The sequence below is a fragment of the Macaca fascicularis genome, chromosome 15 (assembly GCF_037993035.2).
Source record: "Macaca fascicularis isolate 582-1 chromosome 15, T2T-MFA8v1.1".
NCBI lineage: Eukaryota > Metazoa > Chordata > Mammalia > Primates > Cercopithecidae > Macaca > Macaca fascicularis.
In genome coordinates, this window is record NC_088389.1 from 7,913,083 (window position 1) to 7,985,171 (window position 72,089).

The 72,089-nt window shown below is 51.1% G+C and overlaps 1 long non-coding RNA gene and 2 pseudogenes across 1 annotated transcript; all 3 read right to left on the minus strand.

Moving 5' to 3' along the window:
- Positions 1 to 24,619: 24,619 nt before the first annotated feature.
- On the minus strand, positions 24,620 to 38,596 carry LOC135967596 (SH3 domain and tetratricopeptide repeat-containing protein 1-like; annotated as a pseudogene).
- Positions 38,597 to 39,756: 1,160 nt separating this feature from the next.
- Positions 39,757 to 53,379, minus strand: LOC135967597 (SH3 domain and tetratricopeptide repeat-containing protein 1-like; annotated as a pseudogene).
- Positions 53,380 to 56,109: 2,730 nt separating this feature from the next.
- LOC141408717 (uncharacterized) lies at positions 56,110 to 58,473 on the minus strand. Its single transcript, XR_012425019.1, has 4 exons — positions 58,217 to 58,473; positions 57,143 to 57,265; positions 56,377 to 56,564; positions 56,110 to 56,255 (listed from the first exon to the last, which is right to left on the minus strand). It is a non-coding gene; the product is annotated as an uncharacterized lncRNA (long non-coding RNA).
- Positions 58,474 to 72,089: the final 13,616 nt, after the last annotated feature.

The window sequence follows — 72,089 nt, forward strand, 5'->3', positions numbered from 1 at the left end:
TTTTACCGTGTTAGCCAGGATGGTCTCGATCTGCTGACCTCGTGATCCGCCCTTCTAGGCCTCCCAAAGTGCTGGGATTACAGACTTGAGCCACCGCGCACGGCCCAAGGGGCTATTTTTTTGTTTAAAAAAGTTTTTGCCACAATGGGCCACTCATTTAAGGCCCTAGGATTCCTCACTTCTGAGCTCCTGCTGCCATAGACCAAGTGCTGGTCATTTCTGTTGCTCAACATACTTGTCACTTCCATCCATCACAGGACCCACTCTGACCTTCCAGGAGCTGCTCCTTCCACTGCCTGTGATCCTGAGGGTCAGCACGTCCAGTCAGGCCAAGTAGCAAGATCAGTCCTCTCCTCTGCCCCAGTTCATGGATGGGCACAGGATGCGGGTGGTGGGGGTAGTCCACACAGTTCCTGCTAATACCACTGGATCATCAGGTGGGGAGAGTCAGCTTGCATAGTGAAACCAAAGAGAGCTGCGAGATGGAGAGTGAGAGTGAGAAACCAAGAGAATGAGACACACACACATGCAGAGAGAGAGAGAGAGAGACAGAAAGAAAAAATAAGAAAGAAAGAAAGGAAGGAAGGAAGGAAGGAAGGAAGGAAGGAAGGAAGGAAGGAAGGAAGGAAGGAAGAAAGAAAGAAAGAGAAAGAAAGAAAGGAAAAATAAAGAAAGAAAGAGAGTGAGAGAGACAGAGAGAGAGAGAGACAGAAAAAGTCAGAGAAGCAGGGACACAGAGAGACATGGAAAGATGGAGAAAGAGATGAGGGGAAGAGAGAGACAGAGACACACACAGGGTCTTAAAAAGAGACAGAGAGAGACAGAGCAACCAGGAGAGAGGCACAGAGAGGGAGAAACAGAGACAGACAAAGTGAGAGGCATAGAGAGATGGAAAGAGAGATGGGGAGAGAGATGGAAAGAGAAATGGGGAGAGGGACAGAAAGAGAGAAGCAAAAGCACAACATTCCTTGAATTGCTTCTCCCTGAAGTCACCATTCTATTTCTGTACTTCCAGTTGCCACCAAGAATCTTTCTAAGTCACCTGTCCTCCTTCCTTCCCCATCTTCCTCACGCACTCTTACTAAAGCCTCCTGAAATCTGCCTTCCCAATGACAACTCCTTGAAATGTCACCACTGACTTCCAAACAACCAGCAAATAAAAAAGGTTTTTTAAAGCAATTACTTCCACCAGTTTCTCAGTTTAACTAATGTTATGGTGCTGTTTCTGAATACCTCTCTCAAAAATCTTTCTCTTTGTTTTTTATTTCTTTGCATGAATTCACATGAAAATAGAGCACAACATATTATAGTGAATATAGACTATAAATGATGTTTTGTGCATGCCTTATTATTAGTGATAAACACTGTATAAATAATTTATGTTTGCCATTTCTTTCTTACTATGGTTTGAAAGTGTCCCCCAAATTTCAAGTGTTGGAAACTGAATCCCCCATGCAGTAGTGCTGAGGGGAGGGATGTTTAAGGGGTGATCAGGTCATGAGGGTTTCGCCCTCATGTGTGGACTAATGTTGTTATTGGGGGAGTGGGTTCCTTATCACAAGAGTTGGTCTGTTACAAAAATGAGTTTGACCCCTCTTACTCCTTCATGTTCTCTTGTCCTTCCACCTTCCTGTGGGATGACACAGCACAAAGGTCCTTGCCAGATGCCCACCACCCCTTCACCTTGTACTTCCCACTTCCAGGACTGTGAGAAGTGAATCTCTGTTTTTGTAAATTACCCAGTCTCAGGCACTCTGCTAAGAGAAGCAGAAAACAGGCTAAGACAAAATGTTTTAGGATTCTCTTCCCTCACAGTTACAGTGAGAAGTTTATAGCTTTGTTTTGCTTTGTGGAAGATAAAATGCTAAATAATAGGCATCATTTTGAAGGTTTCTCCTTGCATCCAAATATTTGATTCATTTTAAAATTTCTATGACACTGAGTTGTTGACCCTTGCTTCTGATGCCTCAGAGATGTCTGGAAGAAAACCACGGAGGAAACCTTGAGTGCCATGTAATCCGTCTTATCTAAGTGCCCTCTGGACTTCGAGAAGGCTCTTTCTGTGAAGCAGAGAGCTAACAATGTAGCCCAGCTCAAGACACTTTCCTGGAAAAGTTTTCAGAACACAGCCATTCCTGGGGAGCATCACAGCTTTTAGACTTCACAACAGGCACCAGAGAGCAGTCAGAAGACCATCGGATATTTTGCCTGAATTCCTTCCAGCATTTTGTTCCAGGAACCTTGAAACTCCCTCCCCCTGCACTTGGGTCTTAGGTTTCTCTTTCCCAACCCAAACAGACTAGTGTTTAAACAATCCCCAAGACGATGATGTCTCAGCGTTACACATAATTGAATTGTAAATCTTCTCAATTCAGAAAGAAAAAGTATGGAAATAATTCAGAAGCCCTTGAGTTTTTAGCAAGAAGAATCTACAGTGAGGGAGAGACTCTTTTTATCCTGCGAATTTCCGACGTGCTTCTTCCACACACGATCCTTGCTTGTGTCTCTCTCCAAGCCTGTCTGTGAATAACCCACTCATCCTTCCAAGTTCAACTAAAACGCCATGTGACAGAAACAGTTGGTTCAACATCCATTTCTTCCTCCTCTTCTGCCCAAAGCTCTGCACTAAATGCTTCAATTCCCAGCTGTCTTTGTACACCCATGTGGCCATGTTGGTGCATTCTGGCCCATGTGATATAAGTAGAATTGTTGAGCAGGACATCCAAAAGGACTTAAAAGAAGCCAAACTACTGAGTACGACGTTGTTTTATTTTTTCTTTTTCCTGCTGCTTTGAATGCAGCTGTGATTGCAGGAACAAAGCTGATCTCTTGGGCCATGAGGTGACCTAGAAGATACAACCACCTTCAGTCAAAGTGCCTGAAGGAATGATAGGAGAAACTGGGCTCTCTGATAAGATCACAGATCCAGTGCACAGGGGAGGACTGCCTGCCTTCAGATTCCTTTCATGTGAAAAGACAGACCTTTCTATGTGTGAGCCTCTGTTAGCTTGAATCTTCTGTTTTATGCAGCCAAACTTAAGCCTAACTGCCACATACTGTCTACTTCTATTTTAGGATGCTCTCTCTAATCTCTTAGGTAATTGTGTCCCGCTAGAAACCTATGGAGAGCTGAAGGGGTTTTAGGATCATGGAATTCACCCTCCTCCTTTGGTAAAAGAGGACAAAGGCCAGAGAGCCGTGCGATGGCTGAGGCATGCGATTGTAAACCAAAAGGTACCTGAGACCGATCTCAATCCATTTAAAAGTTAATTCTGTCAAGGTTAAGGACATGCTTGGAAGAAAAAAACCCGGAATCACAGAAACAGTCTGTGGTCTGTGCCTTCCTCCCAAGATGATTTTGAGGGCTTCAGTAGTTAAAGGGGAAGGGTGGGCTGGAGGAAAAGGGTGGGCTGGAGGAAAAGGGTGGGCTGGAGGGAAGGGTGGGCTGGATGAAAAGGGTGGGCTAGGCCGGGCGCGGTGGCTCAAGCCTGTAATCCCAGCACTTTGGGAGGCCGAGACGGGCGGATCACGAGGTCAGGAGATCGAGACCATCCTGGCTAACACAGTGAAACCCGCCTCTACTAAAAAAAATACAATAAACTAGCCGGGCGAGGTGGCGGGCGCCTGTAGTCCCAGCTACTCGGGAGGCTGAGGCAGGAGAATGGCGTAAACCCGGGAGGCGGAGCTTGCAGTGAGCCGAGATCCGGCCACTGCGCTCCAGCCTGGGCGACAGAGCAAGACTCTGTCTCAAAAAAAAAAAAAAAAAAAAAAAAAAAAAGAAAAAGGTGGGCTAGAGGGAAGGGTGGGCTAGAGGGAAGGGTGGGCTGGAGGGGAAGGGTGGGCTGGAGGAAAAGGGTGGGCTGGAGGGGAAAGAGGGAGCCTGTGGTCGTCCTCAGGTTGCAAGAGAAAGAGAGCAGGTGGGGAATGGTCAGTTATGTCTTCATCTCACAGGCGGTAAATCAGTCCTTTACATAAGATAAGGTGAACATAGACCAGCTTCCTGTGGAGATGCGTAACCCTTTATCTATAGCTATCCGCTTAGGAACAAAAGGAAAGGCAGTTTCTTGCATGATTCAGCTTCCAGCTTAATGCTTTTTTCTTTTTGGCTGTGAATTGGGGTCCTGAGGCTTCATTTTTCCCTGCACACTATATTGTATGTGAAAATTGTTGTCCAGGACCTAAAGTTGTTTACTTACTCTAGCTACATCCCTTAGCTCAATTTCCATTTGGAGTGGCTTCTGGAAGGCTGGAATTGAAATCCACCAGTGCCCATTTCAAGGTGCTCCCAACATCGCCTGGAAAAAAGGAGCCCAGATACGCTTCCCTGTGGATGCAGGTCAGTCATCATAATGCACAGAAAGAGCATTGACCTCAGCCTGGAGCCATTGTCCTGAAAGGGGATTCTTCCCAGCTCAGGCCTGAGACTGATCCCTGAGAAGCGGCCGCTCCATCCCTGAACCCTTCCTGCTTGTGTCTCCTCACTTCCTAGTGATCACGGCATTCAGGTTCAGAATGCCACAAGCCCATCCCACCGGAAGCTGCCGAGGTGCCTCCTACCACACAGGACACCCGGCACGGCAGCAGCATCAAGGGACGAGCAGGGAAGAGGCTGCAGTGATTTTGGGGAACAGCCTGAAAATCACCTGGAGCCTGGTGGCAGGTGGTCCCACCTCCTCCCCAATATTGGTTCCCAGAGAAAATGGCAATATGAGCAGCTCATGTCATCATTATTAGCAGAGTCTTTTTATTCTTTTCTTAAATTTTGCCATTAAATTGAGCTCTATAATCGGCCCATTTTCTTTTCTTTTCTTTTCTTTTTCTTTTTTTTTTTTTTTTTTTTTTTTTTTTTTTTTTTTTTTTTTTTTGAGATGGAGTCTTGCTCTGCCGCCCAGGCTGGAGTGCAGTGGCCGGATCTCAGCTCACTGCAAGCTCCGCCTCCCGGGTTTACGCCATTCTCCTGCCTCAGCCTCCCGAGTAGCTGGGACTACAGGCGCCCTCCACCTCGCCCGGCTAGTTTTTTGTATTTTTTTTTTTAGTAGAGACGGGGTTTCACCGTGTTAGCCAGGATGGTCTCGATCTCCTGACCTCGTGATCCGCCCGCCTCGGCCTCCCAGAGTGCTGGGATTACAGGCTTGAGCCACCGCGCCCGGCCTCTTTTTTTTTTTTTAAGACAGAGTCTTGTTCTGTTGCCCAGGCTGGAGTGCAGTGAGACAATCTCAGCTCATGGCAAGCTCTGCCTCCTGGGTTCACGCCATTATCCTGCCTCAGCCTCCTGAGTAGCTGGAACTACAGGCGTCCGCCACCATGCCTGGCTAATTTTTTGTATTTTTAGTAGAGACGGGGTTTCACCGTGTTAGCCAGGATGGTCTCGATCTCCTGACCCCGTGATCCTCCCCCCTCGGCCTCCCAAAGTGCTGGGATTACAGGCGTGAGCCACTCCACCACGCCTATAGGCCCATTTTCTGCTTTTAATGCCACCAATACATGAAATTCCAGAGCTGCTTCTGTAAAAAAAGTTTCATTTTCATTATTTTATTATTCATTACATTAATTCTATTCTTTTATTCTCTTTGTTTTTTTTAGAAGAACTTCAGCGAGAGAGGGGCTATCCCTGCTGCCTTGTGGCTGCAGAAGGAGAGAGAAGGAGCCTCTCCAAAAAAGGGTTTCATGAAAGCCCTGAGGCGAGATACTCACTTCCGAGGGTTCAGGACAAGGACACTCACTTTGTTCTCTGCGGTGTGGAGACACGGGTGAGCGTTCCTCAGTGGCACCAACTGGTTCCCTCTCGTCCTCAGCTGCCAGTGCCCTGGGGCATGTCATTTGGACAGAACACTTTTCCATGTCCTGCCATCCATTCCACGGAGGCCGGAGAAAAGGGTCTGGAGGCAGGAACATAAGGCCGATTCACCCTGACTTCGGAGAACCAAATCAAATGGAAACTCTTGAGCTATGACAGGAAATATCCTCTCCATTTACACAGGACATACACCGAGTACATGTCATTGTAATTGTACTTCCTCCTCTTCATTTACATAGGGTGCACACCAAGTAACCAATGGAAACCTCTAGAGGGGATTCCAACCCCAGAGACTTCAGTAACGGGCTCCCTGTGCTCAGGCGCTCCCACCCTGTGGAGTGTGCTTTCCTTTTCCGTCAATCTCTGCTTTGCTGCTTCATTCTTTCCTTGCTCCATTTTTGCGTTGTGTCCAAGTCTTTGTTCAAGGCAGCAAGAACCTGGACACCTTCAACCAGTAACATTATCTTAATATCTTGTTTGAAAACTGAATTCTGTTTTTCATCTGTTCACCTAGTTTTCAGAAAATGACAGTGAAATACAACTTGGAACTTACCACAGCTTAATACGAGGGTCATTATGAGCTATACAACAGGTTTGATGTTTAAAAGTTTGCAACATTTTTGTTGCTCTTTCATTTACAAACTACAGTAAATATTTTATTTTTTATGTTTAATTATGAAATATATGACACGTAAGAGTCTATAAATTTGGGTGGGCACGGTGGCTCATGCCTGTAATCCCAGCACTTTCGGAGGCTGAGGCAGGTGGATCATTTGAGGTCAAGTGTTCAAGACCAGCCTGGTCAACACGGTGAAACCCGTCTCTACTAAAAAAATACAAAAAGTTGGCTGAGCATCATGGCAGACACCTGTGATCTCAGCTACTCGGGAGGCTGAGGTGGGAGAGTTGTTTGAACCCAGGAGAGAGGAGTTGCAGTGAGCTGAGATCATGCCATTACACTCTAGCCTGGGCTACATGAGCAAAACTCTGCCTCAAAAACCAACCAACAAACAAAACTGAATGCATAATACCAAAGATTAATAATTGCACTGATGTCATCATCCATTAGTATCAACTGCCTTGAAAGGCTACAATATGCCCTTCCTTGATCACCTGGGTCTCCCTTCTTCACCCAGACATAGGACTAATGTGTTAATGTTTGTCTTGCTTTTCATAAGGTTTATCATTTCTGTGTATATTATTAAGCAATGTCATATGTTATGGTTTGTGAACTGTATATGGAATAGCAGTGTATTTTTCAGTAATTTCCTTTGTTTACTCTAATTTTTCATTGTTGATGCTTCTAACTGCAGTTCATTTTCACAGCTGTATCATATTCCACAATATGACTATGCCAGCTTTTTTCCTTGATAGAGGTGTGTTTGGATGGCTTTCAGGTGTTTTCTATTTCTACAATCACAGCCTAAATATTCTTGCCCCGTACGTGTCTCTTGGAGAAGACAGTGCAAGGGCATTTCTGGGGCAGACATGCCTGAGAAGGCAAGTGTGAGGCCACAGAGGGGCGTGTTTACTTTTTTATGAAATACAGTCTCTTAGCAGGAGCAACAGCAGTGGATCCTTTGCCAGCAGTTGATCTTTTCCACCTTTTGGATTTTTGCGGCTCTGCTGAATTTGTTTCTTGAATTATTGGATGTATCCACAGTACTTTGTTTACTTAAGTTTTGTAACTTTTTGCACACGGACTTATCTTCCTTGGAATTTTATGTGGGGAGATGTTTTGAGGACAGGGTTGCATTGTTTCAGCAAAGACGTTCACTCACATGGGGTAGAGGTGAAGTGAGCAGCCGCCTGGTGCCACGTCGATTTGACCCATGCTCTCCAGGTCTTCCAGCATGAACTCCTGGAGGACTGTTTCTCGTCGGTTCTCAGGGTCAGGGTTTTCCCTCCACCCAGCAGCAATGCAGGGACAGCTGCTCTCCTCGCTGCTCCTGCTCTGAGGTGGGCTTTCATTTTAAGTCTAAGATGTCAGATTTCTGACCTGATTTTGGAGAGACATACAGTTTTGTTTCTGATGCCTCATCCTCTGTGCAACTGTCTAAAGGGAAAAAAAAATTCCACTTTAGTTCCTGCCAATTCTTTATTGACTGCTGTGGATTCTATCCCTCATTGCCAGCTCAGTAATGCACTTACAAAGATGCATTTTGGTAGGTTTTATCCAACATCTCAGTTGTTTTTGTTGGGAAAGCTATTTAGTGTCCCTTATGCTGAAAGTTTAAGTGCCTGGCCACACCATAGGAGAGAGAACTGCTCTTACCCCTTTTCATCATCTTCGTGCTGGGTCTGGGCCTTCTTTTCCTCTGTGATTAAGCTGCCACAATGGGCCGGGTACTGTGGCTCATGCCTGTAATCTTAGCACTTTAGGAGGGCAATGTGGGTGAATCACCCGAGGCCAGAAGTTCAAGACTAACCTTGCCAGCATGGTGAAACTCCATCTCTACTAAAAGTACACAAAATTAGCCCGGCATGGTGGTGCATGTCTGTAATCTCAGCTATTCGGGAGGCTGAGGGAGGAGAATTGCTTGAACCAGGACCCGGCAAGTGGAGGTTGCAGTGAGCCAAGATCATGCAACTGCCCTCCAGCGTGGGCTACAGAGTGAGACTCTATCTAAAAAATATATATATATCTATATATATATATACACACACACACACACGTATATGTATATTTGTATATATATGTATATGTATATTTATATATATATACGTATATGTATATATATACACACACACATATATTTGAAGTATTATCCAATGAGAGCAAGTGTTCTGGAAGACCTCATCTAAATACAGAATCTGAATGGGGGCCCATGTCACACATGCCAATTTTTTATCTTTGCAGCTGGGCTCTTCTCCTCTTCTCTGCTGGACTCTGCTGTTTCTCACAAGGTGTTCAGAGAGTCTGCCCTGAATCCTACAACCAGGAGATGAGAAGCACAGAGTGACACCAGCAGGAGAACATCAAGATGTGGTGACAGTTGTCCTCCTCCTGCAGAGTCCAGAGCAGTGCACTCCTACTGCTGGTGACCTAGCTAAGCCTGGGGGCCAACATGCCCGATGATAGTCTGAGAGTGCTGCAGTCAGGGTCCACAAAATGGGCACCCAGCCTGTGCCCTTGCACTCTGCATGAGCGTGACCATTGTCACCTCAGAGCCCCAGTGTACAGATCAATGCATCCTACCAGAGCTGCATGTGAGGAAGGACCACGTGAGTCCTGGGAGAGAGCTGAGGCCCTGCAGGGGGAGGTGGCCAGGACCGAGACCTGATGCCTGTCTGCAGAATCGTCTGTGGATGTGAGTGGTACTGTGGGGTCAGTGCCCGGGTTCTGCTGCTCCCCCTCCTCAAAGATCAGGACCCAAGCAGGGGCTGGCGTGTGTGTGGCACCTGGAACTGCAGGGCCACCACCCATGTATGAAGCCGTCACGGGGACCTGAACACGGTGTCGCGTGCAGACCCCACCCATCCACTGGCCCCAATTCCTGGCCAGCTTCTGCCAAGGTGAGAGGGTGGAATTTGGAAGGTGGGTGCAAGCTGAAGCCTGTCCCCCGGTGGCTGACATACAGTGGTGACACTCTCTGTGTGGGTGAAAGAAAGAGAGATCAGACTGTTATTGTGTCTATAGAGAAAGACAAAGACATAAGAAAGTCCATTTTGATCTGTACTGAGAAAAATTCTTCTGCCTTGAGATGCTGTTAATCTGTAACCCTAGCCCCAACCCTATGCTCACAGAAGCATGTGCTGTATTGACTCAAGGTTGAATGGATTTAGGGCTGTGCAGGACGTGCCTTAGTGAAAATGTGTTTGCACCTCCTGGGCTCCAGGCTGCCAGCTGTCTGCCCAGGGTCTGAATGTCCTACTGTGACCTGTTTCCTCACCTGGCCCAAAGGACAGATAGGGAAGGCTTGTTTTGAGGATTAGGCAGGGTAATCCCAGTCAGCCCTCATTAGCTTGCCTATCCTCCAGGTCTTTTTGATTTCTTTTTTCTCTTCTTTGTTAGGAAACTCTGGAGAACTGTCTGGCAGCCTGTCTTCAGCTGGGGAGGTGGAAAGACTGGACCATGCCCTTGATTTTAGGGCCCCTTCTAGGTGCCCCCTCCTCCTAGGGCTTTTAAAAACATATACTTAGCAACATACGCTATACCTGAGAGAGTTACAGAGAACCTCCTGCGTGTCCAAACCAGAACACTTTGTTCCCTGACCCCAGGCCCTCATCACACCCCAAAGCCCAAATACTTTCAGGTGGCCAACTTCAGACAAGAGTCTGAATTCAATGCTTGTTTTCTGGGGTCTACACAGGCCTGTATGAAGGGGCTACCTCCATTCTACCCCTGTGCTTCCCCCAATCCATTAGGGACCTCAACTCCAGTGATCCCTAACTGGGAGCAAGGTTCCCCAGGCAACGAATGCAGCCCTCCCCAGGATGCTGGCCTGGCCATGTCCCAATGGACATCAGTCCTGGAGCAAGAGGTCCAAGACAGGGAGTTTCACCGCCCATTTCACCAGGTGTGGTGACCTTTCTGGGTTCCTAGTCTTCAAGATGGGATTTTTACATTGTGCCACAGTGGGGGAAACCGAGACACAGGGCCGGTGAGCGATAAAGAAAGAAAACCTCTGTGACTAGGAAATGTGTCCCTTGCCCAGCACAGCCACTCTAGGATAGCACCCTTTGGGATGTACCGCTGAGCTGTTCCTGGCACGTGGCATGTCACTGTGGTGGAGGTCAGCAACTTGTGGAGTTGGGGGTGGGGGTGCTGGCAGGAACAGGTAATTTTGGACCCACCATGGGAAGGAAGGGGACATTGCCCCTTTCCCCACACCTTGGGCACAGCAGCAATTTTCTTCTCTGATGTGTGTGGGCACCAATGCCTATGTGGATGTGGGCGCGTCCTCTCCTTTTGTTGATGAAGAACCTTCCTGCAGCCATTGGGGTGGGTATGGGCACCACACATGCCTGGGAGCAGGGTGGTGCCTGTGGAGGCTTGGCTACTCTTTGTCTCACTGCCACCTCCCCAGGGGAAGCAGACCCTGTGCCCTAGTGCCCCTCATACCCAGTCCCTCACATTCTTCACTTGGCATCTCCCTGCCTGATTCTCCCAACTCAGCCCCTGCCAGGTTTCTGCAGGCCCTGTGGGCCCTGGGATGGGATCAAAGGAGGCAGCAACTGTGCTGTCTGCCTCTGCCTGAAGTCAGGGATCCCTGGCCGCTACTGACATCTGGTGGGCAGGGTAGGTGGGGAGGTCAGGGGTCAGCTTTTCCACTCCCCAGCCTGCACTGGCTAAGTCACCAGGTGTAACTGGTCTGGAGGCTGATCTGTGTCCTCCACAGTCGCTTGATGCATTATATTGAAGCCAATCCTTGTGTGAATGACTTCACCTGTTGTTACCGCCCAGATCAAACCAGAACCGGAAGACTGTTGCACTTGGGCCCAGAGCCTGGGGCTGAGGCTGCCATGGCCACCCTGTTGTCTTCCTTCTGGGGTCCCCAGGAGGCTCCCAGGACTGAATGATTCCCATAAAACACAGTGGCCAGGATGGGAGGGCTGGAGGTCAACACCCCCCCAACCCTGCCACCACAACCAAGAAAACCCCATGGAGGTTGGCCCCGAGATGTGGGTCCCTGTGGGATGCAGGCTCCCACAGATACTTCAGGGGATGAGCACGGGTCCTCCTGGCTGACAGGAGCCTGGTGGGCACTGGGTGTGTGGGACCTGTTTAGGTGGGTTGGACAGCACTGGGTCTAACCAGGGAGCCAGGGACTGGTGTGGCAAAAGAGGGCAGCAATATGTTGCCAGAACCAAAACTACAGTGCCGCCAGCCCAGCTGGTAGGGAGAAGGAGGCCTGGCTAGCAGGACCACCCACCCCTATCCTGGCCCCAAGCTCAGACTGCCTGCCTGTACTGGACATTGCCTGGTCCAGGAGGCCTGGGCATAAGGGTCAGGTGGTGTGTCCCTGGGTTCCAGGCCTTGGTGGTCCCTTGGGAGCTGAGCATCCTCTGGGCAGGAGGAGGGCCCGCGGTCCACTGTTTGCATCGGCCCCTGGGGGTGTGCCCCCACCCCAGCTTCTCAGCGCACAGGGGGAAGTAGCCAGGGCTCCTCCCCTGCTCTGTGGCTCCAGCTCTGAGCAGCTCACTGGGTGACTCTGACAGCTTCCTCCCCAAAGCTTGGGTCCTCATCTGTGGGAATGGGGTGTCCCAGGCCCCCTGCAGGCAGGAACCCACACCCAGCGCCTCTGGTGGGCCCTCCTGGGCTGTCTTACCTACTGGCTTGTGAGACCCGGTTGTCCAAACTTGGTGTCCTATTTTTATTTTGGGCTTTTACTTAGTGTGTGTTTTCTGGAACTACTGCTGTGTAGATCTTCTATTTGACTTTTAGGTAGAGAATCTTGCCCACCCAGAGGTCCCCCACCAGAGAGCCTCCACTTCGGTCCCCCGGGCTGGTCCTGCCTGTGCTCCGCTTGGTGTGAATGTTGAGTGTGATGGATCCACACGGCTGCTTGACCCTGCATCTCCTTCCTTCTTGTTGCTGAGGCCGGTTCTGTTCTCTTTCTCCACCTGAACTGCACTTGAAGCCAAGACGAAGGATGAGAAGTGGTTGCTACGAAGGACCCTCTTGCAGCGAATCCCCTGTGAGTAGGCTGCGCTGGCCCAGCCTGTCCGTACCTTCTCTAAGCTCATTCCAGAGGTCGGCAAGGGGCAGCCTGTCCCTGCCTGTTCTTGTGGCCCGTGAATCAAGAACAGATTTTACATTTCCAAATGGTTGAACAAATAAAAAACTAACACTTCATGACACTGAGAAATTTCCATGTCCATAAGTAAAGTTTGATGGGGGTGCAGTCATGCCCATCTCTTCACAGGCCACCTGCAGAAGGCAGCTGTCGTGCAGCCATGGCAGAGTTGCATCCTGGAGGCAAAGATCAGTTGGCAAAGCTGAAAATACTGACTCCTGGCTCTTTAGGGAAACAGTTTCCAGTCCCTGGTTTAAGGGCTGTGTGGCAGGACCCCAGGATCTTGGTCAGATTGTTCCTCTCTCAGGGCCTGCTGTGGCCTTTGCTAGTATGTCTGCAAAGTCTGCGTGCTATGGTGCCTCTCATGGGGCGTTGAGCTCTGTTGTGCTAGATTTCAGGGTGTCTGCCTCATGGTCATCTGTCTCACCAACAGAGACCCTGTATCCAGATTCAAACTAGCAGGAGCAGTTGGTCTTTGGCAGCAAGGATACCTTAGAGCTGAGCTGCCACCCACCCTGAGGTGGTCCCATGACACCCACTGTCTGGGTCAAGTTTGGGGCAGGGCTGGTGTCCTGAATTGCCCTGCGATGTGGATCGTAAGAGCCAGTGGGGAGAGGGGGTTGATATTACTCCCCATATAGTGGGGAGTTCCTCACCCCTTGCGATGTGGATCGTAATAGCCAATTACTCCCCACCTGCAATGTGTGTCCATTACTAGCAGTTTCTTTTGTTCAGGATATTAGGAAGAATTTCACAGGTTGTGTGTACACAGCCTGAGACAGGAGAACGAATCCCATCCTCTACACCTCCGGATATTAGCAACCATATCATACAATGGGTGTATGCTTTTTGGGAGATTTGGGGTAATGTCCTCCTGTGTTTCCCTGAATATTCGGAGACATATCACAGGGCGGCTGTACACCCACTACTCTCTTGGCAGGAACATTGTACTTTACCTACTGGAAATTAGGAGCAATATCACAGACTGGGTGTCAAGCCACTGTCATACTGGAAGTAATATCATGCTCTCCCCCACAGGTTATGAGGAACAATATTACAGGGGGGTATGTACCTCCTCCGGTAGTGGGAGTAGTATCATCATCTCTTCCTTTAGATAACAGGAACAATATCACAACGTGGGTGTACACCCCGTGAGTTTTTGGAAGCAATGTCATTCTCTCTTCTTCTAGGTTTTACGATTCACATCACAGGCGGGGTGTACACCCCTTGTTACATTGGATGGAATCTCATCCTCCTTCAACCTGTATCTTTAGAACAATATCCCATGGGGGCTGTCCATCCCTTCAATATTGGTAGTAATACCATCTTCTCCTCTCCTGGATATAAAAAACAATATCACAGGAGGGGTGTACACCCCTTGCAATGTTGGTAGTAATATCACCTCTCCCTTGTGCTTATTAAGGACAAAATCCCAGGGTGGCTGTACGGTTCCTACTTTTTTGAGAGTAATATCCATTCACCCCCTGGATATCAGGAACCATATCACGGAAGAAGTGTCCAACCCCTTCGATATTGTCAGCCATGTCATCTTCTTCCCGCTTGGATATTAGGAATGATACCCCGGGGTTGGGGGCGGTGTACACCCACTGCGATATCGAAAGTAAAATCAGCCTCTTTCCCGCTGGATATTAGGAACTCTATTACAGGTGTGTGTGCACCTTCTGGGATATTGGGAGTACTATCAGCCTCTACCCCGCTGCATATGAGGAACAACATACAGGGGGCAGGGTGGTTACACCCCCTGCGATATTGACAGCAATATTCTTCTCTTTCCCCTGTACATTAGGAACTACATCACAGGGGTCTGTACACCTTCAGTGATATTGGGATTCAGGTTATCCTCTCCCCAACTGAATGTCAAAAACGATATCACAGAAGGGTGTTCACCCCCTGCAATATGGCCAGTAACATCATCGTCTCTACCTTTGGATACTAGGAACAACATCAGAGAGGGTGTGACACTGCCCCGCGGTATTGGGCATAATGTTATCCTCTCTTCCTCTGGATATTAGGAACGATATACCTGGTGGTGGGAGGTGGAGTACATTAAGAACAATATCACTGGGTGGGTGTACTCCCCCTGCAATATTGGGTGTAGTATCATCCTCTCGTCCCTAGCATATTAAGAACAGTGTCACAGGAGGGGTGTACAGCCACAGTCTCTGTGCTATTGGGAGCAATAGCATCTTCTCCCCCTCTCTATATAAGGGACAATATCCCAGTGTGGGTGTACATCCCCTGAGATATTGGGCATAGTGCCATCGTCTCCCAAAGTGGATATTAGGCATAGTGTCCTGGCGGGTGTATGCCTCCTTTGATATTGGGAGCAATATCATCCCCTCCCCTCAGGATTACAGGCAAAATATCAAAGGGGTTTTGAGCGGTATGGGCAGTAATATCATCCTCTCCCCACCCAGATGTTAGGAACTATATCACAGGTGGCTGTACACTTCTTGCGATATTGGGAGTCATATCATCCTCTCCCATCGTGGATATTAAGAACAATATTACAAAGTAGGTGTACACCCCCTACGATGTTGAGAGAAATATTATGCTCTCCCCTTCGGGATATTAGGAACAATATCGCAGGAGGTGTGTGCAACCCCTGCCATATTGGCAGTCATATCATCCTCTCCCCCTGAATATAAGAAAGAATATCACAGGAAGATGTACACCCCCTGTGATATTGGGAGTCATATCATTTTCTTTCCCTCTGGATATTCGGAGCAATATCACAGTGGGTGTGTACGCGCCCTGCGATATTGCCACTGGCATCATCGTCTCCCTCCCAGGATATAGGAAACAATATCACAAGGTGGTGTACACTCCCTACAATATTGGGAGTAATGTCTTCCTCTCCCCTGCTGGCTATCAGGAACAATGTCACAGAAGGAGTGAACACCCCCTGCTCTATAGGGGGTGATATCCTCTCCATCCCTGAATATTACGAACAATATCACCCGGCAGTGTACACCTCCTGTAATATTGAGACTATTTCTCTCGCGGGATGTTAGGAATCATATCACAGGGGTGGTGTACAGCCACTGCGAAATGGGAAGAAATATCATCCTCTCCACCTTTGGATGTTAGGGAGTATATCACGGGGGAGGTCTACACCCACTGCGATATTGGGAGTCATATCATCCTTTCCCACCCAGAATATAAGAAACAAGACCACTGAGGGGATAGACACGCACTGTGATACTTTCAAAAATGTTATCCTATACCTCCTGGCTATTGGGAATAACATCATAGAGAGATGTACACTTTCTTCGATGTTGGGAGTAATATCTTCTTCCTGCCGGATATCAGGAACAAGTCTATTAATTATTAATATTAATAAATATAAAAATTAATAATAATTATGGATATTATTAATCATAATAAAGATAGTAAAAATTAATACTCGTTACAAACTTTAATTATTAATATTAATAATTAATATTAATATCATTATTAATAAAATAATGATATCAGCAATTAATGTCGCTGAAATAATTACTAAGAGATGTTGGTAATAAAATAATGATTCTTATTAAGAATTAATAATATTGTTAAATGACATTAATATTAATAATTAATTTTAAGCGTGCATAATCATATATATAAAATAGTTATCCAAAATTAATAATGGTATCTTATTAATTAATAGTGTCATTGATAATTATTAAAATCGATCATTGATGTTTAATAATTAACCATATTATTACTGCTAATACCGCAAGGGGTGTACACCTACCTCTGATATCGTTCCTAATATCAAGGGACGGAGATTATGATATTAGTTTTAATATCGCAGTAGGTGTACACTAACGCTGTGATAATAATCCAAATACCTATGGGGAAAGAGTATGACATGACACCCAACATGACAACGAACGGACAGGCACCTGGTGATATTCATCCTAATATTCACGGAAGAAGCGTATGATATTACTCGCAATAGCCCAAGGAGGGTACAACTCTTCTGTGATATGGTTCCTAGTATCCGGAGGGGGAGAGGATGATAATAATTCCAGTATCACAGGCTGTGATCACCCAAACTGTGATATTGTTATTAATACCCTGGAAGGGAGAGGATGATATGACTCCCGATAGAGCAGGAGGCATACACCCAGCCTGGGATAGTGTTCCTAATATTCATGGAGAGAAGAGGCTGACATTACTCCGAGTATGGCAGAGGGGTGAGCCACCCCCCGCGAGGTGGGGACCAATAGCCACCCCCTCTCGCCCCCTTGGCTGTTGGGAGCCACCTCGCAGGGGGGTGAGCCACCCCCCGCGAGGTGGGGACCAATAGCCACCCCCTCTCGCCCCCTTGGCTGTTGGGAGCCACCTCGCAGGGGGGTGAGCCACCCCCCGCGAGGTGGGGACCAATAGCCACCCCCTCTCGCCCCCTTGGCTGTTGGGAGCCACCTCGCAGGGGGGTGAGCCACCCCCCGCGAGGTGGGGACCAATAGCCACCCCCTCTCGCCCCCTTGGCTGTTGGGAGCCACCTCGCAGGGGGGTGAGCCACCCCCCGCGAGGTGGGGACCAATAGCCACCCCCTCTCGCCCCCTTGGCTGTTGGGAGCCACCTCGCAGGGGGGTGAGCCACCCCCCGCGAGGTGGGGACCAATAGCCACCCCCTCTCGCCCCCTTGGCTGTTGGGAGCCACCTCGCAGGGGGGTGAGCCACCCCCCGCGAGGTGGGGACCAATAGCCACCCCCTCTCGCCCCCTTGGCTGTTGGGAGCCACCTCGCAGGGGGGTGAGCCACCCCCCGCGAGGTGGGGACCAATAGCCACCCCCTCTCGCCCCCTTGGCTGTTGGGAGCCACCTCGCAGGGGGGTGAGCCACCCCCCGCGAGGTGGGGACCAATAGCCACCCCCTCTCGCCCCCTTGGCTGTTGGGAGCCACCTCGCAGGGGGGTGAGCCACCCCCCGCGAGGTGGGGACCAATAGCCACCCCCTCTCGCCCCCTTGGCTGTTGGGAGCCACCTCGCAGGGGGGTGAGCCACCCCCCGCGAGGTGGGGACCAATAGCCACCCCCTCTCGCCCCCTTGGCTGTTGGGAGCCACCTCGCAGGGGGGTGAGCCACCCCCCGCGAGGTGGGGACCAATAGCCACCCCCTCTCGCCCCCTTGGCTGTTGGGAGCCACCTCGCAGGGGGGTGAGCCACCCCCCGCGAGGTGGGGACCAATAGCCACCCCCTCTCGCCCCCTTGGCTGTTGGGAGCCACCTCGCAGGGGGGTGAGCCACCCCCCGCGAGGTGGGGACCAATAGCCACCCCCTCTCGCCCCCTTGGCTGTTGGGAGCCACCTCGCAGGGGGGTGAGCCACCCCCCGCGAGGTGGGGACCAATAGCCACCCCCTCTCGCCCCCTTGGCTGTTGGGAGCCACCTCGCAGGGGGGTGAGCCACCCCCCGCGAGGTGGGGACCAATAGCCACCCCCTCTCGCCCCCTTGGCTGTTGGGAGCCACCTCGCAGGGGGGTGAGCCACCCCCCGCGAGGTGGGGACCAATAGCCACCCCCTCTCGCCCCCTTGGCTGTTGGGAGCCACCTCGCAGGGGGGTGAGCCACCCCCCGCGAGGTGGGGACCAATAGCCACCCCCTCTCGCCCCCTTGGCTGTTGGGAGCCACCTCGCAGGGGGGTGAGCCACCCCCCGCGAGGTGGGGACCAATAGCCACCCCCTCTCGCCCCCTTGGCTGTTGGGAGCCACCTCGCAGGGGGGTGAGCCACCCCCCGCGAGGTGGGGACCAATAGCCACCCCCTCTCGCCCCCTTGGCTGTTGGGAGCCACCTCGCAGGGGGGTGAGCCACCCCCCGCGAGGTGGGGACCAATAGCCACCCCCTCTCGCCCCCTTGGCTGTTGGGAGCCACCTCGCAGGGGGGTGAGCCACCCCCCGCGAGGTGGGGACCAATAGCCACCCCCTCTCGCCCCCTTGGCTGTTGGGAGCCACCTCGCAGGGGGGTGAGCCACCCCCCGCGAGGTGGGGACCAATAGCCACCCCCTCTCGCCCCCTTGGCTGTTGGGAGCCACCTCGCAGGGGGGTGAGCCACCCCCCGCGAGGTGGGGACCAATAGCCACCCCCTCTCGCCCCCTTGGCTGTTGGGAGCCACCTCGCAGGGGGGTGAGCCACCCCCCGCGAGGTGGGGACCAATAGCCACCCCCTCTCGCCCCCTTGGCTGTTGGGAGCCACCTCGCAGGGGGGTGAGCCACCCCCCGCGAGGTGGGGACCAATAGCCACCCCCTCTCGCCCCCTTGGCTGTTGGGAGCCACCTCGCAGGGGGGTGAGCCACCCCCCGCGAGGTGGGGACCAATAGCCACCCCCTCTCGCCCCCTTGGCTATTGGGAGCCACCTCGCAGGGGGGTGAGCCACCCCCCGCGAGGTGGGGACCAATAGCCACCCCCTCTCGCCCCCTTGGCTATTGGGAGCCACCTCGCAGGGGGGTGAGCCACCCCCCGCGAGGTGGGGACCAATAGCCACCCCCTCTCGCCCCCTTGGCTATTGGGAGCCACCTCGCAGGGGGGTGAGCCACCCCCCGCGAGGTGGGGACCAATAGCCACCCCCTCTCGCCCCCTTGGCTATTGGGAGCCACCTCGCAGGGGGGTGAGCCACCCCCCGCGAGGTGGGGACCAATAGCCACCCCCTCTCGCCCCCTTGGCTATTGGGAGCCACCTCGCAGGGGGGTGAGCCACCCCCCGCGAGGTGGGGACCAATAGCCACCCCCTCTCGCCCCCTTGGCTATTGGGAGCCACCTCGCAGGGGGGTGAGCCACCCCCCGCGAGGTGGGGACCAATAGCCACCCCCTCTCGCCCCCTTGGCTATTGGGAGCCACCTCGCAGGGGGGTGAGCCACCCCCCGCGAGGTGGGGACCAATAGCCACCCCCTCTCGCCCCCTTGGCTATTGGGAGCCACCTCGCAGGGGGGTGAGCCACCCCCCGCGAGGTGGGGACCAATAGCCACCCCCTCTCGCCCCCTTGGCTATTGGGAGCCACCTCGCAGGGGGGTGAGCCACCCCCCGCGAGGTGGGGACCAATAGCCACCCCCTCTCGCCCCCTTGGCTATTGGGAGCCACCTCGCAGGGGGGTGAGCCACCCCCCGCGAGGTGGGGACCAATAGCCACCCCCTCTCGCCCCCTTGGCTATTGGGAGCCACCTCGCAGGGGGGTGAGCCACCCCCCGCGAGGTGGGGACCAATAGCCACCCCCTCTCGCCCCCTTGGCTATTGGGAGCCACCTCGCAGGGGGGTGAGCCACCCCCCGCGAGGTGGGGACCAATAGCCACCCCCTCTCGCCCCCTTGGCTATTGGGAGCCACCTCGCAGGGGGGTGAGCCACCCCCCGCGAGGTGGGGACCAATAGCCACCCCCTCTCGCCCCCTTGGCTATTGGGAGCCACCTCGCAGGGGGGTGAGCCACCCCCCGCGAGGTGGGGACCAATAGCCACCCCCTCTCGCCCCCTTGGCTATTGGGAGCCACCTCGCAGGGGGGTGAGCCACCCCCCGCGAGGTGGGGACCAATAGCCACCCCCTCTCGCCCCCTTGGCTATTGGGAGCCACCTCGCAGGGGGGTGAGCCACCCCCCGCGAGGTGGGGACCAATAGCCACCCCCTCTCGCCCCCTTGGCTATTGGGAGCCACCTCGCAGGGGGGTGAGCCACCCCCCGCGAGGTGGGGACCAATAGCCACCCCCTCTCGCCCCCTTGGCTATTGGGAGCCACCTCGCAGGGGGGTGAGCCACCCCCCGCGAGGTGGGGACCAATAGCCACCCCCTCTCGCCCCCTTGGCTATTGGGAGCCACCTCGCAGGGGGGTGAGCCACCCCCCGCGAGGTGGGGACCAATAGCCACCCCCTCTCGCCCCCTTGGCTATTGGGAGCCACCTCGCAGGGGGGTGAGCCACCCCCCGCGAGGTGGGGACCAATAGCCACCCCCTCTCGCCCCCTTGGCTATTGGGAGCCACCTCGCAGGGGGGTGAGCCACCCCCCGCGAGGTGGGGACCAATAGCCACCCCCTCTCGCCCCCTTGGCTATTGGGAGCCACCTCGCAGGGGGGTGAGCCACCCCCCGCGAGGTGGGGACCAATAGCCACCCCCTCTCGCCCCCTTGGCTATTGGGAGCCACCTCGCAGGGGGGTGAGCCACCCCCCGCGAGGTGGGGACCAATAGCCACCCCCTCTCGCCCCCTTGGCTATTGGGAGCCACCTCGCAGGGGGGTGAGCCACCCCCCGCGAGGTGGGGACCAATAGCCACCCCCTCTCGCCCCCTTGGCTATTGGGAGCCACCTCGCAGGGGGGTGAGCCACCCCCCGCGAGGTGGGGACCAATAGCCACCCCCTCTCGCCCCCTTGGCTATTGGGAGCCACCTCGCAGGGGGGTGAGCCACCCCCCGCGAGGTGGGGACCAATAGCCACCCCCTCTCGCCCCCTTGGCTATTGGGAGCCACCTCGCAGGGGGGTGAGCCACCCCCCGCGAGGTGGGGACCAATAGCCACCCCCTCTCGCCCCCTTGGCTATTGGGAGCCACCTCGCAGGGGGGTGAGCCACCCCCCGCGAGGTGGGGACCAATAGCCACCCCCTCTCGCCCCCTTGGCTATTGGGAGCCACCTCGCAGGGGGGTGAGCCACCCCCCGCGAGGTGGGGACCAATAGCCACCCCCTCTCGCCCCCTTGGCTATTGGGAGCCACCTCGCAGGGGGGTGAGCCACCCCCCGCGAGGTGGGGACCAATAGCCACCCCCTCTCGCCCCCTTGGCTATTGGGAGCCACCTCGCAGGGGGGTGAGCCACCCCCCGCGAGGTGGGGACCAATAGCCACCCCCTCTCGCCCCCTTGGCTATTGGGAGCCACCTCGCAGGGGGGTGAGCCACCCCCCGCGAGGTGGGGACCAATAGCCACCCCCTCTCGCCCCCTTGGCTATTGGGAGCCACCTCGCAGGGGGGTGAGCCACCCCCCGCGAGGTGGGGACCAATAGCCACCCCCTCTCGCCCCCTTGGCTATTGGGAGCCACCTCGCAGGGGGGTGAGCCACCCCCCGCGAGGTGGGGACCAATAGCCACCCCCTCTCGCCCCCTTGGCTATTGGGAGCCACCTCGCAGGGGGGTGAGCCACCCCCCGCGAGGTGGGGACCAATAGCCACCCCCTCTCGCCCCCTTGGCTATTGGGAGCCACCTCGCAGGGGGGTGAGCCACCCCCCGCGAGGTGGGGACCAATAGCCACCCCCTCTCGCCCCCTTGGCTATTGGGAGCCACCTCGCAGGGGGGTGAGCCACCCCCCGCGAGGTGGGGACCAATAGCCACCCCCTCTCGCCCCCTTGGCTATTGGGAGCCACCTCGCAGGGGGGTGAGCCACCCCCCGCGAGGTGGGGACCAATAGCCACCCCCTCTCGCCCCCTTGGCTATTGGGAGCCACCTCGCAGGGGGGTGAGCCACCCCCCGCGAGGTGGGGACCAATAGCCACCCCCTCTCGCCCCCTTGGCTATTGGGAGCCACCTCGCAGGGGGGTGAGCCACCCCCCCGCGAGGTGGGGACCAATAGCCACCCCCTCTCGCCCCCTTGGCTATTGGGAGCCACCTCGCAGGGGGGTGAGCCACCCCCCGCGAGGTGGGGACCAATAGCCACCCCCTCTCGCCCCCTTGGCTATTGGGAGCCACCTCGCAGGGGGGTGAGCCACCCCCCGCGAGGTGGGGACCAATAGCCACCCCCTCTCGCCCCCTTGGCTATTGGGAGCCACCTCGCAGGGGGGTGAGCCACCCCCCGCGAGGTGGGGACCAATAGCCACCCCCTCTCGCCCCCTTGGCTATTGGGAGCCACCTCGCAGGGGGGTGAGCCACCCCCCGCGAGGTGGGGACCAATAGCCACCCCCTCTCGCCCCCTTGGCTATTGGGAGCCACCTCGCAGGGGGGTGAGCCACCCCCCGCGAGGTGGGGACCAATAGCCACCCCCTCTCGCCCCCTTGGCTATTGGGAGCCACCTCGCAGGGGGGTGAGCCACCCCCCGCGAGGTGGGGACCAATAGCCACCCCCTCTCGCCCCCTTGGCTATTGGGAGCCACCTCGCAGGGGGGTGAGCCACCCCCCGCGAGGTGGGGACCAATAGCCACCCCCTCTCGCCCCCTTGGCTATTGGGAGCCACCTCGCAGGGGGGTGAGCCACCCCCCGCGAGGTGGGGACCAATAGCCACCCCCTCTCGCCCCCTTGGCTATTGGGAGCCACCTCGCAGGGGGGTGAGCCACCCCCCGCGAGGTGGGGACCAATAGCCACCCCCTCTCGCCCCCTTGGCTATTGGGAGCCACCTCGCAGGGGGGTGAGCCACCCCCCGCGAGGTGGGGACCAATAGCCACCCCCTCTCGCCCCCTTGGCTATTGGGAGCCACCTCGCAGGGGGGTGAGCCACCCCCCGCGAGGTGGGGACCAATAGCCACCCCCTCTCGCCCCCTTGGCTATTGGGAGCCACCTCGCAGGGGGGTGAGCCACCCCCCGCGAGGTGGGGACCAATAGCCACCCCCTCTCGCCCCCTTGGCTATTGGGAGCCACCTCGCAGGGGGGTGAGCCACCCCCCGCGAGGTGGGGACCAATAGCCACCCCCTCTCGCCCCCTTGGCTATTGGGAGCCACCTCGCAGGGGGGTGAGCCACCCCCCGCGAGGTGGGGACCAATAGCCACCCCCTCTCGCCCCCTTGGCTATTGGGAGCCACCTCGCAGGGGGGTGAGCCACCCCCCGCGAGGTGGGGACCAATAGCCACCCCCTCTCGCCCCCTTGGCTATTGGGAGCCACCTCGCAGGGGGGTGAGCCACCCCCCGCGAGGTGGGGACCAATAGCCACCCCCTCTCGCCCCCTTGGCTATTGGGAGCCACCTCGCAGGGGGGTGAGCCACCCCCCGCGAGGTGGGGACCAATAGCCACCCCCTCTCGCCCCCTTGGCTATTGGGAGCCACCTCGCAGGGGGGTGAGCCACCCCCCGCGAGGTGGGGACCAATAGCCACCCCCTCTCGCCCCCTTGGCTATTGGGAGCCACCTCGCAGGGGGGTGAGCCACCCCCCGCGAGGTGGGGACCAATAGCCACCCCCTCTCGCCCCCCTTGGCTATTGGGAGCCACCTCGCAGGGGGGTGAGCCACCCCCCGCGAGGTGGGGACCAATAGCCACCCCCTCTCGCCCCCTTGGCTATTGGGAGCCACCTCGCAGGGGGGTGAGCCACCCCCCGCGAGGTGGGGACCAATAGCCACCCCCTCTCGCCCCCTTGGCTATTGGGAGCCACCTCGCAGGGGGGTGAGCCACCCCCCGCGAGGTGGGGACCAATAGCCACCCCCTCTCGCCCCCTTGGCTATTGGGAGCCACCTCGCAGGGGGGTGAGCCACCCCCCGCGAGGTGGGGACCAATAGCCACCCCCTCTCGCCCCCTTGGCTATTGGGAGCCACCTCGCAGGGGGGTGAGCCACCCCCCGCGAGGTGGGGACCAATAGCCACCCCCTCTCGCCCCCTTGGCTATTGGGAGCCATTGTGGTCTGAGAGCCTGATTTGCATAATGTGAGTAGTATCGTCTCCTCCTGTGGAAATAGTAAACTCTTTCACAGATGGGTGTGCACCTTCATTGTATTGCTCAGGTAACAATGATATAATTAATTATTAAACATCAAGTGTCGATGGTAATAATTATCAATAATACTGTCAATTAATATTTTCCCATAATATTGATAATTAGTTTCAGTAGATTATGATGGACGTCAAAAATTAATTTTTAATAATTATGTCATTTATTAAAATTAATTTTTAATATTAATGATTACTTTTTTGCCAGCATCAGTTACTAGTGTTTTAAGTAACATTAATGTTGATATCATTATTTTATTATTAATAGTGTTATGATTATTAATACTAATCATTAACATTTTTAATCAGTGTTAATGTTTAGTATCTTTATCGTCATTGTTAATGTCGATTGTTAATATTAATTATTATTATATTTATTAATATTAATAATTAATAGACTTATTCCTGATATCCGGTGTGGAGAAAATGATATTTCTCCCAATATCGCAGAAAGTATACATTCCTCTGTGATGTTATTCCTAATAACCAGGGGGTAGAGGATGACATAATGGAAACTACCGCAGTGTGTGTACATCGTTTCGGTCATCTTGTTCCTTCCATCCAAAGTGCGAGAGGATGATATTACTCCCAATATCGCAAGGGGCGTGGACCTCCACTGAGATATATTCCCTCACCTGCAGCCAGGGAGAGGAAGATAGTATCCCCAATATCACAGGGTTGTACATCCTCTTGTGATACTGTTCCTTATATCCTGGGATGGGGAAGATAATACTAGTGGCAACATCGCGGGGATTTTACACCCCCACTGTGCTATTATTCCAAATAACATGACATGATGCCCAGTATCACACGGGTGGCACATCCTCCTGTGATATTGTTTCTTATATTCAAGGGGAGAGAATGCTATTACTCCCATTATCGCAGGGGTTGTACACACCTCCTGCGACATTGTTCCTAATATCCCGAAGAAGAGAGCATAATGTTACTCTCAATATCTCAGCGGGTGTACACCTCGTTTCTAATATTTTTCATAATATCCAAGATGGGAGAGGATGATAAGACTCCCAATATGCCAAGATGTGTACAGCCACCTGTGATATAGTTCCTAACATCCAGGTGGGGATAGGATGATATTACTGCACATATCGCAGGAGTTGTAAAACTGCTTCGATATTTAGCCTACGATGCTGAGGGGAGTGAATGATATTACTCCCAATATCGAAGAAGGTGTACACCCCCCCGAGACACTACACCCAGTATTCACGTTGGGTGACGATGACAATATGCCCAATATCGCAAGGGATGTACACAAACCCTGGGATATTGTTCCTTATATCTAGAGTGGGAGAAGACGCTATTACTCCCAATAACGCAGGGGCTGCGGCTGTACACCCCTCCTGTGATATTGTTCTTAATATCTGAGGCAAGAGAGGATGATACTACAGCCAATATTGCAGGGGGAGTACAGCCACCCAGTGATGTTGTTCTTAATGTACTCCACCTCCCTCCACCAGGGATATCGTTTCTAATATCCAGGGGAAGAGAGGATAACATTATGCCCTATATTGCAGGGGAGTGTGCACACCCTCTGTGATGTTGTTCCTAGTATCCAAAGGTAGAGACGGTGATGTTACTGGCCATATTGCAGGGGGTGTACACCCTTCTGTGATATCGTTTTTGACATTCAATGGGGGAGAGGATAACATGAATTCCAATGTCGCTGAAGGTGTACAGACCCCTGTGATGTAGTTCCTAATGTACAGGGGAAAGAGAAGAGTATTGCTCTTAATATCGCAGGCGGTGTAACCACCCTGCCCCCTGTATGCTGTTCCTGATATGCAGCGGGGTGGAGGCTGATAGTACTCCCAATATCCCAGAAGGTGCACACACACCTGTGATAGAGTTCCTAATATCCAGCGGGAAAGAGGCTGATTTTACTTTCGATATCGCAGTGGGTGTGCACCGCCCCCAACCCTGGGGTATCGTTCCTAATATCCAGGCGGGAAGAAGATGACATGGATGACAATTTCGAAGGGGGTGGACAACTCTTCTGTGATATGGTTCCTGATATCCAGGGGGTGAATGGATGTTATTACTCCCAATAACGTAGGAACTGTACAGCCACCCTGGGATTTTGTCCTTAATAAACACAGGGGAGAGGTGAGATTACTACCAACATTGCAAGGGGTGTACACCCTCCTGTGATATTGTTTCTTATATCCAGGAAAGGAGAAGATGGTATTACTACCAATATTGAAGAGATATACAACCCCCATGGGATATTGTTCTAAAGATACAGGTTGAAAGAGGATGGGACTCCATCCAATATAACAAGGGGTGTACATCCCACCTGTGATGTGAATCGTAAAACCTAGAAGAAGAGAGAATGACATTGCTTCCAAAAACTCACGGGGTGTACACCCACCCTGTGACATCGTTTCTGTCATCTAAAGGTAGAGATGGTGATACTACTCCCACCACCAGAGAAGGTACACACCCCCCTGTGATATTGTTTCTCATAACTTGGGGGAGAGCATGATATTACTTCCAGTATGACAGTGGCTTGACACCCAGTCTGTGATATTGGTTCTGCACATCAACTCTGTGCCCCTCGTTTCCCATGCGTCCTCCCCACACTTTTGGAACCTCGGGGAAGGCTTTGTCTTTGGGTACAGATGAAGAGACGAAGGGTCTGAGAGGTGAAGCAAGTTTGTTACTGGAAAGTGGTTCCGATCCAGACCCCAAGAGAGGTTTCTTGGATCTCACAGAAGAAAGAATTCGGGGCGAGTCCATAAAGTGAAAGCAAGTTTATTAGGAAAGAAAAGGAATAAAAGCATGGCTACTCTGGCCGGGCGCAGCGGCTCACTCCTGCAATCCTATAACTTTGGGATGCCGAGGCAGGTGGATCACCTGACGTGGTAAGTTCGAGACCAGCCTGGTCCAACATGGCAAAACCGTGTCGCCACTAAAATACAAAAGATTAACTGGGCGTGGTGGCAGGTGTCTGTAATCCCAGCTACTAGGAAGGCTGAGGCAGGAGAATCGCTTGAACCCAGGAGGTGGAGGTTGTAGTGAGCCAAGATCACGCCACTGCATTCCATTTCGGCCAACAGAGCGAGACTCCATCTCAAAAAAAAAAAAAAAAAAAAAAAGAAAAGAAAGAATGGCTGCTCCATAGGCAGAAAGGCACCAAAGGTCGCTGGTTGCCCATTTTCATGGTTATTTCTTGATCATACGCTAAACAAGGGTTGGACTATTCATGAGTGTTCTAGGAAAGGGATGGGCAATTCCCAGAAATGAGAGTTTCTGCCCTCCCTTCTTCTGAGACCATGTAGGGAAACCTCCAGATGTTGCCATGGCATCTGTAAACTGTCGCGGTGCTGGTGGGAGTGTCTTGTAGTAGCTAATTCGTTATAATTAGCACATAATGAGCCGTGAGGACAATCAGAGGTCACTCTCGTGGCCATCTTGGGTTTGGTAGGCTTTGGCTGACTTTACTGCAACCCGCTTTATCAGTAAGGTCTTTAGGACCTGTATCTTGTACCGACCTCCTATCTCATCCTGTGACTAAGAATGCCCAGCCTCCTGGGAATGCGGCCCAGCAGGTCTCAGCCTCCCTTTACCCAGCCCCCATTCAAGATGGAGTCGCTCTGGTTCTCGTGCCTCTGACAAGTTGGCCTGGGTTGAGTGTTCCCTAGTGTGTGGTGGTTGGAGCTGTTCCTAGGAGTAAGAGGTATTGTCAGTAGGAAACAGGCCTCTGTTAGCCCGGGGGCTGGCACTCTGCCCCATTATATCGGCCTCATTTTAGTGGTGACAAAACTGGGGCTCAGAGACATCAACTCCCTCATCCCGAACCCCCAGACTGTCAGTGGTGGGCTGGGGTTTGAATGTGGGGCTTGAAGACCCATCATCTCCTCTGGTCCCCCAGACTCTGCTGCCCAAGAGGAACAGGATCCCAGGATCCAGGCCCCTCATGGCACCAGCCAGGGTGGGCGTAGATGGGGAGGCAGAGGTCCAAAGCCCCCCGGACTCTGAAGCAGGTCAGGGACCAAGAGCAACCCGGACCTACGGGCCCCACCCCGAGAAGAATGGCTGCAGGCCCGGCCAGCGGACAGGAGGTCTGTGTCCTCAGTCAACGTGACGGCGCTTCCGGCTGCTCCAGCCAGGCCGTGCTGTCTTCACGTTTCCAATCATGCGGCCTCCTCTCCAATTCCCAAACCCAACCCACAGAGACAGCGATCTGGGGTCCACGTGAGGTTTGTCAGCAGCTCTGACCCGCTGCTTCCCGCCAGCCCCGCGGCCGGTTCTGGAAAGCTCTCTGCTGCCCCCTGGTGGGGAGGCTTAGGGTAGGGCTCTGGCTGCAAGCATGGGGTCCCAGAACCTCCTGGCTCTGTCACCTCTGCTGAGTGGAAAACCAACCCAGGGCTGAACCAGTGACACCTGTGGCGCTCCCAGAACCTCCTGGCTCTGTCACCTCTGCTGGGTGGAAAACCAAGCCAGGGCTGAAGCAGCAGATGGGTGCCTGATTCCTTATTATCAGAGCTCCGCCCAATGACAAGTCTCTCTCCGGGCCTCAGCTTCCCCTTCCATTAAACGAAAGGCTTCGGGATACCAAGGAGGGGTAACTGCTTAGTGAGGATGGGAGGTTTCTTCTGGGGAGATGAATACGTTTTGAAACTAGATGGCGTGAGTTGTTGCACAGGACTGTGAATGTACAAATGCCACCACATTATTTGCGTTGAAATAGTTAATTGCATGCGATGTGAAAGTCACCTCATTTAAAGTGTTTAAAAGAGGGGTCTGGGAGAGTGCAGTGTATGTGAGAATCACGTGGGACACCCACAGTCTCTGAACGTCAGTTTCCTTGCGTAAACTGGCAAAGAGACAGTGTGAACTGTATTCCCTGGGGCCAAGAGATTCCAAGAAGGGAAACCTGGGATTCCTGGGATTCCTGGGATGAGGGCCGGGGCCGGAAGGGGAGGGGGTGGGTGGGGAGAGCTGGGGGGAAGCCCAGATAAGGCTTTCAATACTGGGTAGCAGCGTCTACACAGGCGGAGATTCTTGCATCTCACTTCCCGCAGGGCTGACCAGTGGCCAGAGGTGAGACTGGCCAGGCTCGGCCCAACCAAGTCTGGGAGCAAAGGACACTGAGTGAGGGATCCCCGGGGCCACCCTCACTGGCCTGCGGCTCTCCTGACACCACGAGAGAGCTCCAGGAGCTGACCTTGGGTCCTAATGGGGGACACCTTCCTGGCTCCAGGCTGGCAGGGTGGTGTGGTGGTCAGTGTACTGGACTCTGCGTGTCCGCCTCTACCTGCTGTGTGACGGTGGGCCAGACTCCTAACCTCTCTGTGCCTCTATTTCTTCAATGGCGAACAGGGACACTAACAGCCCCCACATCCGGGCACAGTGGCCTGAAGGTTAAAGGCAAGGGCGGCACGAGACCTACAGCAAGAACTCTGAGCAGGGAGAGCAGGGAGCTGCCCAGAGTTCAATCACCATCTCCCCTCTGGCCGCCGAGGAAACCGAGGCTCATGGTGACCTGGCCCAGGTCTGTTGGACTCACGGTCCTTCTCATCCCCAAGATCAGAGGGCTGCCACCAGGGAAGGAGCTGTCCCCTAGACACAGCCCAGGAAGCACACAGGGAAGGATGCCATGGGGACTTCGGTATGTTTTTGCAAAAAAAAAAAAAAAAACTTTTATTGCTATTTGAACCCTGCTGTTATGCTTCCATTACCCAGAAAACGAGCTACGGGAGACACCAGGAGAGGCAGGAGATCATCCTCCTTGCACAAAACCCACTCCCTCGGATACTGTCCTCAGCGAGGGTGGCTGGAGGCCAACCAGGGGGCCCACCCGCAGAGTGGCAGAGGAGGTAGGTTGACCCTGTGGACGCTGAGCTCTGTGGCGAAGGTCCTGGCCTTCTGGTAGAAGAAGAGCCACTTCTCGCAGTCCAGGAGGAAGTTGTGGGAGATGGTGATCGGCCGCGTGTAGATCTTCAGCTGTACCTTCTTGTTGCCCAGGTCCACGGCGGCTGCCAGTGCCAGCTGGTAGTACCCGGCTGCATCAAACGGATCCTGAAGGGGACAGGTCATGGTCAGCAAAAGGGGGACTCGGAGCCCGTCTACCCAGAGGCCGTTCCTGTCTCCAGGTCATTCCACATGTCCATCCGATGCTGGCTCACCCCATGAGCCCCGAAGCCTGTGACACTGCTGTGGTCTCAGCTGCAGGAGGTGGGGACGACCCTGACACCCCTGGAAGCCTTCCTGACTGTCCCTACGCCCCACTCACCCCAAGCCTCCTGCCCCAGTGCCACCCTCTCTGCAGGCAGTGGCTGCTTTCCCCATGGGCTGAGGTCAGGGCAGATCCTGCCTGCTCTGAGAGTTCCATGCAGGACCCGTGGCTCCAAGCCACAGCAGGGCCACTGCGTTGAGTGACCCAGGCTCCCCTCTGGCCCCTGTCCATGCTGACCATTTCCAGGCCCTCCACGGGCCAGGCCAGGTACAAAACCATGTCACAGGTGTCCTCTCTGGCAATGTTCCCTGAAATATTGACGGAGTGTGACTCCCCAGACATCCACTCCCATTTTCAATGAGTCTTTGGCTCAAACTCACCATCCCTGGGTTGGGATGCCGCCTCCCAGACCTCCTCCTTGACCTTCCCATCCCCCACCCGGCTTCTCCCCAGGCACCTCCTCCACATGGGGGTCACCCAAGGGACCTCTCTAAGACCCATGCCTGGCCTGTCCCTCTTTACCATCTCAAGATGGCTCCCAGGGCCAATGACAGAGTCCAAGATGCAGCAGTCCATTCCCTCACTGCCCCGCCCCACACACGGAGCAGGGACGTGAGAAGGCCCCGAGTCACCGCCACTGCTCATCCAATGCCCCCTGGCCCAGCCGAACACTGGACTCTGTGCTGGGTGCATGGTTGAGCCTAACGTCCTTGCTTCCAGTCTGAGGGACCCGGGAGTGAACACTGACCACACAGGGTGGCCCGGGCTGTGGCAGAGGGAAGCCCAGGAGGCCCCAGACTCAGCCGGGGGTGGAAGGCAAAGGCTTCCTGAAGGGGTGGGGGCTTCCCAACTAAACAGGAAGGAGCCAGCCAATGCATATGTCTCTGCGTGTGCCTGTGCATGTGAATGTGCGTGTTTGTGTTCCTGTGCGTGCATGTCCCTGTGTGTGTGCCTGTGTGCATGCCTCTGTGTGCACGTCTGTGTGTGCGCGCCTGTGTGTGCGTGTGCCTGTGCCTGTGTGCATTTGCGTGTGCATTTCCATGTGCCTGTAGTGAGTGACAGCCTGAGCCAGTAAACACCTAATCCACCCTATTCCAGGGCTCACTCTCATGTGTAGAGTAAAAGGGACCCCATTTTAGAGGCAATTGGCATAGATGCCCATTTACTCCTGTTTCTCTGCCAGCCTTCCAGGTCCCATCCAGCCCGGCTTCTTCTCCCACTCCTCTGGGCCCTGGGTCCAGAGCCTCCTATACATGGAGGAGGGTGTAGCCTTGGAAAGACAGCCGCCCTTGGGGAATTCCAAGGGGGCCTCCCTGTGGGAAGCTGGCCTGTGCTGAAAGCATAGTCACGATGAGGCCCAGAGGGCTGTGCATGGGAAGGAGGACTGTGCATGGGAAGGAGGACTGTGCATGGGAAGCAGGGCTGTGCATGGGAAGGAGGACTGTGCACGGGAAGGAGGGCTGTGCATGGGAAGCAGGGCTGTGCATGGGAAGGAGGGCTGTGCATGGGAAGCAGGGCTGTGCATGGGAAGGAGGAATGTGCTACTTGGCGCTTTCCTTTCTCCTGGACAGGCGGAGTGGGCGGCAGGCTTGACCAAGAGAGATAAAGGCCTCTTCTGGGACGCCCGTCCCCCTGGGTCCCAGGCGTGCCCCTGAGCCGTGAACAGCGTCCCCCTGGGCCTGATACTTGGCACCTCCCTATCTGGCTGGGACTTGGGAGGCCACAAAAACCACGTCTGACCACCAGGTGTCGCCAGTACTGGGCGGGGGCCTCGCGGGCAGCCCCAGGCCTGCGGTGGGGTATACGGGGCAGGGTCTTAGGGCTGCCCCAGCTCCTCATGTTGTTCTAAGGCCCCCAAGATCTCGGCCCCTGGACTGGAGTGCCCTGGCCCCTCAGCCCGTAAGGAGCACTGACACGAGGCTGGTGTGATGCTAAGGAGGGGCGGTGTCCGCTGGGCAGATGGGTGGAGACACCACACGTCTCAGTCTGCCAATCCCAGCTCTCCACCCCTGCAGGGCTGGGGGCAGAGGGAGCACAGCACCTCCCCTCCAGACACACCCGACCTAACAAGGCCTCAGCCTGGCTGGCTGGGGCCCCGCCCCACTGCACCTGCCCTGAGCTGGGGTTTCCCTGTCTGTGAACTCAATGGTAAGACACTGGTCCCACCCCACCCTTCCTGAGTGATGGGAAGATTCAAGGTGTCTCGGGACTCCAGGAAGGAGTTGCTCAGTGCAGGCTGGCACCCTGGGCAGGCTTCCTAGAGGAGGCGCCAAGATTTGGGTTGGATCTTGCAACGTGGATTCAATGTGAGGATGATGGCGTCCTCTGAAATGTCACTCTCCCGACCCTGTTTTCTTTGTTAAATGCACCTTGACACTTGACTGTCAAGACTCAGCTTTGGTGTCACCTCCTCCAGGAGGGCCCCCTGACTACAATCCCCCTTCTTTACCCAGAGGCCACCATTGCCCACTCATGTGTCAGCCTCCCTGGCTGAGACTGAGTTCTTGAGGGTGGGGCCTGGCCATCTGGGGAGCTGGGTTTTACCTGCTAACCTTGCCGGCTCCTCCAGCTGGGTGTAGAGCTCCAGGGAGGCCACTGGGCCATTCCTAAGAAAGGCTGGAACCCAGGCCTCTGGGGTCCGGATGGAGATCCCACTCCAAGGGGGCCAGGAACACCCCGAGCCCTGCCCCTCCCCACCCACCTTCAGGTCGTAGATGATGTCACCGAGCACCAGGTACACCTTCACGTAGTAGAGGGTCTCCTCGTCGAACTCCAGCGGCGAGTTGCAGAGCTAAACGGCCTTGAGGTAGAAGTGCTCCCCCAGCTTGCCATGGCCCAGCCAGTGGTGCAGGGCGGCCAGCCGGTGGTAGGCCACACGCTCGTTTGGCCGGTCCCCTGGGGTGCAGGCCAAAGGGGCAGGTGTGAGGATGTGGCTCTCTGGGGCAGGGAGGGAACATGCCCCTCAGGAGCAGGTATACAGACCCCCAGGCAGCACACGTGGCTTGTCTCCAGGCACCTGTGGTCACCTGGGCAGCTCTGGCCATTCCCTTCCAGGTTCCCAGACTCACTTTTCCATCTGCAAAGCAGAACTAATAAGGCCTGCCCCTGTCTACTGAGAGGCTTTGGCAAAGTCGGACTTGGATGGCCCAGTTCTGTGCCTACACATAGCCACCTGCCTTTGCTCACTGGTTTTAACCAGGGGAGCCCAAAAGCCATGCAGTGCAGGTGCTCCCGGGCTCCCCGGCTCCAGGCAACCCACAGACGTGACATCCGACTCCTCCTGGGTGTGTCATGATCAGAGCCCCCTACCTTGGGGAGTCAGCTGCACACCTACTGTGTACTGGGCCATGGGGCACAAGGCGCTGGGGCATGTGGCCTGCCTAGGGTTCCCTGTCTCTGCAGGGGGACAAACGACTCTGGCACAGCACCAGGAGATGCACGGCCTTAAGGGGCAGACTGCTGGAAGGGGAACTGGGATTTTATCAGCCAGAGAGCCGTGTGGTTGATGAGGGTGGGAAGGGCACAAGAGAAAGGGAATGTGCCACTCAGCCTGACACATACAGGGACCAACGAGATGCCTGGGATGTCTGGAAGGCAGAGGGCACACTGGGCGGCCCTTGTGGTCAGCAGCGGGAACAGGCAGAGGAAGCAGAGCCCAGTCAGACAGGGAGCTCTGCACTGCCTGAGAGACCTCGGGCTGTGCCCCACAGCCGGACGGGGAAGCCAGTTGGGCAGAGCTGCCTGCCTGGACAGGAGACCAGGAAAATCCAGCAGCTGTTTCAGCTCCTGGCCTGCAGACCTGGAGGCTGGGCTCTGGCAAAGTGTGGGTCCTGGCAGGGCGGGGGCTCAGGGGACTTACCCAGAGTGATGCTGAGTGCTAGGACGATGTGGGCAACCTCCAAGTCCTCCTGGGGCTCCTCCAGTGTGGCCAGCAGTGACACCAGCTTGTTGCACAGCTGTGGCTGCAGCTCCACCTTGCGGTTGCCCGTAGTCACTGCCAGGGGCAGGGCCCGGTCCTACCACACAGGCAGATGGGGTCAGGTTTCCCGCAGCACCCACCATGCCCAGCGCCCTCCTCAGAGCTCAAACATGTGCTTGGAGCTTCCCACACCCCAGCTACCCCTGCACCTCGACACAGCTCTGTGCTCTGGGATAACACACAGTTCAGACATCCAAGTTGGGGGCTGAAGAGTCACCTGAGGCCCATCCAGCTACACCCGATAGCCGCAGACCAGCCTCTCCCACCTGGGCACCGGGGGTCTGACTGGGGGGAGCCAGCACTCCTCTCTGCTCTAAAAACACCACATTGATCTGTGCCCAGGGCTGAGCCACACAGTGAGCTCAGAGGAAGGGAGAAGCCGTCCCACTTCGGGGTGCATGCAGACCTGGGTCTCCCACTGATATGCTGTGTGTCCTTTGGCATGTCCCTGTGCCTCTCTGAGCCTCAGTTTCCTCATCTGGAAGATGGGGACAGGACTTCCCACTCAGGGTTGCTTGAGGTCATCAGGTACAAGGGGAGAGCCATTGTCACGTCCAGGCCCCGAGCGTTTGTCCCAGGCAGGGGCATGGTCAATATCATTCCCGGTGAGACCACTTGGAAATTAATCATGTGCATGGGTGGCCCTGCCTCCATTTGGGAGGCCTCTACCCTGCCACACCTGTGCCTCAGCCCTCCAGGTGCCCCACTGAGGCCCACCCACATCAGCCCACAGGCAAGCTCACCCGGTAGAAGGACAGGCCTTCCTCCCGCTCCCAGGCCCCATTGAAGAAGATGTCTCCAGCTGCCTCAAACAGCTCCAGCCCCAGGTTGGGGTCGCCTGTGTACAGGGCCACATTCTGTGCCACCTGAAAGGAGACAGAAGTTCCCTCAAGACCCACACCTAGCGAGGTGGCTACGCGCACCTTTGCCAGGCTCCTTCCTCTCACACACTACAGGTACACTTGAGCATTTTTCAGACCCTGTGCATTAGGGCTGCCCCCACCACTGGCATGAGGACAATGAACTGATGCTCCTGAGTGCCAGGAGGTGACTGAGCAGCTGCAGCCCAGGAGCCCGACACCTACGAATCCTACCAACAGGGCTAGCCCTAGCCCACTCCCCCTACACTCAAACCAGTCTCCGTGGCCCCCAGATTGCTGGGAGCCCAGCCCCTGGCTCCTTTCTGCGTTGCCACATCCCCGCCACATCAGCAGTGTTTGTGGGTGTGCCTGGTCCCCTCTTGGCCATGAGCTCTTCATCCCTCTCCTCAGCTCAAGGAGGTATATAGCAGGTGCTCAATAATGAAAGCTTCATCAGGCTCGTGAGCTTCACAATTTGTTCCAGATCACACTGTGTTTGGGAAAGCCTCTGAAAACAGCCACTATGATAGATTCATTTTATAAGGAGATGTGCCACATGTCGCTTGGAGCAAGTTCTTCTGTGTGTTAATTGAGTGGTCACATTATTTGAGCATGTGCTCTATACCAGCAGGTGCTATGCACTGTGAGGGGCCGCGCCTCTGCCCTCAGGGAGAAGATGCTGGCCACCGGCGGAGGATGTGAGGGAACCAGTTGGAGGGAGGGAAAAGGCACACAACAGGTGCTCAGCAGTGGCTTAGGAATGAGTGGATGGATGGATGAATGGATGAGATGTAGACACATGGATGGATGGACGGGTGTGTGGATAGATGAATACTTGGATGGATGGATGGATGGATGGATGGATGGATGGATGAATGGATGGATGGATGGATGGATGGATGGATGGATGGATGGATGGATGGATGGATGGGTGGGTGGGTGGAATGATGTGTGTATGTCTGTATGTATGTATGCGTGTGTAGATAATGTATGGATGGGTGGAGGGTAGATGATGTAGGTACATGTGGATGGATAGATGGTGGATAGACGAATGTATGGATAAACAAATGGACAGATAGATGTATGGAGGAATGGATCAATAGGTAGATTGGTGGGTAGATGGATGAATGATGGATGGATGAATGGACGAACAGGTGAATGGATGGATGGGTGAAAGGATGGATGATGGATGGATGGATGATGGATGGATGGATGAATGGATGGGTGAATGGATGGGTGGATGGATGATGGATGGGTGGATGAATGGATGGGTGGATGAATGGATGGATGATGGATGGATGCAAGGATGAACAGGTGAATGGATGGATGATGGAAGTATGGATGGATGATGGATGGATGGATAAATGGATGGATGATGGATGATAGATGATGGATGGATGGATGGATGGATGGATGGATGGATGGATGGATGATTGATGGATGGAAGGATGAACAAGTGAATGGACGGATGATGGAAGGATGAATGGACGGATGGATGGATGAACAGATGAATGGATGGATAGACGGGTGAATGGGTGGATGATAAAAGGATGGATGAATGATGGATGGATGAATGGATAGATGGATGAATGATGGATGGAAGGATGAACAGGAGGCAAGTGGATGGATGATGAAGTATGGATGATGGATGCATGCATAATGAATGGATGGATGGATGGATGGAAGGATGGATGGATGATGGAAGGATGGATAGATGATGGAAGGATGAATGGATGGATGGATGTACAGATGAAAAAGTGAATGGATGGATACACGGGTGAATGGATGGATGATAAAAGGATGGGTGAATGATGGATGGAATAATGGACACGAATGGATGATGGATGCATGGATGGATAAATGGATGGATGGATAAATGGAAAGATGGACTGATGGAAGGATGAACAGATGAATGCATGGATGATGGAAGAATGGATGGATGGATGGATGGATGGATGAAAAAGTGAATGGATGGATACATGGGTGAATGGATGGATGATAAAAGGATGGATGAATGATGGATGGATGAATGGACAGTTGGATGATGGATGATGGATGGATGGATGGATAAATGGATGGATGGATAAATGGATGGATGGATTGATGGAAGGACGAACAGATGAATGCATGGATGATGGAAGAATGGATGGATGGATGATGGATGGATGGATGGAAGGATGAGCAGGCGAGTGGATGGATGATGAAAGGATGGATGGATGGAAGAATGAAGAGGTGAATGGATGGATGATGGAAGGATGGATGGAGGCATGGATGAACAGATGAATGGATGGATGGACGGGTGAATGAATGGATGGATGGACGGGTGAATGGATGGATGATAAAAAGATGAATGATGAATGAATAGATGGACAGGTGAACGGATGGATCATGGATGGATGGAAGATGGTTGGATGGATAGAAGGATGAACAGCTGAATGGATGGATAATGGAAAGATGGATGGAAAGATGGATGAAAGGATGGATGGATGGAAGGATGGAAGGATGGATGAATGGATGGACGAACAGGTGAATGGATGGATGAAGAAGTGAATAGATTAATGAATGATGGATGGATGGATGGATAGAAGGATGAACAGTTGGATCGATGATGGAAAGATGGATGGAAGGATGGATGAACAGGTGAATGGATGGATAAAAAGATGGATGGATGATGGATGATGGATGGATGGATGATGGATGGGTGGAAAGACGAACAGATGAATGGATGGATGATGGAAGGATGGATGGATGGATGGATGGATGGATGGACCCACAGGTGTATGGGAAGATGATGGAAGAATGGATGGATGGATGGATGGATGATGGATGGATGGAAGGATGAACAGGTGGATGGATGATGGATGGATGGATGGACAGATGGATGGATGATGGAGGGATGGATGGACGAAGGGATTGATGGATAAATGATGGATGGATGGACGGAAGGATGGATGATGGATGGATGGATGATGGATGGGTGAATGGAAGGACCCACAGGTGTATGGGAAGATGATGGAAGAATGGATGGATGGATGGTGGATGGATGGATGGAAGGATGAACAGGTAAATAGATAGATGACGGAAGGATGAATGGATGGGTGGATGGACAGGTGAATGGATGGATAGACGGGTGAATAGATGGATGATAAAAGGATGGATGAATGATGGATGGATGAAAGGACAGATGGATGGATGATGGATGGATGGATGGACAGAGAGTGAACAGCACAGGGGTCGTCCTGCATCCCTTGCCACTCACCTGGATGTACAGGTCCACCAGCTCGCTCTGTCGCAGGATATAATAGATCTTCCCTGCTTGCAGCCAGGCATGTGCCTCCTTCTCTTTCTTCTGGAGGTCAATGAAAATTCCCAGACTTCGTTTGGTGTAGTCCAGAGAGGATTTGTAGGCCCTGGAATCACTGGAATCAGACACAGGTGTCAGAACAAGGGCTCTCATCCTCCTGGAACCAGTCTGCCTCCTCTCGTGGGTCTGGTGACAGATGAATCTGGAATGTGGGGACTGGGAACGGCCCTCTTGTGTGTGCAGTGTTCTGCCCTTCCCAGGCTGCTGGGAGGGCCAGGGTGAACACACACGGCATGGAAAAGATGAAGGACATCCTTCTGAGGGAATCGAGCATCATGCTGCCCTGTGGCAGGAAGAGTGTGCTAGTCCATCTCCCCTGCCTCCCAGACATGGCCTGTATCTTCTCCAAACGCACCAGGAGCCGTTAGTGTTCAGAGGCTATCTAGGCCGATGGTTCTCAAGGTGTGCAGGCATCACAGTCACCCGGAGGCCTGTCCTTATAGCTTGCTGGCCCTGCCCCCAGAGCTTCTGGCTCCACAGGCCTGGGGCAGGCCCTAGAACTCCCACTTGCCACAGGCTCCTAGGTGACATGGATGCTGCTCTGCTGGTCCAGGGACTACAATTTGAGAAGCATGGCTCTAGCACACTGGCCCATTTTCCTTCTGTGAACCTGAGGCCAAGACTGGAGCCAGTCTCCTGGGTCCCCATGGAATCTGGCCCCTTCCCTGCTCTCTCAGTAAGTCCAACACTTGAGGGGCTGTGACTGCAGCAATGTCACCAGGCCCTGTGGGTGGGGTGGCCAGGGCCATGGTTACCCCACCAGGTCAGCATGCTCGGGGGAAGCCGAGTGGGCCACATATGGGACGTGAGACCTTGAAACCCTGCCCCGGGGAAGCAGGTGACACAATTGGCTCTGTCTTCTGTGGGAGAGAAGCCACAGGTGACTGCTGTGGTCACATTTAAGGGGACAGATGAAGGCCAGGAGTCAAGACTCGGGGCAGGCAGAGGTCAGATGACAAAGGCCACCATAGTAGGAAGAACAGCCCAGAGTGCACGTGCACGTACTGCCTCTGCTGGGGTTGAGATGACCTTTGACCCAACAAGGGAGACTCAAGCTGGGACTCACAAGCCAGCAGCAGCCCTGGGACGACCCCAGACCCACCAGCTCAAAGCATCTGATGCCAAGGAACCAAATGATCCAAAGGAAAGGGGCTGAGGAGGCCCTGGGCCAGCTTCCCTGTGCCCCCCTCCCTGCCACCCCTACCCCCTTGCACCCCTCCACACCCCCACCACTGCAAAGCCAGTCCTCACCACTAGGTGCCCAGGGACAGGTAGAGCTGACTGGTGGTGTCCAGGAGCTTCCCTCTCCAGCACCTGGTCGGCCACCTTGCGGGCAAGGGAGAGCTGGAACTCGTGGTAGATGACACACTGGGTCTCGCTGGGCATGACGACGCTGTAGAAGCAGCACAGCCGCTGGACGGCCCGCAGCTGGCCTGGGCAGAAGACAAAATGGAAGACGTCAGCCTCCCAGCATCGAAGCGAGGCTGGCTGGGTTCAGAGGCCCCTGCTCTGTGCTTGTCTCTTTCACACCTCTGTGAACCTGGGCCCCATAGGCAGGGAGCCTGGGCTCAGACAGGCCATGCACCTGTGCAAGGGCAGGCGCCGAGCACACCGTGACATGGGCACAGCTTGGTGCACATGCTCATGGTACACGCCGGCCTTCTTTACAACTCCCAGGGCCGAGGTTCTGGCCAGGCTCGGCCCCTGCACCAGGCCATCTATTTCTGCTTCACAAAGCCCCTCTGGCCAGGACCAGGGCCACCTTCAGCCTGAGATGATGAGACCAGGGACACAAATAGCCCCTGTCGCAGATGGAACCCTGAGAGAGCAAAGCCAAGCATCACGTCTGCCACACACGGCATCATGTTGGGGGAATGGGGTTCAAAGCCGGCACCTGGCATTTCCACACATGCTTCTCTCATGCAACAAAGCTCCAAACCCACAGGTTCGCTGGCCTCTCCCAAAGCCAGGGCGCTGGGAACAGTGGAAAGCTTCTGATTTTCTAGTGTCAGAAACATTCCGAAGATTAACAAAGGAAACCAGGTACGCCGAATGGACATCTGTCACACACGCCCCCCAACAACAGCTGAATACACAGTCCTCTTGAGCGCCCATGGGACATTCCCCATGACAGACCATGTGCCAGGCCACAAAATGAGCCTCAGTGAAGGGAGAAGGACTGAGACCAAAGCAGAGGTGTTCTTCAGCTGTACTGGCACGAAACTGGAAATCGACAGTGAAGGAAACGTGGGAAATTCAAAAATATGTGAAAACTACACACTCCTAAACAACCAGTGAGTCAAAGAAGAGACCATCAGGGAAACTGAAAATTAATTTGAAAAGAATACAAACAAATGCACAGCCCGGGCCAGCACGGTGGCTCACACCTCTCATCCCAGCACTGTGGGAGGCCGAGGCGGGAGGATCGCTTGAGTCCAGGAGTTTGAGATCAGCCTGGGAAACATGGTGAAACACTGTCTCTATAAAAAAAAAATACAAAAATTAGCCGGGTGTGGCGGTGCACATCTGTAATTCCAGCTACTCAGGAGGCTGAGGCATGAGAATGACTTGAACCTGGGTAGAAGTTGCAGTGAGCCAAGATTGCACCACTGCACCCCAGCCTGGGCAATAGAGCAAAACTTAAAAAAAAAAAAAAAAAAAAAAAAAGCACAGTGTATCAAAAACACCAAGATGTAGCTAAGGCAGTGCTGAAAGGGAAATTTATAACTGTAAATGTCTACATTCAAAGAAAGAAAAAAAATCTTAAATCAAAAGCCTAACTTTCCACCTTGAGAAACTAGAAAATGAACTAAACCCAAAGTGAATAAAAGGAAGAACATAATAAATGTGAGAGTGGAAATGGGAAGTAAAAATACAGAGAATGGAAAAACAAAAGAGATAATCAACAGAACCAAAAGTGGGTTTTTTGAAAATAATAACAAAAGTGACAAATCTTTCACCAGACTGACCAAGAAAACAAAGATGGGGCACAAACGACTAAAATCAGAGACTGAGCACCATGGCTCACGCCTGTCATCCCAGCACTTTGTGAGGCCGAGGGGGAAGGATCGCTGAGGCCAGCATTCAAGACCCCCCTGGGAGAACATGATGAGACCCCATCTCTAATAAAAATAAACAAACAATTACAAACCCAAGTTTCTAAAATCAGAAATGAAAGAGGAAACATGATTGCCGACCTGACAGAAATAAAAGGATTCCATGAAAACACTACGAACAATTGTACACCAAGAAGCCAGACCATCTAGACACAACAGCCAAACTCCTAGAAGGACACAAACTACTGAAAGTGACTCAAAAATGACCCCAAGGAAGCATGTGGGGTATCAGCCCCGCCCTCGGTCTCCCGGACCGTTCAGCTCAGGGTGGGGAGACAGGGAAGCATGATCCCCGTTCCCTGGCCTGCATTTCCAAGTCTGAATCCCCCAGCACCCAGGGGAGGGCCTCGTAGGAGGAGGTGCCACAGGCTATTGTGCCAGGAGCCACCGGAGGCTGCAGTGGGGGCTGGGGAGCTGGGTTCCTGGAGGGTCTCCTTCCATTCAGAGAATGTCCCTGGGGAAGAAGCCTGGGTCTGAACCCCCCAACCTTCCTTGGGCAGATGTGTGGGACCGGGGCCCCTTCACACGGTCCTTTCCAAAATCTCATCACTCCTAGGGCCAAGAGTGGGTGCCAGGCCTGTGCTGGGAAATGAGCAGATTCATATTTGGGCACAGCCCCTGGAGCTCTGGTCCAGGCCACAGGAGGCACCTCTGAGTGGTGTCACTATGCCATGACAAAGCACTGTAAGGCAGAGGGGACTCAACAGTATCCTCAACTTCCTCATCTATTCTCTGCGGCCTAGATTTCGGACAGCCCTGCCCAGCTACTGTCCATTCACTGCTCGGTCTGCACTGACTGTTAGATAGCACTCCATGGCTCCCCAGTGCTCTTGGGGAAAAGGCGAAGCCACAGCCTGAGGCCCCAGGCCCTGCTTAGCTCTCCAGAAGAGCTTCTCACCATCCAGCACTCAACCCACCCCCTCCCAACTCTGCACCTCCCTGCATAAGCCCTGTTCACTCACCCCCACTCACACTCCCACTCACTCACCACCACTCACACCCCACCCATCCTCGCTGACTCACCCCCACTCGCTCACCCCTGGGCCTTCTCACAGGCTACACCACCAGCCCCTCATCCACACCTATTACTTGACTAAATCCTCTCAACCCTCTGGTCCCAGACTAAAGAGGCTTCCCTAACCCGGGGCCAAGTTCTGCCCCGCCATCACGCCACTCACCCTTTTGTGGCTTCTCTGGCCTGAAGCTCACATTCCCACGCTCAGCACCTCCCTCCCGAGGACCCCACAAGCCCCTTTTGTGGGTGGGGCCTGGCACACTCAGCAGGAGCTGCTTTTGCGTGAACTGCTCTGTGGCTTTGGCCAATCACCCGCCCCTGTGTCCTCTGTGAAGTGGGATGACCGGTGCACAGGGTTCCCGAGATACCAAGCAAACACAGGCACAAGAACTGGCATTCAGGGCCTGGCTCATGGAGGGGCCCCAAGTCCTAGCTCAGCACAACATGCCTTGATCCCAGGGTTATGTCTAGGGATTCCCAGCACGCAGGACTTTCCGTGCTCAAGGCAGGATGGTCCCTGGGCAAACCAGGAAGAGCTGCCTGCCTCAGTAGGGTACAGAGGGGCTGGCCCTACATGGGAACGGCCTGTCTCCAGGGCGTTTGCCAACATCTGCTGCTGGCCATAACTCAGCGCTTTCGATGGTGGAAAAACCACCACTTGTTTCCGAATCACAAACCCCAGGTGTGCCCTGACCCAAGTGGCCCCAGAAGGCGCAGAGGAGGAACTGGGGCACTCACTCTCCACGTGGTCCATCTCCACGGCGACCAGAAGGGCCCACTCGTAGTAGCCCTTGCACTGCTGGGCCGGGCCCTGGCGGGTGAAGAGGTAGCCCAGGAGTATGTGGGTGAAGTCTCGGCCACACTCCCCACACGGAAGCCTCGAGAACAGACGTACAGCCTCCAGGAGGTAGTGCTGGGCCAGCCTGCTGGCACCCGCGTGCAGGCACAAGGTCCCAAAGCTGGCCAGCACCACTGCCTGGTTCCTCCGCTGGCCCAGGTGCCAAGCCACCCGTAGGGCGTGGTAGTAGCCCTCGGCTGCCTGCCTCGTCTGGCCCGTCCTCTTCAGAGCCACGGCCACCAATGTTGGCAATCACACCCTCCTGGTCCTCGCTGACCACCACTGCATCCTGGACAGACTGCAGGATGTTCAGGGCCACCAGGCTCTGCCTATGAAGCACATGCAGCCAGGCCAGGGCCACCAGGAAGTCCACGATGGCACGTACTCCAGCAACAGCACTGGCTTCCACCGCCTGCGTCATGAAGGTGATGGCTGGGCCATGGTAGCCATGGTGGCTGTACGGTTGGGCCAGGCTGGCGTGGAGAAGGCCGCGCAGCGCCTGGCCTGTGCCCGGGGTTAGGGAGGCCAGCGCTCGCCTGAGGTAGTGGGAAGTCTGGGTGGGGAGGCTCTGGGGCTGGAGGGCGTTCTGGAGCACCAGCTTCACGTTCCTCAGCGAACCAGCCAGCGAGTCCTGTGTCCTCCATGAGGCCACCTTGACACAGCTCAGCACCAGGTGGGGCAGGCACTCGCGGCTGTAGATGTCAGCCAGGAGTGGGCAGCAGTGTGAGAGCCACGCAGCGTCTGGGGCTCCCAAGTCCCTGTGCAAAAACAACAGCTGCTCTAGGAAGGGCAGGGCCTCCTCAGGCTGCTTGAGGTGCACGTGGTGCCTGGCCAGCAGGAAGCAGGCCCGGGCCTAGGCCTGCTGGCTCTGGCCACCCACCGCCCACTGCAGCCCCAGCTGCAGGAGCTCCCCGTCCGCCTCAGTGCTACAGATGTGGCCGGCGTCCCCAGGAGCAGGGCCATGGCTTTGGGAACCACCTGTGTACACTTCTCCTGGTTCTGCTTCCAGTAAATGCTGGCCAGGTTGGCGTACACAGCCACCACCAGGAACAGGTCCCCGAAGCTGCCCTCCAGGGCCCCCAGTGTTTCCTCCAAGTACACCCGGGCCTGGGACAGCTTGAGCCTCCTGCTGCACAGCCGCCCCAGAAGGAAGCAGAGCCTGGCCAGGGCCATAAGGAGGCCACCTTTCTTGGCCGCCCCTCGGGCCTGTGCCAGGCACCCAGTCAGCTCCTCCTCGTCGCTAAAGCTGCTGAACATGCTGCTCAGCCATGGCAGCGCCAGGTTGTACAGGCCACAGAAGCTGGCCTTGAATCCAGAGGTGTTCAGGAACAGCAGCAGTGAGCTCAGGGTCTCTGGATCCTCCCAGTTGTCCTCAGCTTCCAAGCAGAAGGAGGGCTCCTCGGGGTCCTGCAAGCTCACGTTGCTGGATGCTACACAGAGACCCCAGGACGCTGGCTCCTGGGGGCAGCCTGGGCAGGTCTTGCATTGTTCCAGAACATTCTTCACCTTCGGCAGGGTCTCCTGTGGCTCCAGGCCCAGGCAAGGTGGAGGTATTTCTGCAAGTCACAAAAACACCTAGACAGATTAGAGTCCAACAGTGAGTCCTTGGTCCACTTGGGGCAGGATCCCCGCATTCCCGTCCTCTGTGTCCCTGGCGCAGCTTGCCATGAGCCCTTGAGAATTATGCGCAATGCAAACCCAGGGTCTGGAGCACGTATGAACTCCGGGGACACAGAGAACACGCAGGCCCGTGGCCCTGCTACAAAATCACCTACAAAATCACTCTCCTACAAAATTGACTCTCCTACAAAATCACCCTCCTGTCCTGCTTTGTCGCCCACCTGATAGCATGGTTTTAGGAGACTATGCCAGCTCAGTGATCCCTCAGAGACGCCTTTCCCTTTAGATACAATCAAAGCCTTCTAACTGGACCCATGTATATGCAGCACTACAACTACAAATGTAACTTTTGTCAGCATATTGGGCCCCCCGGTGGGGTACAGGAATCCATGAAATCCTCAACAGTCAATCAGAGCTATTGATCAGCTCAAAAGATGCTATGCAAAATTGGTAAAGCCACCGACGGCACAGGACAGGGGTGTTGTACCCATGTACCCAGCTCCGTGCAGGGAAACGGACCATCCCTGCAGGAAGGATGGGAAAGCTTCCAGGCCCCTGTGACCACCTTCACCTTGGATGGTCTGAAAACCTGAAGCCCACGGTTCCTAAAGGGTTAACAAAGGCCAGACTGCTCAAGCAGCCCACTGGTGCCTGCTGGCTTTGGTGGATTCCTAGCCAAAGCCCCCTCCCAGAGGTGAGCAAACAAGCGCATTTCCTGTTGGAAAACCTGGGATGAAAGGAGGCATTAATGGGAAGGAAAAAACTAGATTTAAACAGACTCTCTGTTTCAAGCTCACATGTAAAAACTATTTTCAATACAAACTGTCTCCTTATTCAACTGTAAAGCCTTGGAATTAAAAAAATAAATAAATATGATTTAGAGGCTAATGTGACTTGACAACACTAGATTAGCTAAGAAATCTTCCCGACCCGGCAGAGGCACACAGCCCCTCCCAGCCACTACCCTGGCCTCCGGGGCAGCTGGAGAGCCACGTGCCTTTGCTCCAGAGACTTTGGCAGAGGGTGGAACCACCCCCTCCCCAAGGCAAACCTACAACAGCCTTCCCTTCCGCACTGGCTTCCCGGGCCTCCTCTGGGACCTTGTGCCTGCATCCCAAATGTACTGGGATGGATCCCATTCCCCGGGAACTTCCAAGGGCCCTTGGTGCATCCACATCACCAGGCTGTCCACATGCGGACCCTGTGTGAGGGGAAGAGACAGAGCCGCAGAGGGGAGACGGGAGTGCCTCCCTGAATCAGCCCCTCAGGAAGGAGCAGACCCTTCAGGGACCTCAGTTGAGGCCCCTGCAACCTAAGGCTCTGAATTCTGCTACCCGCTGAGGGCTGTGTGGCCTCCCATCTCTGAGGCAGAGCACAGGGTGAACTGCAGCTTCTCCAGATCATGAAAAAGGAACCCACAGCTACATGTGGGTCCCAGCAGTGGAAAGGATGCCCCACCTCGGTCGGGGACCAGGCGGGGGTCAGCACGTTCATTGGAAGAAGTGTGGGACCCCACAGCCTCCAGTGCCAGAGTGGACGGGAGGTTCAGGCCCACCTCAAGCAATGTCCCTCAAGTCCCCAGCCCACACCACAGAGGTGTGACAGCCGCATCCAATGCCCACTGTACTCACCTCTGTCCCCTCCCCCGGCGTTACTCCAAGGCCCAGCTCATAACCAGAGGAAGCCTGAGCCACTGGCAAAACCTACCTTGTTCCTGCGGCTGCTCGGTCTCAGTTTCCTCTACTGAGTCTGCCAAGGGAGAAAAGAGAAGCAATGAACACCCCCAGCCAGCACCTCTGGTCCTATGTCAGGTTGAGCTGGTGTCGGTGTTGCAGGGTGACAGCATTGCAGGGTGCAAGGGTTGAAAGGCATATCATCCTCTTTCCTCCTGGATCATGGGAACAACATCACTGGGGGGTGTACACTTTCTGTGATATTGGGAGTAACATCGTCTTCTGTGTCTTGGAATATTAAGGACAATATCATGGGGGGGGGCGTGTACATCTTCTGCAATATTGGGAATAATATTATCCTCTCTCTCCCTGCATACTAGGAAAGATATCACAGAGTACATGTTCACCTCCTGCGATATGGGGATTAATACCATCTCCCCTTCCAGATATCAGGAAGAGTATCACACGGCGGTGTACGGTGTCTGCAATACTAGGAGTAATATCAACCTCTCAGCCTTGGAATATTAAGAAGAATATCACAGGGTGGATGTACACCCCCTGCCACATTGGGAGTAATATCAGCCTCTCCTCTCCATGGATATTAAGAACAATATCCCAGGCTGGGTGTAAGCCTCCTGCTCTATGGGGAGTCATATCATCCTCTCCCTTCCAGGATATTAGTAACAATATCACAGGGTGGGTGAAGACAGCCTGCGATACTGGAATTATTATCATCCTCTCCCCCTCCAGATACTAGGAACCATATCACAGAAGAGCTGTACCCTCCCTGGGATATTGGGAGTAATATCATATGCTTCTTCTGTGAATATTAGGAGCAATATCACCGGGTGGCTGTCCATTCATTGTTATGTTGGGAGCCACGTCATATTCTACCCATCTCAATACTAGGATCAGTGTCACAGGGTGAGTGTACACCTACTGTGGTATTAAAACTAAAATGCTCTCTGTCCCTAGATATTAGGAACAACATCACAGGTAGGTGTTCACCCCTGCAGTATTAGAAGCAATAATATGATTAATTAGTAAACATCAATCATCGATTTTAATAATTATCAGGCTAGTCTCGAACTCTTGACCTCAGGTGATCTACCCGCCTCAGCCTCCCAAAGTGCTGGAATTACAGGCGTGAGCCACGGTGCCCAGCCAACACTTCTTCACATCCCTTTTTGGACCTCAAATTTAGCATGCCGAAAACACACTTTTGATTCCCCCTGCTATAACCCACTCCTCCCATAGTCTTCCCAATCCCAATAACAGCATCTCTAGTCTTCCAGTTACTCAGGCCAAAATCCTTGACATCATCCTTAAAACTTCTTTTTCTCTCTCTTGTCATCCAACCCATTTAAACTCTCCTTTCAAAATATATGCCAGACCTAACCACTTCCCACCTTCCTCATCATTTCCAACCAGGTCCAGCCCTCATCATAGCGCTCTGGGTTACTGCAAAAGCCTCCCAATCGCCAGGCACACTGGCTCACGCCTATAATCCCAGCACTTTGGTAGGCCAAGGCAGGTGGATCATCAGAGGTCAGGAGCTCAAGACCAGCCTGACCAACATGGTGAAACCCCTCTACTAAAAATATAAAAAATTAGCCGAGCATGGTGGTGGGCGCCTGTAATCCCAGCTATCCAGGAGACTGAAGCAGGAGAATCACTTGAACTCAGAAGGCAGAGGTTAGAGTGAGCCGAGATTGTGCCATTGCACTCCAGCTTGGATGACAAGAGCGAAACTCCATCTTAGAAGGTTAAAAAAAATAAAAAGCCTCCCAACCCACCTCTCTCCTTCCGCCTTTCACCCTGCTCTGCATTCTACCTTCCACTCTCAAACATTTCAGAAAAAAAAAAAAATTATATCCACAGAGAGAGAAAGTACAAATGGGGTGAAATGTTTGGGGAATCTGAGGGAAGAGTATATGGGAATTCTCTATACTATTTTTACAACTTTTCCATAAGTCAGAATTATTTGGAATTCAAGAGTTAAACAAAGAAAAAAAAAAACACACTATCTCCCTTTGTGAATCCATCCTGTCTTTCCCCTGGCAACTTAAGGACGCTCTCAACTAACACACCCATTTTTTCATGAACACTAAAAGAACCCTTGCCGAGTTTTGACTTTCTGTGCTTGGCAGTAGAAGTGTGTGTGTGTGTGTGTGTGTATATATATATATATGTGTATGGTGTGTATGTATAGAGAGGAAGAAATATATATGTGTGTACATATATAAATATATATTGTATATTTAAAATGGTAATGTGTATATATAAATATGTGTGTGTGTGTAGATATATATAATACATACGCCATAGCCTGTCCTTAACCAGTTCTAAACTTAGTCGGAAAAACACATACCTAAGCAGAGAATTTCAAAATAATATGATGAATATTTTGATAGAGGGATGTGTTGCTATGGAACACGCTGCTAAGACACAAAACCTCCTAGATGGGGCAATGAATGAACGAAGTTTTGCACCTATAGGCACCCCCTCTGATATCCCCTCAAATGTTTATAGTTATATGCATTTGCTTCCCCCAGGACCCCTATTTCATAAGGGTTAGTCCTAGAGCCTAGCAAGTTCCTACTACAGCTGGCACACATATGCCATTCAAGAAACAGTGGCGGAGTGAATGACGAGTTAAGAACCATTTGTCAGCCAGTGCTCAGTAATACAACATGCACTGGTATGCAAATTATATTTTTGTTGAAAACAACTGCAGGATCACAAATTATCTTTCCAGAGAAAGCAAACCTCAAAAGCTTCTTTACCCTAGTAAAGCACGTTATAAGAAGCTCCCCTTATATAAAAGAAAACCTCATTCTTTATCAATGGCATGTAAACCTAATAGGCCTCCGCCTCTGATGACATCTCTTCCATCCCCAGGAGTAGATAAAGGAGGTTCTGGAAACCCTGGTAGTTGTGAAGGTGGCTCCCAGCTCTTACAGTCTTGAACCCTGCGGGCACGGAGGTCACACAGCAGAAGAACAACCGAGGCAAGCATCATCAGGCTTCGAGTATGTTTGAACCACAGATGACAAATAGGCTGCAGCCAACTGAAAACACCAGAGATTCATGGTGGCCACCTGAGGGGTTGTGCTCTTAAAAAAAAAATAAATAAATAAAAATTAAAAAATTAAAAAAGGAAGGGGTCAAGAATCCATCAGGTCTGACTGAGACGTGTATCAGTGACTAACACCCCGTATGGCAAAAGTACTCCGGTGCGCTTTGGGTACTCACAGCTTCAGCAGTATTCAAAGGCGTGTGCTCCCCTAAGACTAAGCCACGGGAATACCCACAGCAACACTGCCAGGAGAAACGTCTCCCATGGATTTGGCTAGAAACACAGTTATCTTTAACAAATTAACACTGAATAAATCCTGACTTATTAGAGCCTGTGAGAATGACATTCTCAATGATAACAGTTATCACTACAATCTCCAAACATCTGCGATCCTGCAGGGAGGAACTGTGACAGCGCAGGCCACATGTCCAGAATGCTTCCCAGACTGCCTGTTACAGAATAAAAGAAATAAACCCCCCCCCAAGAATGTCTTCACACACATTTAGCCAGTTGTTCCTTTGTGTGCATCTCTGTGCTAAAATGGCCATTCTTCCCCACAGCCTGAAGTCATATGCTAAAATAAATGAGACTCACATGAAGCCAGAACCATGCAGATGCCAAGGAAACCAACACAAATGAAATGGGCTAGAGAGTGTGGCCAGGAGGATGGTAGTTCCCAGGAAGCAATAACTTCATCTCTGCCCATGAAGCGGGCAGTTGTCACTGCCCCCAGGCCCACACCAGACACTCGAAGTAGGTTCTAACCAAGCTACCTCCAACAATCAACGTAAATACACCACACAATTGGCTTCTGAAAGGACACCTTGCAACCAACAAGAAACTGTAAGCACAACTTTGACAAACTGTGCAACTAAAAACCTTGGAAAAGGATAAACACTGCCACATTTTGACTCAAATACTGTTACGTGGTAGCACTGCAATAATTCACTGAAACAGAAGAATGAATGAGGAATACGTTTATATAGGAATCAGAGGAAGCATGACTAATCATTTAAAGAAATAGGTCAAGAAACTGTTAGGTTCAAATGCTACCGTGAGACACTGTTAGGGCCTTAGGCAAATTCACTTCTCTTGGTCCTGTTTCTAGGTTCATCAAAAATCAGCTTTGGACTAGGGAATCTGTTGCTTTCCAATGCCTTCCTTCTGCGATTCCAGCCCAGATTTTAGGACTGCTCTCCCACTTGGTATATGAAAGCACTTTCTATGTAGAATAGCAAGAGTACATTTCTGTGTTGAATGTGGTTTGGGACCTACTCTATGAGGCAGAATATCATCATGGAACTTTAAGCATGACGACAAGGCGCACTCTAGATAAGGATAACACATAAGATGTGGCCATACACCTGTGCGTGCCTGGCAGGGAGATGGAGAAGTCTCATTTAATGAAGCCGGGATGCCTGTTGCACCTGAACATCCTCAGTCCACCTCAAGTTCACAACGTCCTTCTGGCATCAAACCACAGGTGTCACATACTTTTCCATACTTTCCACCCAAGATTAAAATATGCAGAGCACCGTGATAAAGACGCCTCCATTCCCAGCATGTTGGCTCTCATTCTGTAGAATTACATACTTTCGGTGCAAAATGGTGACCAGGTTGCAGCGGCAAGCAAGACTGGGCTCCGTGGGAACAGCAGGCCCTGCAGGAGCCACCATGCCTGTCGCCACAGTCTGATGCAGCTGCAGAGAAGCTGTGGCTGAGGCCATTCACTTTGTGAGAGAACCGCACAGGAGGGAAAAGGTAGGGAAGGTCGGGAAGAGGACAATGTCATGCTTCTGAGACCAAGCCAAGCCATCGCATCCCCTGTGACTTGCATGTATACACCCAGATGACCTGAAGTAACTGAAGAATCACAAAAGAAGTGCAAATGCCCTGTCCCACCTTAACTGATGACATTCTACCACAAAAGAAGTGAAAATGACCGGTTCTTGCCTTAAGCGATTATATTATCTTGTGAAATTCCTTTTCCTGGCTCATCCTGGCTCAAAAAGCTCCCCCGCTGAGCACCTTGTGACCCCCCACTCCTGCCCACCAAAGAACAACCCTCCTTTGACTGTAATTTTCGTTTACCTATCCAAATCCTATCACACGGCCCCACCCTTATCTCCCTTCCCTGACTCTCTCGGACTCAGCCCGCCTGCACCCAGGTGATTAAAAAACTTTATTGTTCACACAAAGCCTGTTTGGTGGTCTCCTCACACGGACGTGCATGACAGGCAGGTGCAGAGCCAGGGAAGGACCTGTGATGAGAACAGAAAGGAATGCATCTCCCTGTACACACACTCGGATTTTATGACAATGTGCGCAGGGGGCTGAACTGGATGCCTGAGAACATTCCTCCAAGTCCTTTTGCAGATTTTCTAAATATTGGTGTAAAATCTGAACTCAGACAAAATTTTTTTAAATCACTTCAATCAACATCTTTGTCTAGTGCTCAGCATCATGTCTACAGGATCATCTAGAAAACCAACTTCTGTTCTAAGGCTCACATCCTCCTATAAAGTCCCAGGGATTTTACAAGGGAATGCACCTCTCATTCGCATCAAGAACACACACAGCTACCATCCAAGAAATGCTTAATTTGCTTATATAATTTTTTAAACACCCAGATTTGAAATACAATAGAGAAGATAATTTTTTGATAGCTCTGCTTTCCAACTGCGAACTGCGGGTGGAGAAAATAACCTGCCATGATTTCTAACCAGTCAACAACCTGTCTTCCCTGGCTGCAGTAGGAGCAATCTTTCTGAGCTCAGGAGGAAAAAGAACCCAGCTGGTTAGGGGACAGACAATCATCAGTTCTCAGCGGGCTTCCCCGGTCCCAAATCCCCATGTGATACGTGGAAGTAAAAAGCTATCCATGACCAAGCATCTGAACACTTATCCCACCTCGCCATCTGATTCTCCTGCCATGCAAATTTAAAATTAATAAGCCTGTTATTGGAGAACAGAGTTGGTGCTGCATCTGTCTTCCTAAAATTATGGATAATTACCAGCCCACAATAGCTTCTAATCAGATTTGAGTAGTCCCTTAGACAGGAAGCTAAAGTGCCTCAGCCCTAAACTGAGAAGAAAACAGAAACTGAAATGCTCTAGGTTTGATTATTTCCCCCTTGTTCTAAAGTTGCTGTTCCCGAATCTCCTTCTAATGTCTTGTTTATAAAATGTATGAGAAACAGGGAAATTTAAAGACATGATAGAAATGGCCACTTTTTCTAAGTACAAACTTTGTGAACATTATTTTCAGCTGCTGGGCTTTTTCTCCACATACTGTGAGCCTGGAGGACATTTTCTCCCTCGTGGTTACACATTCAGAGTCAGGGAAAGTGGCTTTAGCAGTAAAGAGGGGAGTGCAGTGAGAAGTGACCGGACACTGAGAAGGGCAGACAGGGACTCTATCTCGGTGGCCTGCAGCACTCCTGGGCCTTGGCCTTTATTTTTCTATCTGTACAAGGGATCTAAAGGCCCGTGATTCTAGGCCACGACAGCTCTTCATACACACATACGCGAACATCACTGTGAAAAGCTATGACACTTGGCTGATTTTCTGAAGAAATTATCTTGTATCATTTCTACTCAAGTACTCCACCTCTTTCCAGACAAGTATCTGAGGATCATGGGCTATCCCACAGCCATGTGTGTAACCTCTCCTGCTTATGATCCCTGTACACATAGCATTTTCCAAAAGCATTTGGTGTGAAGGGACAGAAGAAAGAAGAATAAGGTTCTTTCAGCCCATTCATTCATTCATTCAACAAATATTGACTATCTATGTGCCAGGCACTGGTGATATAACAGGGAACACATATTTTTCTAGGTAGAGACAGACTACCAAAAAGTATGTTAAAGATTAATACTGTAGAGGAAAATACACCAGGAAACAGGAAAGAAGAATACCCCTAGCCACCCTACACTGGGGTGATGCTAGCGTTACAAAATGGAAACAGCGGCCAGGCGCGGTGGCTAACACCTGTATTCTCAGCTCTTTGGGAGACTGAGACAGGCAGATCACCTGAGTTCAGGAGTTCAAGATCAGCCTGACCAACACGGAGAAACCCTGTCTCTATTAAAAACATAAAAATTAGCTGGACATGGTGGCACACGCCTGTAATCCCAGTTACTCAGGAAGCTAAGGCACAGAATCACTTGAACCTGGGAGGCAGAGGTTGGAGTGAGCCGAGATCATGCCACTGCACTCCAGCCTGGGTGACAGAGGAAAGATCTGTCTCAAAATAAATAAATAAATAAATAAAAATAAAATGTAAACATAGAATAAGATACCAAAAGAAAGAACATGAACGATTAATTGTAACGAAAGCCTTTGTAAGCTGTTACTTTCCTTCCTGGATCCTTGTCCCTTACAAATGGAAAAAAAGGGCAGGCAGGGGGTAGCATCAAAATGATGTTTTAAGATGGCTTCGGGTTTCAGATGTCTGACAGCCATACTCATGTACTTCAAGGAAAAAGTTCTAGCTCTAGAAGCCATCTGGGCGATGGTTTAATGTCTTTTTTCTTTTTTCCAGAGAGTTTTAAAATACAGGAAAACGTGTGTGTTTCTTTGGCTGCTCTGTGCCCGCACACGTGCAAACTGTGCTAACAGGTTTTTCCATGTTTTGCTGAATTTGCCAGCTTGCCATAAACAGGCTTCCATGTCTTAATTGTCTATAAAGAGCACAGACACACAAAAATGCAAATCAAGACTAAGACAGACACGTCCTTTGTTCTTTGAATAAATACTGCCAATGCCCAAAATACTTTCTCCATCACACTATCTATATGGAATTCAAGTTCCTTCCAATACCATGAGTAACGTCAGTGATAGACTATGTTTAGCCATAATGACCCATTAGCATTCTTTTTCCTCTAAAATGTTGAAATAATAACATTGAGTGTGCACTCACGAGGTGCCAGGCTCTGAGTTTGATCTCATTTGGTTCTCGTTGAAATCCTGTAAGATCAGTACCATATTCTGTCATTTTTCATAGATGAGGAAACTAAGGCAGAGAAAGGCTAAGTAAGTTGTCCATGGTCACAGGTATTTAGGAACTCTTCTCCAAACTTTCAAAAGTTAACTACTGCCACTATTACACATGGTTTTTGTTTGTTTTTGCTTTTTTTGAGACAAGGTCTTGCTCTGACCAGGCTGGAGTGCAGTGGCGTGATGATGGTTCACTGCAGCCTTGACTTCCCAGGCTCAAGTGATTCTCGCACCTCAGCCTCTCCAGTAGCTGGGATTACAGGCATGAGCCACCACACTTGGCTAATTTTTTAATTTTTATTTTTTGTAGGGATGGGCTTTCACCATGTGGCCCAGACTGGTTCCAAACTCTGGGCTCAAGAGATTCTCCCAGGTCGGCCTCCCAAAGTGCTGGGATTACAGGTGTAAGCCACTGTGCACAGCCCTACAAATGTGACTTATACAAAGTCAGAGCAGTGAGCAGGAAGAGAACAGAGACTTCAGCGAGTCTCCTGGCTGTGGCAACGCCATATCCCTCCTCCATACCGTAATGTGTCTACACCCACCAAGCTCCTAGACGTTGAAGGCAGGCCAGCTCAGAGATGAAACAGCAGTCAAGAAAGAGAAGATGCAGACATGCGTCTTGATTTCAGCTCGAGCATGCCTCTCTGCCCTGCAGCTGCACAGGCAGAAACCAGGGGCCGTGAGTCTCAGGCAGTGTGTTTGGTTCCTGGATGGTAATTTTTTGGGAGACCATCCCATACAATTAGTGTTACACTTCTCAAAAAGGAAGTGTGACTTTTATAGAAAAATCGATTCCATTTGGGAGAAAGGCCTAATAAAACCACAAAAGGATAGCACATTCATACAACAACAAATTCAATTCATCTGTCACAAACTGAAATCCCAAAGCCCTCTGGGCACACAGCTGTTTTTCTGAGCTGAAATTCAACTCCAGTTGAGAAACAGGTCAACTTTTCTAAAAAGATTCTTTTTCACATGCCTTCAATAAAAATTCCTTTCCCTCACTTGTCATTTTCCAGATTTAATGACTCTGTTGGCCTTTCTCTCATTTAGGCCATGACCACTGACTGCATGTCTAATACGGCCAGGACTCCAAGGAAGGCACCCTAGGGAACACAGATGACCGCAGCACAGCGACAACCTCAAGGAGCACACACAGGGAAGGCAAGATGATACAATTGCAGCCTTCACACAGAAAAGAACTTGGCATCCATACCCCGTCCCATTTCTAGAAAACAACGATGCTGACTTAGGAACATTTACCGAACAGCCTGCAGTGTGGAGGCAGGCACGAGGGGGTTCCATGCGGGGAAGAGCACCTTCAGAAGGGGGCGTGCAAGCAACATGGAGGCAGGAGACGTCCCCATGCACAAGGGCCAGCCTGGGGGCCTGCAGAAATGCCCATGCATCTGGGAAGAGGGAGAGAGGACAAGATACTTCAATGCTCCAAAACGAATAGAAGCCTCCCAAGAACCTCCCCCGAAATGGGGCAGGGATTTACAAAAGACCAAACCGATCATGCGCAGTTACCTGAACATAGCGCCACCAGAGCGAGCAATCAAGGAAGAAACAGGGTCACTAGAAGCCTGAGCCTCTACTCCCAGCTCTGCGACTCATTCACCCTATGACCTTGGTGAAGGCTCTTAGCTTCTGTGAGCCACAAGAGAATCACGGGAAAACAGAAGATATGAAAGTGCTCTACCTTTTTCACAGAACTGCTGAGGGAATAAAATCAGATAACGGATTTTAAAATTCTCTGTGAATTACAAAGCAAAATGCAACCGTATGAAATCATTCTTAGCATTAATAACAGCACTGTCAAATTAAGAGAAGAGTTAAGACCACAGCATTTTCCATCCCCCGACTCCCGAGAGAAATAGTGAGTCCAGCCAATGTATTTGGGCAACCCCAGTATCTAGGCTTTGAGAGTCTCAAACAGCTCATGAACTCTGACAGTATCACTCCAGCCCAGTGCTCATTAAGTTCTCCAAGACAGCCAACTGACATAAAATACTACAGCTTTTTCAGCTGGGCTTGAAGCCCTCCAAGCTCACAGCACAGCTAAACAATGAAGAAGAGGTTTTCTGCCACTAGACTCAAAAGCTGGCTTTTGTAGATTCCCATAGAAAGAACATTCAAGGCCAGACATGGTGGCGCATGCCTGTAATCCCAGCAATTTGGGAAGCCGAGGCAGGAAGATCACCTGAGGTCAGAAGTTCAAGAACAGCCTGGCCAATATGACAACGCCCCATCTGTACTAAAACTACAAAAATTAGCCGGGCATGCTGGCGGGCACCTGTAATTCCAGCTACACAGGAGGCTGAGGCAGGAAAATCCCTTGAACTCAGGAGGTCGAGGTTGCAGTGAGCTGAGATCACGCCACTGGACTCCAGCCTGGGTGACAAGAGCGAAAGTCCATCTCAAAGAAAAAAAAAAAAAAAAGAAAGAGCATTCTCTTTTGCTGATGTTAAATTTCCTGTGCTTAACACAGAGAAATCATACCACACTGAAATCCTGAAAAACATATCATAAAAAGCATTTAGTGACTGAAAAGACATTCAATATGACCTGTAACAGTGAGTTCCCCTCCTCTTTCCAGCCTGCTCCACTAACGCTGTGACCCTTAACAATGCTTTCACGAACACAGAGGAAAATTAATAGGACCGCTTACCCCTCTCAGCTGACAGCTAAACCACTGTTTCTCCCTGGGCTCACTAAAGATGACCTTTACCCAAAACCAGGCTGCAACGACCCTGTAGATGTTGACTAACAATTTCAAAATTCCCATATTCTTTGTCCACTCCTAAGGAAGATGAACTGAAGCCAGGTGTCTCCAAGTCAGAACTAACAGAGGCCTTAAACATCAGATGGCCCATTCCGTTCTTTGACAACCGGGGGATCTAAAGCTGAGCTTATGGAAGAAAACAGCCTGTTTAGTAACAAAGCGAAAACCAAAGCCTAGTCACCCAACCTCTGGTCCGGAACTCCTGCAACAACCCAGCACCCATACAGGATGAGTCTCCCTAACCAGAAACTCCAAAATCCACAACTTTTGAGTGCCGACGTGACGCTCAATGAAATGTTCATTGGAACAGCTCAGACTCTGGATTTTTGAATTCAGGATGCTCAACCAGCAAGTATAATACAAATATTCAAAAATCCAAAAATGTAAAGAAATCTGAGACACTTCTTGTTCCAAGTTTGGATGAGGGATATTCAACGTGCATTTTTTTTTTTCCTCTAATGAAGGAAATTAAAAACGAGGCCCAAGCAAAGTCATTCAATCCATACTAAAGTCATTCAATAGTTTAATTAGTACCCATTTAAAGTTAAGTTCTACCCGCAGATATTTAAAAGGATGAATACATACATGCCTATAATTCCAGAACTTTGGAAGGCCGAGGTGGGAGGATCACCTGATGTCAGGAGTCCAAGACCAGCCCGGTCAGCATGGTGAAACTCCATTTCTACTATAAATGCAAAAATTAGCCAGGCGTGGTGGCGCACACCTGTTATCCCAGCTACTCAGGAGGCTGAGGCACGAGAATCGCTTGAACCTGGGGGAAGCACGTTGCAGTGAGCCGAGATCACACCACTGTACTCCAGCCTGGACCACAGAGCAAGACTCTGTCTCAAAAAAAAAAAAAAAAAAAAAAAGAAAATTTAAATTGTGTTTTCACATGGAGCTCATGTTCCCAGAACACAAACCCTGCTCTGTGCTCCAAGGGCACACAGGGTGCCCCTTTATCTTAATGCTCACCATATTCCATGGCAGCCATTGGCACGTGCCCGTCCATCACACTAGACTTCCTGTGCATGAGGCAGGGATCATATATTATTACCTTTCTGTCCCCAATGTCTGGCCTAGAAGACACTCAGTAAATGATTCCTGAACTAAGTCAGTTACTAAGATATGTTAAACTTGTATTAACAAAATTGATTTAATAAGTTTGCCAATGCAGCGTTCATACTACACAGCTTAAATCTCAACCTGCGGATTTATCTTGTGTTCTGCTAGATTATCACCTATTAACATTCAGGAAGCACCTAGTATGTGCTAGGCATTACTAATTGCTGGGGACCTAGCAGTGACAAAACAACATTCCTTGTTCAAAGACAAGTTCTAGTATAAAGAGGAATAGAAGGAACAGGCTAGATTGATGAGAGAGCTAAGAAAAGGACAGGCTGCCATGGGAAGCACCTGGTCTTGTCTGGATGGTACACAGTTAACAAAGTCTGAGTGCTTCATATAGCATAAGATCATCTCCTCCAAAGAAGCGAATGAAGCTTTGATTCCCCAGTACCAGAAGTCACCATAAAGGTGTGCACAGCCACATGCTTAGTGTAGGAAGTGAAACCAAACGAACAAACAAAGCTCCAACTTCCAGAGGCAATGGTCCAATTATGAAATCCTCTGGCTACGTTCAATTGAAATTCAAGGTATTCAAGAGGCCAATATTTAAGGGATAAATTAACCCAACCACTTAAAACTAAAGTAGTCAAGGGGTAAAGGTATAGTACCTTTTACAAATTTATTAGCTCTTAATATTTACATTTAAATATGACGACGATGGTGTAATAACTTTACTAACTAGTTATTATGTGTTAGGCACGAAACTAAGCACTTTACACACACATTTGCACGATCCTGTGAGATGATAATGACCCCTTGTCATCCCATTTCATAGATGAAAGTCAGGTTTATATAAGCTTAAAAACTTACCCCAAATGACACAACTACTTAGCAAAACCCAGGCAGCCTGACTCCATAGGCCTTGTTTAAAGAAGTAATATTTATAAACTGTCCAGCACAGCGGTGGTACAAACAAGAGTTCAATAAATGCCTAAAGGGCACTTCATACCCAAAATCGTTTCCTGCCAATCAAACTAGACTTACTCTGGTTCTGCATAACCAACTGTCAAATTATTGTTCCATGAAGAAAAGGTGGAATGGGTAGAGATCAGAATAGAGTGAATAACTGCTAAATATACTTCATGACAGGATGTGGCATTTAGGCTGTTTCCACATTTGTTTGGGTAACAATTTTTTTTTTCACAGTTCTAAAGCACAAGAGCCATTCTAAGCTGGTGAAAGCATAAGGCATGTCTATGATCCAGGCCTCCAATTCACTGTGGATCAGTGGATCTCAACCTTTACGGTATATCAGAACCACCTGGGGGTTTTCAACAGCACTAGAGCTGCCCAGGCTCCATTCCTGCAGATTCTATTTCAACTGGTCGGGAGTAAGCAAGCATGCTTTTTTCACAGCCATCCAGATGCAGCTACGTTTGCAAACCACTGTCCAAGATGCTCTCACACTTCCACTCAGTTCAACACACACTCACTGAGATTCTAAGCACTATGAATCGGGCTAAGTTAACAAGTCAGGCTCCACTCCCTAATAATATTGCCAAAGAAACCAACATCAGAGATTTATTCCAGTCCAAACCAAACAAATTGCCGGGTGAAAAAAATGCCCTGGCATCGTTTGCCATACAGAACAGCTTCCTGTATCTTCCCGGTCAGTAGCCTAGAGACTGACTCTGAGCCATGAGAATTCAGAGTCAGAGAAAAATGCCAGTCTGAGGCATCTGCCATACTTCTATCACACCCCCAAAAGCGCCCAGCTACATTTCACATCCACTGTCCTAACAGGGGTCGAAACAGGAAAGAGCAGTGCAATACAGAAAACAGAGCCTGCTGGGCATCAAAAGGCTGGAGAATTCCGGTCCTAGCCCTGCTATCAATCGGTCTGGTCACTTCTCTCTGGTCCTGGTGTGGCCAACAGTTACGCGAGAGTGTGAGGCATAAAAACACAGATGTCAGGCAAGCTCCAGCATCCAAAATACATCGAAATTAAAAAGCATTAAGGTGATATCAAGGAATGTATGCCATCAACCAGAAAAGTAACTGAAGTATTCCTTTTCCCATTCTTAAGAAATCAAAAGTGGAAGCAGAAAATTGAGCAATCAGCCTACCAAGTTGACTGGGGCAACAGAATACACTCACGGATTCTGTTCACAACAGCGGGGGTGACAGACCAAAAGGAGAACGGCAGAGCGTCCCTCTCTCCTCTGTCCACCCATACCACCAGCACGTGAGTGCGTCCACATGCAGCTCCCAGTCTCCTGTTCCACTGACACCAGCGTCCACTCACCGCAAGCCTACTAAGTGCCACATGTGCTAGGATGCTCCTTCATCTCATTACCATAGACGTCCCTGCTGGAGGTGAGTATGTGACAGACGAAAATCACGGAGGCCTAGGGAGGTTGAGACCCGCATTCCCACTGAGGTGAGGGTGTGCTTGAGAGGGACCCCACGGCTGGGCCCTCCATGCCGCTCTCCTCAGTAATCACTCCCAGACCAGAGCAGCGAGGGGGAATTTTCTTCCTCTCACTATTTTCAGCCCCTTGGTTGACCCACCGTTCCCCCAGAAAGCTATCGAGTTCTGGCAGCTCTGAGGCCACAAAGCCATAAAGGCACGGGACACACAGCCCATCTGTCTCTAATGGGTCTTTTACTTGTCATGCTGGTCATGTCAAAGAGCAGATGGGTTAAGAAAGACTTGGCAAGTTACCACGAAATGACCCCTCCACTCCTTCCTGGGGGAAGGCTGACTAGTGAGCAGTCAGGCCGGCTTTCTTCCCCCACTCCCTGCATTCCTGTCACCAAGGAGCCAGAGACAATCCCACCAAATAGAGGCAGGAGACAGCCGCCTCCTTCCTACAGCTGGAGGGGGGAAGGGTCCTCTCGGGCCTTTCTAACTGCATGAAAACCAAACTGTGAGCTGTACTGACCCGGGCGTCACCCATGTTGCAGTCACGTACAACACAGGTGCCCAGTGCTATCATCAGGCAGAACTACGAATGTGCTTTCCATCATTTTCATACAATGATTCCAGAACCGTTATCCACACAGCTCCACTTCTCACACATACGACGTACTTCACGGATTACACAGCATGTTCACCATGCCCCTCATCTGCTCCTCCCAGTAGCCTTGTGTGATCCCTTGAGTATGTTTTCCCATCTCCATTTCTTAAGAAATGGAGTTTCTGAGGTTATGAAATCAAAACTTTCCCAAGAACATCCAGCTAGTGTTAGAACCAGGATATGAGGGCTTCTGATTCTAGAACCGGTATTTGTGCCACTATTCCACATGGGCCCCTCCAGGGATTTCTGGCTGATCTGAAAATGCAGACAGCAAATCCGTCTCTCTACAGTCCTGGGGTTCCCTATAGACAAGAAGTCAAACTTCTAACAGAAAGCTTATACTTATTTGGAAGGCTACCTGGGATATTTCTTTAAGTTAGTTTGTTCATGTTTTGGAAAGATTGCTCGAATGGCAATGCGGGGCATGAAGTGTAGAAAGGATTCCATGATGAGGCAGAGAAACAATTCGGTGGCTCTTACAACGGTTCAAATGAGGCATGAGGTGCAACCATAATGGACAGAGGGAAAATGCATTGGAAAGAAATGCAAAATGAAGTCCACTCAGACCCAGAATGGAAACAAGGGGAGTAAACATAATGGTGGTTTCTAGTTTGAAAGACTGATGAACAAGGATGTCATTAACTACTGCAGAGTGGTATCTGGGGCCTGGGTACACCAGTTTGTTTAACCATTCACCTGCTGAGCAGTCTCCAGGTTGTTTCCAGTTTCTAGCCTTTATAAATAATGCTGCTATGAACAGATACATATAGGCTTTTGTGTGAACATAAGTCTTCATTTCTCTGGGATAACTGCCCATGAATGTGAGTGCTGCATCCTATGGCAATTGCACATTGAGTTTTTTAAGAAACTGTCAAGCTGTTTTCCAGAATGACTGTACCGTCTTCCATTCCCACCAGCCAAGTGTGAGTGATCCCGTTTCCCTGCGTCCTCACCAGCATTGGTCTTGTTACTACTTTTTATTTTAGGCATTCTGATAGGTGTATAGTGACGTGGCTTTAGTGTGCATTTTTCTGATTGCTCATGATGTTGAACAGCTTTTCATGTGCTTATATGTTATCTGAAATGTCTCTTCAGGTCTTTTATTCATTTTCAAACTAGATGATTCAGTTTCACTGCTGAATTTTGATAGTTCTTTATATATTATAGATATGAGGCCTTTATCAGACATGTGGTTTGCAAATAGTTTCTCCCAGTCTCTAGCTCCTCTTTTCATCTTTATTTTGCATTTTACATTTTAGTCCATGATCCATTTTGAGTTAATTTTTGTACTAGGTATGAGGTTTAGAGCAGAGTTCAGGTTTTTTTCCTATGAATAATCAGGTAGCCAGTAACTTTTTTTAAGAGACAAGGTCTCACTCTGTCACCAAGGCTGGAATGCAATGACAAGATCAGAGCTCACTGCAGCCTTGACTCCTGGGCTCAAATTATCCTCCCGCCTCAGCCTCCTGGAGTAGCTGGGACCACAGGCAGGTGCCACCATGACCAGTTCATTTTTTTAGTTTTTGTAGAGACAGGGTCTTGTGTCATGTTACCCAGGCTGGTGTGGAACTCCTAGGCTCAAGTCATCATCCCACTTATATGGGGCCAGGCAGTGGCACATGCCTGTAATCACAGCATTTTGGGAGGATGAAGCAGGAGAATCATTTGAATCCAGGAATCCCAGACCAGCCTGAGCAACAGAGGGAGGCCCTGTCTCTGCAAAAAATTTTAAACATTAGCTGGGCATGGTGTTGTATACCTGTGGTCCCAGCTACTTTGGAGGCTGAAGTGGGAGGATCTCTCGAGCCTATGAGGCTGAGGCTGCAGTGAGCCATGATCGCACCACTACACTCCAGCCTGGGAGAAAGTGAGACCCTGTCTCAAAAAAAAAAAAGAAAAGAAAAGAAAAGAAAAGCTAGAGCATCACCCATATTAAAGACAGGTATTGTCTTTTTGATAATTTAATTACAGTTATATAATGGACATGTAAAATATCCAGTTTGGAAGTTTGAAAAATACGTAACTTTAAGTATTCTTACCTTAAAATTCTGATTCCTACCTAAGATATTGCATACAGTTTACATAAGTATCACAATGCCGGGACAACAACTAAAAATGTGTACGAGGGAGAAAACTGAGCATGTATGCCTATTAATTAAGGTATATTTCCCCCTTATTACATAAAAAGGTCATCACGGCAAATCCCTGTGACTGTATCTAGGGCAAGCCTACAGTTTTACTTCTCTTTATTATAAAATGCAAGGCTAAAATTCAAATACTAAACATTTCCTGAAGCCAAGGGTAGTTTACTTAAAATAAATGCCTAGGGTCTATATAAAAAATATGAAAAAGCTAGCTACTTCATAGCCACTCCAATCTAAGTTCAGTTTTTTCTTTTTTAATTGACACATAATTGCGTACTGTACATATGTATGTAGTACACATGGTGATGTTATAATACATGTATTGTAGGTGATCAGCATAATTAGCATATCCACCATCTCAAACATTTATCATTTCTTTGTGTTGGTAACGTTCAATACCCTTCCTCCAGTTATCTGGAACTATATATATATATATTTTTTTGTTTTGTTTTGTTTTTTGAGACAAAGTCTTCCTCTGTTGCCCAGGCTACAGGGCAGTGGTGTGATCTCAGCTCACTGCAACATCTGCTTCCCAGGTTCAAGCTATTCTCCTGCCTCGGCCTCCCTGGTAGCTGGGATTACACAGGCACTCACCACTATGCCCAGCTAATTTTTGTATTTTTAGTAGAGACGGGGTTTCACCACGTTGGCCAGGCTAGTCTCAAACTCCTGACCTCAGGTGATCCACCCACCTCAGCCTCCCAAAGTGCTAGGATTACAGGCATGAGCCACCGCTCCCAGTCTGAAACTATATATTCTTGTTAACTATAGTCATTCTATGTTATAGAACACTAGAACTTATTCCTATCCAGCTATAATTTTGTATCCTTTAACAAATTTCTCCCTATCTCCCTCTTCCCCCACCCTTCTCACCCTCTAGGACCCTCTGTCTACTTTCAACTTCCATGAGATCCACTCTTTTTTGCCTTCCACATAAGAGAACATGTGCTGTGTAACTATCTGTCTCTGGCTTATTTCATAATATCTTCCAGTTCCATCCACATTGCTGAGAATAAAAGGACTTCATCCTGTGTTATGGCTGAATAGTATGCTACTGTGTATGAAGACCACATTTTCTCTATCCATCATCTGCTGTTGGACACCGAGGCTGATTCCATATCTTGGCTATGGTGAACAGTGCTGTAGGAAACAGAGGTGTGGATGCCCCTCCGACACTGATTTCCTTTTCTTTGGGTATCTACACTGTAGTGGGACTGCTGGATCACACTGTAATTTCATTTGCAGTTTTCTGAGGAACCTCCATACTGTTTGCCATAGTGGGTGCCTTAGCTTACTCTTACTCTTACTCTTTTTTCTCTTCGAGACAGAGTCTCACTGTTGCCCAGGCTGGAGTATAGTGGTGTAATCTCGGCCTGCTCACTGTAGCATCTGCCTCCCGGGTTCCAGTGGTTCTCATGCCTCAGCCTCCTGAGTAGCTGGGATTACGGGCACCCGCCACTGCACCTGGCAAATTTTTGTATTTTTTAGTAGAGATGGGGTTTCACCACATTGGCCAGGCTGGTCTTGAACTCCTGGCCTCAAGTGACCCACCCACCTCAGCCGCCCAACAGTGCTGGGATTACAGGTGTGATCCACCGCTCCCAGCTAATTTTTGTGTTTTTAGTAGAGACGGGGTTTCACCATGTTGGCCAGGCTGGTTTCAAACTCCTGACCTCAGGTGATCTGCCCGCCTCCGCCTCCCAAAGTGCTGGGATGTCAGCGTGCGCCCCACGCCCAGCCAGCTGCTCTAGTTTACACCCCCCTACAGTGTGTAAGAGCTTCCTTGTCTCCATATCCTCGCCAGCACTTGTTATTTTTTGTCTTTTTGGTAATACTCATCCTGACAGGTGAGATGATACCTCACTGTGGTTTTGATTTGCATTTCTCTGTATAAGTGATACTAAGCATTTTTCTCACATATTTTTTGGCCATTTGTATGTCTTCTTTAAAGAAATGTCTGTTCTGTTGGGTGTGATGACACTAACCTGTAAGCCCAGTACTCAGAACGCTAAGGCAGGAGGACAGCTTGAGCCTAGACCAGCCTAGGCAGCATAGCGAAATCCTAGCTCAAAAAAAAAAAAAAGAAGAAGAAGAAAAAAGAAATAGCTTTGTCTGTTCAGCTTTTTGACCTCCAAAAATTAAGAGCCCATTTTGGAATCCGATGACCTGCCTGATTCAGAGACAATCTGTGTTTGGTTCTACTCTGCTACTTCCTATTTGTCTTTGGGAAGTTCCCTTAGCCACTTTGAGCTCAACTTCCTCAATATTAACCAGGAATAAGTGCCACCTGCCTCTGCTGGTTAACGCTGAGGACTGAAAGGAGAACTTCCACAACGCCACTTGACAATGCCACCTGGCGGAAGCCCCTCAATGCGGGGCTGGTAGGATCATCTGAAGCTAAGTACAACTTTCCTTTCCACTGTCCCAGGCTCATTCTGCATACGATTAGCAAGGAATAGCGAATAAAGGAAACCAAAATACTTGCTTAATTTTTTATAAGAAATTTTTAAAAAGTGGGGGTGGTAGAAAAATAGGAGGGAGACGAGGGGAAGAAAAAGCAGCCGGTCACAAGTTCTAGTCCAGGGCTCATCCCCGGCCTCCTCACTCAGGCAATCACCAGTCCCCACCTCTTGGGGGGGGTACTTTCTCGGCGGGCTTCACCCACATGGAAGGCACTGCCACAGATGTTCAGAAACCACAGATGTTCACAAACCACCTTGAAATGGGCAATGTGCTTTGGGTAGGAGACCTACAATTTCCTCAAAGAAACCACGGCACAAAAGTGACCCACATAGGAGATAACCAACGGCTGTAAATACTTGGTGGCAAAAACTGATGTCATACCTTCTGTACAGGAGACACACACCCAAATAAAACTTGCCAAAATAGCAGAGAAAAAAATACAGCAGACATCCAATACCATTCTGTTACAGAAATATTTATATCCCAAAGCCAGGGACCTCTTTGGAACACTGCCTTTATTTCCATGTTTCATGGAAGATGTTTGAGTGCACTCACGTGTGTCTCAACAAACTTCCAGTCCCTGCTCTAAACCCTGTGGCTTGTCAGCAAAACCCAAAAACAAGTATCAGTTTTCCTTCCAAATGGGAAATTTCCTGACCTAGCGAAACCAGCATCAAATCCACTTATTATGAAATAGCTGATTACAGGCGAAGCCCTCTAGTCCCAGGATGACTCCCCTCCTGCAGGAGCGGGAAGGATGGCCATAGCACTGGCCTTCCAGACCACATCTCCAGGCAATTCGAAACCATTGCTGCTCAGGTGAGCCATGATAAAAATCGAAACCAAGTATCTCTGAAAAGTGTACATGTCAAGAGCCACACCTCGAACCAGACTCAGCAGAAATGGACGTTGCAAGGTTTGTTCAGAGACCTCCTCTCCATGCCCCCTCTCCCCAGGACCTCCCTCCTTGCACTAGGGGCCCAGGGCCAATGGACCGCTCCCTTACCTCTAGCCCAGTGCATTTTCAGGAACAGCTCCCAGACTGTACCAGACCCTGAAATGTATTCACTGAATGCACTATTTCTTCAAATGATCATAAATCACCTGACTATAACAATTGTTTTAAAAGTGTTCTCTCTCTCTGTTGGGAATCGTGCCATGAGTTTGAGCAAGCAGCTTTGCTTCTCTCTACTGCAATCCTATCATTTGCAAAATGTTAACAATTACTGTGTTCACCCATAGCATTGTTGTAAAAAGCCTTAAGATCCACTTCATGTAGTCTGCCTGGAGCACAGACGCTGTCACATGGCAAACGTCCACTGAAGGTGAGTTATCTGTAGCTTTTAGTACCTAGCACTCCAGCGAACAAAAGGAGTCGATCAGGTCTCATCGTATCACCATGAAAGGATGTCCATGTAGACTGCGCAGTGGGAGTAGGGGGACTCAGTGTTTATCAGGTACTATTTTGTTTTTTACAAAGTGTACATACATATTTGTAGGTACACTGGAAAAGATCTGGAAGGAAATACACCCAGTGTTAATAGTGACTACCCCAAAGACACATTCATCCAAACACACAACAGAAAAACACTCACTATCTTTCTGTCTTCCATATCATTTGAACTATTTTCAATAAGCATCTATGGCTTTTGTAAAGTTTTTGAAAGGAATTTATTGGATTTTTTTCTGGAGAAACAAGCAGGAGCATGAAAAAGGTGGAAACAGAAGGTAAAATGGAATGGGACTCACTGGAATTGAGTCCAAGCCAGGCTCAGCAGGCACACGAACCACGCACCTCTCACTACAACTCAACACCAGCTCTCTCTGCTCTTGATCCAATGGCCAAAGACTTAGAGATAAAATGTTTATTGTGATCACATCAATCACACCACGGAGCTTGGAACCACCCTTCCAAACTCCTCTGGTTCTGTGTACCTGCCCGGGGCTGGGCTGTTAGCTTTCCTCCTGTGTCTTTGGCTGGCCTGTAATCCCCTAGTGGTGGAAATGCACCCTGACACTCAGCCATCATCCCCACAACACTCAGCACCGCATAGAGACCAGGGCAGTGATGTCCACTCGGACTGTGATTCTGCTTATAAAGTAAAGGACCAGGGACCAGATGCGACTTGTCTTTGGTAACTCACCAGCTGTTGCTTGAGCCAGAACAAACTCAAGTCTCCTGATGCCCAGAAAAGAGCTAGTGCCTCTCCCACTAGAAAAGTGATGAAAATGTTTTGCTTGCTGTGAAAAGATGCCCTACTGGAGAAGATGGGTGCAAGTTCTCATGGAGGCACTCAGCCCAGATCACCAGGAAACAGAGCTGCCAGATGAGACACTCGGCCCAGATCACCAGGAAACAGGGCTGCCAGATGAGACACTCGGCCCAGATCACCAGGAAACAGGGCTGCCAGATGAGACACTCGGCCCAGATCACCAGGAAACAGGGCTGCCAGATGAGACACGCGGCCCAGATCACCAGGAAACAGGGCTGCTGGATGAGACACTCGGCCCAGGTCACCAGGAAACAGGGCTGCTGGATGAGACACTCGGCCCAAGTCACCAGGAAACAGGGCTGCCAGATGAGACACTCGGCCCAGGTCACTAGGAAACAGGGCTGCCAGATGAGACACTCGGCCCAGGTCATTAGGAAACAGGGCTGCCAGATGAGACACGGGGCCCAGATCACCAGGAAACAGGGCTGCCGGATGAGACACTCGGCCCAGGTCATTAGGAAACAGGGCTACCCGATGAGACACTCGGCCCAGGTCACCAGGAAACAGGGCTGCCGGATGAGACACTTGGCCCAGGTCACTAGGAAACAGGGCTGCCAGATGAGACACTAAGCCCGTCCACCGGAAAGGAAATCTGGCTGGGCAGTGAGGGAAATTCACACAGCCCAAGGACAGCAACAGCATGAGCAAAACAAGAAATACCTGACTGGAAAGCCATAGCCTGACTAGCAAATTCAAAACAGAGCCACAATCCTAGCAGCACACATCACTGCAACACAGAGCTTCAGTCAGTGTGCGCACACTTTAAGTAGAAATGTAAAATGTCCATGTTTTTGGAACAAGCGGGCTATTTTTCTGTGTATGTGATGTCAAAGAAAACAGTTGAGGCCGGGCGCGGTGGCTCAAGCCTGTAATCCCAGCACTTTGGGAGGCCGAGACGGGCGGATCAAGAGGTCAGGAGATCGAGACCATCCTGGGTAACACAGTGAAACCCCGTCTCTACTAAAAATACAAAAACTTAGCCGGGCGAGGTGGCAGGCGCCTGTAGTCCCAGCTACTCGGGAGGCTGAGGCAGGAGAATGGCGTGAACCCGGGAGGCGGAGCTTGCAGTGAGCTGAGATCCGGCCACTGCACTCCAGCCTGGGTGACAGAGCGAGACTCCGTCTCAAAAAAAAAAAAAAAAAGAAAAGAAAACAGCTGAGAAGAAACTGTTGGCAAGGAAATAGAAATAGGCGCCCTTACACATTGACAGTGAGATAATGGTATGGCCCTAACGGAAGGGAATCCGGCACCACTCATTAATATTTAAAATGCGCAGAACCCTGGATCCCACAATTCCATTTCCAGCAATGCATCCTATGAACATATTCACGCAAATATGCAAGAATTATGTACAACTCAGCATTGATTAATACAAACGGTTGGGAACAACCTACATACTTACCAGTGGGGAACTGGTGGAGAACCGTGTTTATCTTATACCAACATCTGTGTTTTTAAAAACAAGACACATAGGCTGGGCACAGTGGCTCATGCGTGTAATCCCAGCACTTTGAGAGGCTGAGGCAGGTGGATCACGAGGCCAAGATATCCAAACCATCCTGGCCAACATGGTGAAACCTAGTCTATACAGAAAATACAAAAATTATCTGGGCGTGGTGGAGCACATCTGTAGTCCCAGCTACTCAGGAGGTTGAGGCAGGAGAATCGCTTGAACCCGGGAGGCGGAGGTTGCAGTGAGCCGAGATCACGCCAGCCTGGTGACAGAGCAAGACTCTGCCTTGGAAAAACAAACAAACAAACAAAAACTGGCAACAGTGGTCACAGGGCAGTGATGGGAGTAGGACTGCCTTTCACTCTCCAGTACGTTTTGAATGTCGCTCATATTACATATTCAAAATATATGACTACAGCAAATATTTTCAAAGTAACTATGAAAAACTGGGAAAATAATATCTAACACACAGAACTGCTGTATAATTAAAGGATGAAAAACAGGCAGTATCAGAGTTCAAAGGAAGAAATATTAATTCTAGCTTGGATGTCAGAGCGGGGATCATGTAAAGGAAGTGAGTATTTCAAGTCTTGAAGGATGGAGAAGATTTAAAGAGACAGAAGTGTGGAGATGATGTCCCAGATGGAGATAAGAACATAGGCAAAGACGATATCCCAGATGGAGATAAGAACATAGGCGAAGACCATGGCCCAGATGGAGATAAGAACATAGGCGAAGACGATGAAGAGATGAGAAGGTATAAATTCTAAGTGCAGCTCTCAGGCTGGGCTTCAGAACAGGGCTTAGGAAACAAGCTGGAGTGCAAGGCTCATGGCGGGAATGGAACCACTGAAACCCAAACTTGCATATCACGCCCTGATCATGAGCCTTGAATGCCAAGCCAGGGAACCCATCCTTGATCTTAACAATGAAAAATCACTGGACCGGGTGTGGCGGCACATGCCTGTAATCCAGTGCTTTGAGAGGCTGAGCGAGAGGACTGCTTGAGGCCAGGAGTTTGAAACCACTCTGGACAACACGGCAAGACTCTGTCCTTACAAAAAATTTAAAAATTAGCTAGGCAGGATAGCACACCTGTAGTCCCAGCTACTCAGGAGGCTGAGGCGGGAGGATCACTCGAGCCCAGGAATTTAGGGTTACAGTGAGCTGTCATGGCACGCCTGCATTCCAGCCTGAGCAACAGAGCAGGGGCATGTCTCAAAAATCAAATAAAATGAAATAAAATCACTACAAGTTTGTATAGACATAAAGTATAAAATCATACCATATATGATTTAATCCAGATATATAATATAAATTAGAAGGGGAAAAGAGAAATTAGGAAGCTATTATAAGAAAACAAGGCTCAACTAAGACATGAGCAAAGGCCCTGGGCTCACAGCGTTATCTTTATATAAAGGAATGAACTACCACATTTATTTTCATGGCATCACCAACTCAGATACAGGCTACAGTATTCTGGAACCATCTCTGTATCAGTCAAATCAGATGGCCATAATACCGTAGGCAAATACCATCAAAAACACCATAGGCTGTGTGGTTTAAACATTAGTTTATTTCTCACAGCTCTGGAGGCTGGAAGTCCAAGATCAAAGTGTCGGCCAACTCAGTTCCAGGACAGGGACCTCTTCCTGGCTTGCAGACAGCCACCTTTCTTCTTGTTTCCTCACACCAGGGCAGTGTGAGCTCTCTGCTTTCTCTTTTTATTTTTGAGAAAGTGTCTCACTCTGTCACCAGGCTGGAGTGCAGTGGCACAATCTCAGCTCACTGCAACGTCCGACTCCCTGGTTCGAGCAACTCTCCTGCCTCAGGCTCCCGAGTAGCTGGGATTACAGGCACATGCCACCACACCCAACTAATTTTTGTATTTTTAGTAGAAACAGGATTTCAGGATGGTCTCAATCTTCTGACCTCGTGATCTGCCCACCTCAGACTCCCAAAGTGCTGGGATTACAG